This window comes from Gorilla gorilla, chromosome 11 (assembly GCF_029281585.2).
Source record: "Gorilla gorilla gorilla isolate KB3781 chromosome 11, NHGRI_mGorGor1-v2.1_pri, whole genome shotgun sequence".
In the NCBI taxonomy this organism is placed as follows: Eukaryota; Metazoa; Chordata; class Mammalia; order Primates; family Hominidae; genus Gorilla; species Gorilla gorilla.
The window spans coordinates 52,719,152-52,791,240 of NC_073235.2; the positions used below are offsets into that span (position 1 = coordinate 52,719,152).

Consider the following 72,089-nt stretch of genomic DNA (forward strand, 5'->3'; position numbering starts at 1 on the left):
AAGACAAAAGAATAATATTTATTCAATGACTTTTGTTGCCAGACCTTTCAGTGAGATCGACCCAGGGGATCTGTAAAACCCATAATGAAGAATACAGCTTCTTTAATAGGAAGAAATATCCGTTCTCCTGAATATAACACAGGGATTTAAGAATGAAAAATGGATAAAATGTGCGTATTCTCTTTATTTTTAGGAATACAGAGTCTGAGGCCTCACCATTTATTCACAAATAAGCCTAGTCTTCAGACTTTCTTGACGCAGAATTCTAAGCCTGGGACAACAGGCAAGGGCAGGAGAGAACTTTGGAGGAGGCTGATTTGATGACACCACGGTAATTTTCTGTTTTCAAACCTTGTTGAGCTTTGTTCTTTTAGAGAACTGTCTTAAGGACTCCACCCAAAGGCAAGTTGTAAGAGACAGGTTTCCAGGGGGCTAGCTAAGTGAACAATTGTATTTAAATTACAATATCTGTCACATTTGTCTACCCATGTATGCAGAACTCTAATAAGGGAGGGGAGTAGATTTCATTTCTATAATGTCACTGGAGGCAAACAATAGAATTTTTCACATGGTAGAATTTACTTTTTGTAATTGTAAAATTCTCTTTTAGTAATTCTAATGCTGGAGGCAACTGCTTAAGAAAAGGCCTGAGCTGCCTCCCAGAGTATATCACATCTCTGAGGACTCCCAACCTGAAAACAAGAAAGCAAGCACAAATTCCTGGGGATCCAGTCTTCTTCACCAAAGAACTTCCAATGATTTGGCACTGGCATTGGCATTATGCCAATTGTATGGACATGTCAGTCCACCATGTTTACCCCACAGTCCAGACCAAAGCCATCTGCTAAGGCTGCCTTACCAACCCGTCAGTAGGTCCACCCTTGAGGACTCCAAAATAAGCCAGAGGTCACTCAAGTGAGCACCCTAGACTGTGATAGTTTGTTGATGTGCTGTGAGAAGTGGCCTGTAGGTTCTGCTCTCAGGTGATGGATACCACTCCCATGTGGTGTGGTTAACAACTTACAGGTTGGACTATCGTCTGTTTCATTCAGTCATCCATCTATTTAAGTAACATTGCTGAGTAGTATGCATATGTCTAGCACTGCCCTTCAGTGAGTGGAGAGTAGGGGGTGTATGCATATGCAATGGTGTTTATCTCCATGTTAACTTCCTCCAAGGAAGATCTACTCAAGGCTCAAAAGGTCAAGGAAGAATTTAAGAGTGATAGTGTCTCTAGAAAGACCACATCTTTCAGCCCTAGAACACTGTATCGTCTATCATTTTTGTACTTTATTTATTATGTCTCAGCTGTTTTTAATCTGCTTGGAAAAAGGTGATGAATCTTTTTCCAAGTAAATCCAGTGGAGCTCTCTCGGACTCTTCAAGCCACTTTCATGTGTTAATTTAACAATGCTGTACTGAAATAGAGATACACAGATGAAGAAGGCAGATGTCTGTCCCTCAAGGACCTCTGAGTTTAGGGAGATAAATGCAAACATAAGCATTTAATTATGATACAACCAACATGTATGTCCTAACACAGCATTTCTCAAAATGGATTCCATAGACTTTCCAGTCTTTTCCCTAAGGTGTGTGAATCAATCTGGGCCAGAGAGATCCAACTGTACTTAAATCTCAGTTCCACTGTTACTGGTGGAAGAGATCTGAGTTACCCTGAGTTACCCCAGTGTATCCTTTGAGGTCCATAGCAACTTCAGTCCTTGTCTCCTCAGAAGAAAGAATTTGACTGAGAGGCGTAAGGTAGAAAAAGAGACTGAGGCAAGTTTCTGAGGAGGAGTGGAAGTTTATTTAAAAAGGCTTTAGAAAAGGAAAGAAAGGAAAATTCATTGGGAACAGGTACCCGAAAGTCCAAGAGAGAGGAGAAGACAGCAAAGAAAAAAAGGAGGTCTTTAAACTTGACCTTTGAATTTTATAGGTTCACCTCTTTCCCATGATTCTTCCCTTAGGGTGGGCTTCCTGCATGCACCGTGCTTTCCTTACCCTTTGGAAGTGAGCACACGCCGTGTGTTTAGGTAATTATACCTATGCCCTTCTGAGGCTTTTTTTCATTCTTTTGGTGGTGTGTGCTCCCGGAACATCAGACTTCGCCATTTTGTCTCTTAACATGCATGCCCAAGAAGCTGCTTCTCCCTGGGGCCTGCATTCAATTAACGCTTTTAATGCTAACAGGTGTGGACCATCAGGAGACAGTCCCTCCCTGGCTGCCAAATTATCATTTTTAGAGAGGCAATGCGATAATTGCCAAACCATCACCCAACATTTCTAGTGGGTAGGGGGAGCACTCCCTCCTGCCTGCTCATGCCTGTCTACCTCTAACACCACTACTCACTGCTCACAGCATTACAGGCAGCATACTTTAGTTCCTGAGCCTTAGTGTTCTCCTTGTAAAATAAGGACGCTACTTGCTACTTTTGTTGTGGAAATTAAATGGTAAGGCAACATGTAATGAATTGATGAATTACATTTCTTAGAGTGTGCAGAGTGCCTTACATGTCTTACTTCAGCCATACAGTATTAGAATTGCCACTAGATATGGAACAAAAAAAGCACAGGTATATAAATGTGTTAAAATGTATGGGAGGCCATTGTTTTGGAGTAGCCTCCTGCACTACATCCTAACAGATCAGACAAAACCAGAATCTAGTCACTTGTGCTAAGTGCCAAGTAATCAAACTAAACTTTGAAACAGGCCAACTTCCCAAAAACAAGAGATTCGCAGTAACTAATCAGATGGGTCCTAGTTTTCCTGAGACAGTATGACAAGGAAGTTCTATTTCAACCCATTCCTTTATTTTAATGCCATAAGAAAAGTAACTTTGAAATGACCAATCCCTGTCCCTTGTTGCTGCTTCCTTCAGCCCTTTTCTGCCTATAAAACTTCCTCTGCTCAGCTCATTGGAGTATTCATTCGATTTTACGGAATAAGGTATTGCCCAATTTCAGAATCACAAATAAAATAAACTAACTTCTTAAACAAAATTTGTTATAATTTTGTCTTTTGACAAAAGTAAATACACTGATAGCTTACTTATGACAAAAGAGAGAGCGAGCTACTGTATACCACTGACAGAATACACCTATTATTAATTTATTCTCCTCTTTTCTTAAAAATGCCAACTTCCTGCTTAGGGATTCTTTCCATACCAATCCAAATTCAACACATTTCCCTCTAAATTTAAACAGTTCAAGTCTAGCTGGAAAACATTTTCCAAGCCCTTGGATGAATGACCCAAACTTCTGTTTTCAACAGAAGACTGCTTTTTAAAGTAAACATTGAATTGAGACTATCTCTCCATTAGTAAAAGTTTTAATAAAAATGTAAAGTGGTTTGTTTTCAGATATTTTGCATCTGCTTTGGAGGCAAAGATTTGAATTTCATGATAAAATAAAAAAGATTTTGACATTTCATGATAAATATCAGCTCTTTTCAAATATATTATTCTGTCCTGGAATAATGGCATTTCATTCAACATCATTTCCTTATAACATTGATGAGAAAAGAAATCCATTGCCAGCTGCGGCCACTCCCTGTGGAGTTTGCACATTCTCCATATGTCTGCGTGGGCTTTCTCCAGGTAGTCCAGTCTCCCCCGTATCCCACAGATGTGCACCGTAAGTGAATTGGCATGTCTCCATGAAAGCAGACTGATTGAGTGTGGGCGTGAGTGTCAATGTGCCCTGCAATGGGATAGTGTCCTGTCCGGGGCTGGTTCCCGCTTGGAGCCCTAAACTGCTGAGATAGGTTCTGGCTACCTGTGATCCTAAACTAGAATAAGCAGGTCAATAATTATCATTCTTGCTTTTATTAATTGTTCTTAGTCCTTAAATATTTGTATAGCCCACATTTATTTCAATGGTTAATCTGAGAAGTGTTTGGGGTCTTTATGAAGTGTGGTGATGTTTTCGTGATCAGAAATATGCCATAGAAGCTCAACTCTTGTTTATATCAATTTGCCTGTGGTCGAATTGGTTTTGTTCTAAGTTGTTTTGCTTACAGTCAGTTTCCTAGAAGCTATGGACAACACTGAGTGAGGACTTGCTATGATATAAACAGGTTGCCTTTGAAGAACAAGTAAAGGAAAAGGAAAGGAAAATCAAATTGGAGCATAATTCTGACTCTTGAGGTTGACCCTAAGTTCAGATACACCTGTCAGGTAACCAGGGGAGGTATGGCTACTCTACCAAAAGAGCCATACTGCTGCCAACATTCAGCTCTAGAATATATGGGCACCACTTTTCAAGAGCAATAAACAGTGCATAAAAATACCACACATACATATCATTTCAATGCCTGGTGGATGCTTCGGTGTGCAGAACAGAAAAAGCAGGAGGTTGTATTAAATTAAAATTATCTTGAATTAAACAAATATTCCGTATTTCCTCAATCCCAACATGCCCTTGATTTTAAAACATGCTAAATATTTGGTGGCAGCATTTCTTGGAAAAAACATGCATTTCAACATGAATATAAACAGAGTATTTCTAGTAACAAATCTAACATAGATTTCTCCACACAATTGCATGCCACTTTAATCTTTACTATTACAATTAACCTTGATCCCAATATTTCTTCACCTTCAGGGTCTGTGTTTCTAAGTCACTTTTCACTATTGGCAGTCCTGGTTAGCATCATGTGGCAACTAAATACTATGCTGAATGAGCCTTGGAAAATCTGTACCCTTCCCTGAGATTTGAATGCATAATCAGAGGCTCCTGCCCAGATGTTTCAGTACCATAGCCCCAACTACTTCATTCCCATTTATTTTCAACCTTAGTTTATTCTCTACTTCTCTGCCATGTAAAGAGTTTAGCTCTTAATTGGGTAGTATCTTGTAGAGTTCTTAATGTTTTCATGAGATAACACATATAAAAATGCTTTCAAAACTCTAAAATGCTTTATAATATCCATTCTTCTTATTTAAATGTGTACTCTTCTCCATCACCCTCTCATCCTCCAAATTGAATTCTGCCTCAGAGCAGACTGTTGCCTGCCTACTTTATGTCCTGCATAGCATTAGAAGACCTCTAGTCCACTTAACATGGGCTTGGCATATATTTTGTTACTAAAGCAAAGGGCTTAACAGTAAACTGATTAACAGGTTGGCATTTTTATTTTAAAAGTGGGTGGTGTAAATGTGCCGGGGAATTAGCTCTGGCAGCTTAGTTGCTTGTTCCCACACCCGATTTGACTTAGTTTATCCATATAAAAGAGAAGAAGAAATATAAAATAACCACCATTTCAGGATTGTGAGGATTTGTTCAAATCATCAGGCATAACAGATCCTAGCTTGGCTCTGCAATCTGTGTGGGCTTTGCTGTGGCACTCACATGAGAGAACCATATGAGTTTATTCTGCAAAATCTTTATAAGATAGAGTCCTCACCCACATTTCCTGTGAGTGTTTCTGTTTTCTGTCTCTTGCTTGCAATTAAAAACTGATTCTTAGAAAATTGCAGGATTAGTCAGCAGTATTGACAGAAGGAAAAGATAACCACTGAAAGAAAAACCTACAAGAGACGTGTCTCAACATAATGGGGATAAATTGCTCCAATTTTATCTCTGAAAACTGGTTCAAGAAACATTGGAAATCCATCCTTCACCTTCTAAAATTCTTTGACTCTCCTGGAAACAATAAACACCTTGAAAAGTCTGTCTTCACTTCAACAGTTCCATAGGAGAAGCTGTCTAGTTTTTAAAAGAAAAAAAGAAAGAAAGAAAATATATATTCTCCATCCCTGTAAAACAACCACAGATAATTTTATGTTTATGTTTCATAAGGGACTGAACAAGTTTAAGCAAAGCATGACTCTTTCTGTTTACTGCCACTATTTTCCTACGGTCATCTTTGATAGGTCGTAGGTATTTTCATATGAATCCTTTCCGAGTATCAAATGTTTTTTGTAATTTATCTTGAGCAATAGTAGTGGATCTTATAGCTATAGGCTATATTGCCTGACAACATCAGTACCCATAAATGACAGAATACAAATAAAAAACATTTTGCACAATGCATATGCTTTGAAAAGAGTGAGAGTGGAAAGGGCAAAGGCAATGTGCCCAATAGGAGAATGTTGTCAACTACCAGTCAATTGTGCACATTGTTAAATTGAGTTGGCAACTACTGGATTCAACATCTGTTAAATCTATTAATAGTATGAGTTGTTTCATTTTACTTATTCATATATTTAGTTCACGTTCATTTATTATGTAGGTAGTTATATCATCTAAAAATCTTACTTAATATGTTAGAACATTTTAATATTTGTTCCTAAAGATTGCTCTAATTTAAAACCATTTCTGTCTAGCTCTGTCTTGAGCAACACTAAAAAAATAAAAACAAAACAAAAGCTAATTACCTTTCTTTGGTTTAGTGAAGCCTCATGAACTTTATTCAGGTACAAAAGATACAACAGCAGAGGTAAAATCCCTGTGTGAATGATGATTAAGTCAAGCAATACATTACCAAATATTTACTGAGTACATACTGTATGCTGGGCACTAGTTAAGATTTCAGGAAACAAAACAAAGTCTCTGCTCCCAAGAATCTTGTTTCGTGTATGAGACAGCCAATGAAAAAATAAAATAAAATAAAAACATTTAAAAGAGTACCCGGTAGTAATATTAAGTGCTACAAATAAGTTAATAAGAAAGGGAAAAAAATGGCTGTAGAAGGGAAGGTTTATAGTTCTTGTTTAGCTACACTGGCCTGGGAAAGCTTCTCTTGAGAAGGTATCATTTAAGCTGCATTTTGAATATGGAGAAGGAGCAGTCATATGCTGGGAAGTCAATATTCCAACTAGTGTGTCTGAGAGTAACAAACATGGGGAAGGGTACAGGGAGATGGCTTTGAGAGGTAACAAGTGCCAGATCATGTACGATGTGGGTAGATCACAGGCAAAAAAAAAAAAAAAAATTAATTACTCAACTATAGTGAGATGGAAAAACTGTGGTGGGGGAGACAATTACAGAAGGCCAGTCTAGAGATGAGATATTTGACTCTTGTAGTGTTCAAATTCAAAACCAGTACTGCAGGCAGAACAACTTATACTGATGCATTGGATGTGAATTGGAAAGTGACAAATAAAATTGGAATTTTGACCCTAACAGCTAGATGGATAACATTACTGTTTATATAAATGTTGAAAACTTGGTAAGAAGAAGATTCTGGGGCTTGTATATGTGTGTGTGTTTGGCAAGGGGATCAACAGTTATTTTTTGGCCATGTTAAGTTTGCAGTGACTACTAGACCTCCAACCAGAGATGTGAAAAAAGCAATTAAATGAGTACAGAGTACAGCAGGGAAGCTAGATTTAGAAAATAACATTTAAAAGTTACCATGATGGAATTCATTTTCAAAGTCATGAGACTAGATAAATCACTTGGAGAGTGAATGTAGTCATAGAGGAGATGGCTGGAGAGATACCTAAAGGACATCAATGTTTCAACAGTTGGAAAAGACCCTGAATTGAAGGAAGCAAAAGCTTCCTCTAAGCCTAGAGAAGAACTTATCTAGAAGAAAAGAATCAAGAGCCACTAGGAAATCAGGTAAAAGGAAGACAAAAAAAAAATTAACCACTATCTTTGCAAAGATGTGTGTCACTGGAAATCTTAACACATTGAGCCATATCACTGGATGAAATGGGAATGTAAGCTTGATTTGAATTGGTTAAGGAGAAAATAGGAGGTAAATAACTGAAAACAGCAAATACATGCAGAACCTCTCTCAAGGGTCTTGCTATGGAGGGAAGTAGAGAAATGTGGCAATAAAAGGATTTGGAGTCAACACCATTTACTGTTTATTTTAAGATCAGTGATATTGCACTCATGGTGGTGGGAATGATAAAAAGGTAAATAGAGAGAAAGTAACGATACCAAAGAGAAAAGGAAATTCTGCTGGATGAAAGCCACAGAGCAGTTATGAGGGCAAAGGAAGCAGGGCACAAGCGGAGGATTTGTCATAGATAAGAACAAGGCCAACTCATCTGCTGTCCCAGTAGGAAAGTAAGGCAGACTCGATGGGTGTAGGTGCAGGTAAACTGGTAGAATTGGTGGTAGCTCAATAACAAATTGTAATGGTGTTCTCTTTTAAATATGGCCATCAATTAAGTCTTTGGAAGTAATTGCTAGCTATAGATGAATGATCTTCATTGAAGGTGCAGTATAGCAGCTTTATAGTTGTTAAGAGAATGATAAAGGAAATAATCTATTCTCTGTGATATATATATAGTTATATATAATTTATTATTTATTAAATTTATTTTTATTAAATTATTCATTAAATTTATATTACATTGTAGTTATATATAACTATAATTTATATATACCATATAAACATACATATTTGTATATGTAGTTATATGTGTGTATATATATGTACATAGAACTACAATTTAATGTTTCCTATTGAAATTGTCTCTGTTAAATACACAGGTAGAAAAAAAGCAATTTTATAATAGAAAGTAAAGAAAGCGAATTTATCTGCTTGAAATACATATGAAAATGACACCAAACAATATTGATTTTAACACGAACCTCCTTTATTGTCAGCAGACACATGTTCAAGGCTTCCACATTTTTATTTTTTTTTAATAGGGCAACTGTCAATTTGAATTACTCCATCCTGCTTTGCATAATAATTTACATGTTTATCCACCAAGAATGCTCTGATAAAGGACAATATCCCATGAGAGATGAAAAGGCTTGATTCTTGAATCACACTTTTGCATCCTTGAATAGCAAACCCCCTTTTCCAGCAGCAAAATTGTAGCATTGAGAAAGACAATGGACCCGGTCAGTGGTTTGTAGTTAATTTTTTACTATGAAATTCCATTATACAAAATTGCTTGGAGCAATTTTAGCCTACATCACCCCAGTTAAAACACATTTTTTGTTTTTTAACCATGAAGAATAATTCTTACCTAAAAGGGGGTGATCACAAGGAAGCTTTTATGAGCTCCCAACAAGAAAAGCCAAGCCACTTTCGAAGACAAAAAAAACTTGTTTGTTCACAGTTTTTATTTAACACACCTAGTAATTCTAATATTTACTGATATCCTTTACTTATCAAATAAAGATTTTGGTCTTTAGAGCTTAATGCTCTGCTGAGAGTTGCTGAGGGTTATTAGAGTTCTCTGAGATTTTATTTTTATCTCAGACATAAAGTTGTCTGGGTACATCCTAAAAATACCATACCTCTCTTGATTTTTCCCTGCTTCTCTGTTAGTGAGGCATGGCCTGAGGCTAGGATAAACTCCCATTTAAACTACTTTATAATATGCCTCCCTGGTGTGCAGCTTCTCTGTGTTGCTTTCTCAATTTCTCCAAGCATAGCACATTAGAAAAGACCACATAAAACCCTGGGAAGATGATCACATGTGGGTTAGAGATCGTTGGCATCCAAAACTTAGGCATGAGACTAGGAGTTGGAAATGCTTAAGGATTCCCATGACACTAGTGAAAATCCACTGTTAATACCTGCATTAATGGTTGAATGTCAACTCCAGTGGCTTACTGTGGCTTCCACTAAGAACTGTCCGCATTGGCATCACCTTCCACTGCTCATCCTTCCTTCCTGTCTACCTGCCTTTTTGCCCAGCCACAAGATGGTCACTTAGTTTGGATTCTCACAGGGTTCAGTTATCTTTTCCCAAGCCAAATGTTATTTCAGTGCTTTTAAAAGTATGTTTCATAGAGTGGTAATGTCTCATGGATGGGTCTCACAGTCACATCTGGGAAGTATTTTTTCAGCGTAACTGGGAACTCTCCAATCTGGTCTTTTCAGAGAACATCTCCGTTCCTTTTTATTTTTTAATATAGATTGAGTATACCTTATCCAAAATGTTGGGATCAGTAGTGTTTCAAAAATTTTTTTATTTTGGAATATTTGCATTATTCTTACTGGTTAAGCAACCCTAATCCAAAACCCCAATTCTAAAATGCTCCAATATGCAATTTTTTTGAGCATGATGTCAGTGCTCAAAAGGTTTCAGATTGTGGAGCATTTTAAATTTCACATTTTTGTATTAGGGATACTCAACTTGTATTAGGGTTCTGCCTTATACTTTCTTTTGAGAAAGTGATCTGTTTTGAAAAAAAGAAAAGTTGGAAAATTACAGAAATGATCCATACTAATGGAAGTGGAGGCGTTAGTCTGTGAATCCTCCTAGGTTGAATTTTAACAATGACATTCTGGAGGTAAAGCCTTGTGGGACTAAGAAAGTGTGAAAGTGAAGGATGGACATTTATGGTCAGTTCTTATGTGACCTCAAATCACATGGACAGCCAGCCTCTTCAACTTAGATGTGGAAGACAAGCACTGCCTCCATGTTAGCAACAGGAAAACATTCTCTCTGGATATCTTCAAAAATATCTTAACATTATTTTTGTTTTTCCATTTCTTTGTGGCCTCATTTGCTTTTTGCAGTCTTTAGTGTAGTACAGTGCTAGGGGTAGAAATGGAAATTTGTATTTTCCTGGAGAAAACATAAAACACAGTTAAATAAGGGCTGGTTTATAGTGTCTCGCAATTTACCTAGTAAGTCACAAATAGAATGATGAATGGCTCTTCAGTCATGAACACCCACAGCATTAATCAAAAAAGATTATCATAACATATAAGGTCTCTTTTCTCCTCCTGCAATGTGGTAGAATTACAAGATTAGTTCTCTCTTATGGCAGAGGAGAGTTTCTGCTCCAGACCCAGTATTTTTAATTCATCTTGGGAACTAGTCTATGAACAAGCAACAGGATGCAGGGACTGAAAACACCTAGGTTCTATCATACATACAACTTTCAAGAATTCTTTTTGCATTTAATTAAACCAGATATTTTTGCCTTATAACATCTTCCTAGATGGTAGGAGCTACTTATTTGTTTTGGGGTAGGGGTACTAGTGAACAGAAACAGTGAAGTGTGATTCTCCCCAGTTTACCCCCACCCCTCCATTTCAGGGTCAGCATAGTTCATTTTTCCATAAATCATTTTTTAAGCAAGATCCTCAGTCAAAATTCTGGCTTTTATATAGAAAAAAGAATTCTGATCCTTTGTGTCTCCGTAATCAGCTAAGCTCCTCAAGTCTCACTTTCAGTTAGCGTGAGTAAGAACAGAAGCCATTTGTTCTGACTTGGCTAATAACCATGTCTCAAGAAAGCTGGACCTTGCTGCCTGATGGTGCTGCAAGGAAATAAATGTTTTTCTCTGATGGAGCACTCACACAGTCGGGTTTGTGTTGTAAAACGGAGGAAATTATCCAACGGCTGTAATTACAGTGACTCATTGACACAAATGCTGAGAGGCAGATGTGGCATAAATAATGAGAGAACACAAAGAAGACTCTTCATTATCAAATCCAGCCTTCACATCTTCATCATCTTCAACCATGAGAATCCCTCTTTCCCCCAAGGCTCTTTGATTATTCTTCCACCTGGAGAACTGGGTGGTGGATATCAGACTGACCTATAAGAGTAACGCAAAATGCAAATGTGAGCCATCCTCTAAGACTGCAAACTGTGTGCCATCAAATGAAAACTGCCATATGGATGGAATAAATAAGGCATATTTAGGGACTGTGCCAAAACCACAGAGCAAAAGAGAAACCCAAACCAAAGCATGATTCCAACAAAAGTCAGGCTGAGCCATGAGGAGACAGTAACAAACTGCAGTGAAATCAATTTCCTCAGCAGCATAGATGGTAGCCAGCACAGGAGGACAGAGCTGTTTTGAAGTCAGACACACCTGGATGACTTTAGAGAGTCACTGATGCTCTCTCAGCCTCAATTATCTCTGTTATAAAATGGGGGACTTGTTTTAGGGAACAGAGAACTAACTCTTACAAAGCTGTGAGAATTAAGAGGTAATAAACATAAGCATAAGGCCAGGTGTGGTGGCTCATGCCTGGAATCCCAGCACTTTGGGAGGCCAAGGATCATTTGAGTCCAGGAATTGAGACCAGCCTGAGCAACCTGCAGAAACCTCATCTTTACAAAAAATACAAAAATTAGCCAGGCAGGGTGGTGCATGACTGAAATCCTAGCTACTTGGGAGGCTGAGGTGGGAGGATCACTTGAGCTCAGGAGATTGAGGCTGTGGTGAGCCATTATTGCGCTACCACAGTCCAGCCTTGGTAACAGAGCAAGACTCTGTCCCCGTCCCCCACCCCAAAAAAAACCACAACCATGAGTGTAAAAGGTGAGCATGACTCTAGGTATATATCCTCAAGAAATGGTAGTATTTGTTTCTATTTTCTAATAAGAATGGGGTCTGGATATGCGTTGAGAAGTGCTCAGAACAAAGCACTCACTCGCTCGCTTGCTCTCCTTCCCCTTCCCAAACTTCTTGTCCTCTCCTCCCACCGGCAGATATGCCATCCATATGATAGGAAGTTGAATCCCCATTGAGTGTATTGACAGAGCTAGTTAAAATAATGGATGTTTAGAAGGGAGAACAACATGAAATTAGTTATCATCCACTTAAAAACTTATATAATTTATTCAAGTTTACCTTGGAATCAGATACTTAGAGAGGAAACTCAGCGTACTCTTAAAGAGCATGGACTTGGGAGACTGCCTGTGTTCATATCCCACCTCCCACTTGCTACTTTGTGACCTTGGGCACTTAATCTGTTTGTATTCCAGTTTTCTTTTCGTAAAGTGGGGAAAGTTATCCATGTAATGCTATGAGAGTTACATGAGTTAATTTTGGTAAAGTGCTTGGGATATTTATCGCCTGGCAATTAGTAGGTGCTACTTAAGTGTTTATTAAATAAATAAACACTAATAGATAGGTATGGTGTGGTGGGATATAAAGGATAACTAGTAAAAATTACATTTTTATCTTTTTTTCAGGTTTTTATCAGAAATTTGAAAAATATAAAATTTTAATTAAAGGTCCCGACAGTGATAACAAATACTTAGTTTAACGTTATACCTTTTAGAAGAAAACAAATGGTAAGCCTTGTCTGCAATGATATGAAAAGAGAAAGACATATCTTACAATTTCTACGTCATGAGCACTGTATTGACTAAAGCCTGAGTGGTAGTCATATACACTATGAAGGTTCCTTTTTTTTTTTGAGATGGAGTCTTGCTCTGTCACCCAGGCTGGAGTGCAGTGGCATGATCTCGGCTCGCTGCAACCTCCACCTCTGCCTCCGCCTCCTGGGTTCAAGCAATTCTCCTGCCTCAGCCTCCCAAGTAGCTGAGATTACAGGTGTGCACCACCACGCCTGGCTAATTTTTGTATTCTGAGTAGAGACGTGGTTTCACCATGATGATCAGGCTGGTCTCGAACTCCTGACCTCGTAATCCACCCACCTCGGCCTCCCAAAGTGCAAAGTGCTGGGATTACAGGCGTGAGCCACCATGACCAGTCCAGTTTCTACTTTTTGTCTTTTTGCATCTTATAGTATTCCAAAATGTCAATTTATAATGGTGATACCTGTAACAACTACTTTATTTCTTTATATTTTTATGACATGAATGAGGACATTTAATTAATTGTGTATTTTTTCTATTTACAGATTTTTTATTAAGTTGAATACCATAAAAATCCAGCATTAGCGCTAAAATGTCAGTGTTAATTATATTGCTGCTAATACTAGTTAGTAGTAACACTGTTAGTACTGCTGATAAGAATGACAACAGAGGACCTGAGCTAGTCCAGTGAATTGTGCATTTTTAAGCCAACTTCTCATTTGCGATTTCTGCCTTTTTTCACTAAAGTAAATGTATTTTTTATGACCATAGAGTAGCAATCTGTATTTTTAGTTCCAATAGAAGTTCAACATTCCAAGACTGTCACACACTCTGTATTTGTGTTTTTCACCCACTTCACGTTTACTGCAAATTATTCATTCATTCATTTATTCATTCATTCATCCAATACTGATAATCTATGAGATGCTAGAATCTTTTCTTAGAACTCAGATACTAAAGTGAGGAATTTTCAGAATTGTTTTCACTAATGTTCACTACGGTTAGTAGCTTTTACATATTTTGGAATCTGGAGAACAATGAATGGATAAAATTCATAGCCTTGAACAGTCATTTAAAAATTTGGAAACATTCACCAATTAGTGGATTTCTCTTTGTAGTATAAGTATACCATGGTGGAAGCATTTCCCCTCTGGGAACAAGGAAATCCAGACCCATAAGAGATTAAAGTTTTATGTACAGGACACACCAGTCCCTCACATGGGTACCATGGGAATGATGATAAACAAGGCTGCTTATACTTTTACTCCTAGGTTCCCAAGCCCATATTTTCTATCTATTAGGGGCACAGTACCATAAAATGGTCATTGATTTAGAGTGTATATGCTGTCCTGAAGGACACCAAACATTCGAGGTACATATTCTGGTTGGCACTCTAGGTGCATCTTCAAAAGCTGTTTTCATGCCATGTCAAGCTGGCAACTTCTGGGTGATGCAGGACCAGTGTGATAGGACCAGTGGATTCCATAGTCTTATGCCCATTTCTATATTTCTTTTACTGTAGAATGGGTCCTTTGTTTTGAGGTAATATTATGAAGAAACCAGTGTCAGTGGATCAATCTCTAAGTCCCGGAGTAGAGGTGCTGAAAAAGATCCTGTGGGCAGGAAAGGCAGATAAGTGTTAATCTCAGTGAAGATAAACTGCCGCCCTCTGTCAGAGTGGAAGGAGTTCAATGTAATGAACTTGCCCCAAGTAGCTGATTGAACTTGATGGATGGTGCCATAATGGGGGTTTGGCATTGGTTCTTATTGTTGACAGGTTAGATAATAGGCAGAGGCAAAGGCTGGATGGTCCCTGGTCAGTGGGAACTCTTACTTTTGGCTTTATGTGTAGCTTCCATTCCTGCTACCCTGGCTACTACATTCACAAGCTTATTGTGCCAGGACAGGAGAGGCTAGCTGACATCAGGTCACTGGGCCATTTCATCTACTTACTGGTTCATGGCCCCATATTTAACATGTGCTCTTTGATAAGTGTTAACATGTCATACCAAGGTATTTATACTCCATGCTCACACCTATAAATCCATCTGCAGGATTCTATCCCAGACCTCCTACTCTCTGAGCTTCTAACCTTCTTCCTTCCAGGACCTGGACTATGTAGCCATATATTTTCTTTACCTAAGGCCACTTCTGTTCTACACAAAGTGCATGACAATATCTACCACTGAAAACTATTTATTCTGAGGATTTCTGCTTATTGCCACCTTTCAAGGCCCTCCCTGAGTAGCACTGTGGCTTAGGAAGAGTTCCTTTTCAGCTTTCACTCACTGGGCTGAACTATCTTTAAACCAAGCTCGACCATTTTCCTCCTTCATGAGCTACTCACATGGGACACTCAGCATGGCCATAGCGTGACCTGAGGGTTAGGAGGTAGTGCAATGATGGTAGATGACTTGGAATTCTGTGGCACCTACTTATGCAGCTTACTTTGGACCTGCTCATGTCTACTCCTAAGTGTACCACTCTGTCTTATGATGAAGTGTGTCTGGCCCCACTTCTTATGACTTGGTGAATCTGGCAGAAGCCAAATCATGATATATAGTTCTGCCAGTGTGGCCATTTGATGCCCCATGACAAGATGCTACCAGAACCTGATTTTAAAATGGTGAATATTTCTGGGCTTTAGATGGCATGGCCTTGCTCCAGAGACTTAGGGATGCTTGCCATAAACCCTATACAGCATATCTTCCCACACAGACGCCAGATGGGTCATAGGGAGCAAATGACAGGGCTGCTTGCATCACAGAAACAGAGCTCTTTCTGTATCTGGATCCCAATGAAATCTGCTAGTTTTCTATGTCACTCTGTAAATGGGTCACAGCAGCATTCCCAAGAGTGAATACAGTGCTGTTCCATTGTATTATGCCTTTTTATGTGTGTTATTGGGTGTTTCGAGATGTATTACTTTGTCCTTTACTTTGGAGGAAATATCCTACTATGTCCCAGACCACCAAACTCCTAAAATCTTCACTGAATATTTGGAGGAATTACCTCTTACTGTCTAGAGCGCCATGTATTTTACCAAGTCCTGCAGGAGCCTACAACTTCATGATCACGCTGGCTGATTAAAATTATATGGACCAATATGACCTTGTTCTGGTACCTCTAGACATGTGAATATAAACTACTTTTAATTCTTTTTGCTGATATGGATGGAAAATGATGCATTCATCAGATCAATGGCCATTTACAGTGCCCTTGCCCTCTGTTTCAGCAAAGGTACCATACTTGTCACATCAGTTCCAATCAAGGCTACTACTTGTTTAAGTTTATAACCATCTATAAGTCATCTACCAGTATCCTACTGTTGTTTTTTGTTGGGTTTTTTTTTTTTTTTTGGAGAGGCCAGAATACTGAATTATATGGGGACATGATGGTGACGATCAAGGTTATATCCTTTACATTTTTATGGGTGACACTAATTATTCCTAATGTTCCAGGGATATTGTATTATTTTGGATTTAATTATTTATTATTTTGGTTGAGATAGGGGCAATTATAGGGCCTCCACTTAGTCTTCCCGAGTTGTACCATTACAAGTATGTTGTTTCCAACTCTGCATTTTGGGACAAGAGAAGTGTTTAAAGTTATGTCCATGGATCCAGCAGATCCATCTCATTTTTATCTTATGACAGGATTCCATTTATTATCTGGCTACTGCAGGTCCCAACAGTAACAGTGGCCACAATAACACTTCAGGTTCCTCAGTATCAGTGCCGATTTGGACCTAGTATCCAACTATCGTCAAAATATTTTAGTATTTTTCTTACTCCAGTATGTGATTATCTGAGTACAGTAATGGGGGATACATTGTAAGACCCCCAGTGGATGTCTGGAACTATGGATAGTACCAATGCCTATATATATAGATGCCCCTCAACTTACAGTACAATTACATCCCAGTAAATCCATTGTAAGTTGAAAATATTGTAAGTGAAAAATGCATTTAATACACCTAACCTACCAAACATCATAGGTTATTCTAGCATTAAACATTCTCAGAACACGTACATCAGCCTACAATTGGGCAAGATCATCTAACACAAAGCCTATTTTATAATAAAGTACTTAATATCTCATGTAATTTATTGACTATTGTACATTATGTCAACATTGTGATGGTTTAGTGCCATTGTACAGTCAAAAATCTCATGAATACTGTATGTCAAAATTGTGATGTTTGGCACCATTATAAATTCAAAAAATCATAAGTTGAAAGATCATTAGTCTGGATCATCTGTACTATACTTTTTTTCTGTACATAAATAACTATGATAAAGTTTAATTTATAAATAAGGTGAATTAAGAAATAAACAACAATAACTAATAATAAAATAGAACTATTATAACAATACGATATCATCACTACTCTTGTGCTTTGGGGCCATTATTGTCTAAAATAAGGGTTACTTAAACATAAGCACTGCCATACTGCAACAGTCTATCTAGTAACCAAGATGACTACTAAGTGATTAATGGGCAGGTAATACAAGCAGAGTGAATACACTAGACAAAAAGGTGATCCACACTGCTTAGAATAGCGTGCAATTTAAAACTTATGAATTATTCACTTCTGGAATTTTCCATGTAATATTTTCAAATCCTGGTTAACCACAGGTAACTGAAACTGGAAATCAAAACTGCAGATAAGGGGTGACTACTGTAAATAGCTTTATAAGAACTGGGAAATCCTTTCAATCCATACTTGCCTTGGTATTGCAAAGCCTTTCTTCATCTATACTTAGCCTCTCCCTCAGTCAGTGGAATTTAAATATTATAATTGGTTCAGGCCTGGAAATTAAGCAAAGGATTTATGACTTTTTCTTGGGCTGGCTGGTCTCAGCCTTCTGATTATCCATTCTTGATTTCTTCTTATTACAACAAAGAATAAACAGTACCCTTGTTGGCCACTGATCTATTTTGCCCTTGGACTTCAATGTTCAATTAACCATCTCCATACTCTTTGTGGGTCAGGTCCCAAGACTGCCATTCTGACCTTGCTATTTATTATGATAATTGTGATCACTTTCCTTCTGATGCTAAGGTGTCATTACCTGGCCTCAATTATTTGTGTTTCTGTCATCTCATTGCTGCTAGAGAGCCCAGCTCTGTAACAGCATCTCTTATTGTCAGCCCTGGACTATAGCCGTAGAGATAGCCATAATTGTGTTTCTAAAGCTGGTACCCCTTGCCACCAGTCTACCTTAAAGAAGAATGGGTCACTTCTACAAAACCCTGAAGTCTCAGAGAATTAAAATTTCAAGGTTCTAGAGTGCATCAACCTGAGATTTCCTCAACCCAAGTGACAGAGATTTTTAAAAAGAGTTGTGCTACTTTATCTTAATCTATCCTGTAAGACATTTTATTTATTTTCCTTACAACTTTTTGTTTTTAAAAACTTCTCAATCTTCCTCAATTATGATTATTAGAATCCCCAACTAATGAAAGTTACAGTTTTATTCATAGTCTATAGGCTTCTGATTAGGTACCTATATTCGATGGAATATATTTAAAATCTAAATAGACTTTTTATTTTGAGATAATTGTAGATTCACATGTAGCTGTAAGAAATAATACAGAGGCCAGGCACGGTGGCTCACGCCTGTAATCCCAGCTCTTTGGGAAGCCAAGACGGGCAGATCACGAGGTCAGGAGATCGAGACCATCCTGGCTAACACGGTGAAACCCCGTCTCTACTAAAAGTACAAAAAATTAGCCGGGCGCGGTGGCGGGTGCCTGTAGTCCCAGCTATTCGGGAGGCTGAGGTGGGAGAATGGCCTGAACCCGGGAGGCGGAGCTTGCAGTGAGCCCAGGTAGCGCTACTGCAGTCCAGCCTGGGCGAAAGAGTGAGACTCCGTCTCAAAAAAAAAAAAAAGAAAAAGAAATAATGCAGAGAAATACAGAGAGATCCTGCATACCTTTTACTCAAGTTCAACCAGTGGTAACATTTTGCAAAACTATAAATTCAGTATCATAGCCACGATATTGATATTTATAAGCAAGATACATAACATTTCTGTCACCACAGGGATCGCTCATGTGGCCCTTTTGCAGCCACACCTACTTCTCTCTCACCTGCAGCTCCTCCTTAACCCCTGGAAACACTAATCTGTTCTCCATTTCTCTAACTTTATCATTTCAAGAATGTTATATAAATGGTATACAGAGATACCATTAGGTAAATATATACTCATCATAATTCTCTGAAGATTCATTCAGGTTGTTGTGTAAATCATTTGTCTGTTGCTTTTTAGTGCTGAGTATGATTCCATTTAACTGTTAACTCACTGGAGGACACCAGGTTGTTCCAGTTTGGGGCTACTGTGAATAAAGCTGTTATACACATTAACGTGTGAGTTTTTGTGTGAACACAGATTTTCATTTATCTCATATTAATATCCAGGAGAAAAAAATGTGGGTCATACTGTAGTTGCATGTTTAATTTTTAAAGAAATTATGACTTTTCAGGGCAGTTGTGCCATTTTACATTCCCAGAAGCAATGCATCAGTAACTCAGTTTCTCTGTGTCCTTGCTCGCATTTGGTTGAGTTTTTCAATCCATAAACGTGGTACATCTCTTGATTTATTTAGATATTCTTTTATTTCTTTCATCAGAATTTTGTAGTTTTCATCATATAAGTCCTATATATGTTTGTTTTATTAGATTTGCACCTAAGTATTCCATTATTTTCTTGAGTGATTGCAAGTGGAAGCGTATTTTTAATTCCATTGCACCCACATGTTTACATCTAGTATTGAGAAATACAGATGAGTTTTGTATGTTTACCATGTGTCCTAAGACCTTGCTGATCAAACTTACTAGTTCTGGGAGGGGTGTGTGTCTGTGTGTACCATTAAGCATATGTCACCTGTAAGATGTTTGCAGATGTCTTTTATCAACTTTAGAAATTCTCCTCTACTCCTATTTTTCTGATAGATTTTATCTTGAATGGCTATTAAGTTTTATTAAATTTTTTCTGCATTGATTAATATAGTCATGTAATTTTTCTTCTTTAACCTATTGACATGGTAGATTACATTGATTGATTTTTAAATATTGAACCAGGCTTTAATTCCTAGAATAAATCTCATGTATTCATGGTGTATAATTCTTTTTATATATTGCTGAATTCTATGTCTAATATTTTAAAAATTTTTGCATCTATATTTATTAGGGATATTAAATTGTCATTTCATTTGTTTGTTTCTTTCTTTAAACTGATTTTCTCTGATTTTTGGCAACAGGGTAATAATAACTTCATAAAATAAATTGTTGAAGTGATCATTCGTCACACTTTATAAAAGACTTTGAGTTGAATTGGTGTTAATTTTTCTTTAAACAATTATGGGTGTTTTCTGGTGAAATTATCTGGGCCTGCAGATTTCTTTTGGGGAGTTCTACAATTATGAATTCAATTACTTTAATAGTAAAGTTATATTTAAATTATCTCTTTTGGTTGGGCATGGTGGCTCATGCCTGTAATCCTAGCACTTTGGGAGGCCGAGGCATGCAGATTGCCTGAGCTCAGGAGTTCGAGACGAACCTGGGCAACACAGTGAAACCCCATCTCTACTAAAAACACAAAAAATTAGCCAGATGTGGCCATGTGTGCCTGTAGTCCCAGCTGTCGGGAGGCTGAGGCAGGAGAATTGCTTCAACCCAGGAGGCGGAGGTTGCAGTGAGCCAAGATTGTGCCACTGCACTCCAGCCTGGGCAACAGAGTGAGACTTCGTCTCAAAAAGATATAGATATAGATATAGATATAGATATAGATATAGATATAGATATAGATATAGATATCTTTCCTGTTGGGTGAATTGCTGATAGTTTGTGTGTTTTTTGAAGGTTTAGTCCATTTTGTTGAAGTTGTCAAACATATGTGTATAGAGATGTTCCTATTATCCTTTTAATGTCTGGAGAGACTATAAGGATATTCCCTGTTTTATTTCTGGCATTGGTAATTTTTATCTTCTCTCTTTTATTCTTTGTCACTTTTCTTAGTTTGTTTTGCATTGCTGTAAAGGGATACCTAAGGCTAAGTAATTTATAAAGAAAAGAGGTTTATTTGGCTCATGGTTTTGCAGGCTGTACAAGAAGTAAAGCACCAGCATCTGCTTCTAGTGAGAGCCTCAGGGAGTTTTCCATTATGGCAAAAGAGGAAAGAAAGCAGGCATGTCACATGGTGAGAAAGGGAGCGAAAAGAAGAGAGGAAGAATGGCCATGCTCTTTGTAACAATCAGGTCTCATGTGAACTAACAGAGTGAGAACCCATTACCATAATCATTGCACCAACCCATTCAGGAGGGGTCTGCCCTCATGACTCACACATCTCCCACCAGGTCCCACCTCCAACCCTTGGGATTGAATTTCAACATGAGATTTGAAGGGCACAAATGTCCTAATTATATCATCAATCTTGCTAGAAGTTTGTCAATTTTATTGAAAAACATTTCCAGGTTACTGACTTCTTCAGCTTCAATTTAAGGATACGTGAATCAGAAAGCATGCCTGGAGAACTTACTAATGTGTTGTTCCTTTGGTCTCAAGTTCCCCAGCAATTCTGCCTTGTCTCTACCTTTCGGAGTCTTCTTATGCTTGTTTCATATAAAATGTCCAGAGTTTTTAGCTGTATTTAGTGGAGAAATAGGAGAATTATGTTAATTTTATCTTCCTGCAAGCAGAAGCCAATAGAATAATTTTTATATGTATTAAACCTGTATCCCAAAGCAGGTATGAAACAAAAATACTGAATGGATTAGAAAAGACAATTTGGATGAAATGTGGATGCAGTTCCTTGCAAAGGAAAATGTGAAATATTGTCCTTGTCTATTATATTTTTTCTGAATATATGAAACAAATTTTGCTTTTCTCTTATTTTTGGTCATAGAGCCTACAGAGCCCTTAATATGTACAGAAAACATTCAATATGGGTTTGAGTTATAAGGTAAAGAGATGTAAAATTAAAGCCCTGGCTGGGTGCAGTAGCTCATGCCTCTAATCCTAGCACTTTGGGAGGCTGAGGCAGGAGGATCATCTGTGGTCAGGAGTTCAAGTCTGGCCTGGCTAACATGGTGAAACCCCATCTCTACTAAAAATACAAAAATTAACCAGGTGTGGTGGCACACGCTTGTAATCCCAGCTACTTGGGAGCCTGAGGCAGAAGAATAGCTTGAACTCGGTAGGCAGAGGTTGCAGTGAGCAGAGATCGTGCCACTGCACTCCAGCTTGGGTGACAGAGTGAGACTCAGTCTCAAAAAAAATAAATTAATTAAATTAAAGCCCTAGTAATTTATAAATACAAAGATTGTATATTTTTCATCTTATAAACTGTCTTAATCCATTTTTATTCCTATAAAAGAATATCTAAGACTGGGTAATTTAGGAAGAATAGGGGTTTGTTTAGCCCGTAGTTCTATATGCTGAGAAGATCAAGATCAAGGATCCGTCTTCTGGTGAGGGCATTCATGCTGCATTACAACATAGCAGAGAAGGTCAAAAAAAAGGAGGAGACATGCAAAGAGGAGGAAAACCTGAGGAGCATTCTGGCTTTATAACAACCCATTTTTGAGGGAACTAATCCATTCCTAGGAGAACAAATCCAGTCTTAGGAAAGTGAGAACTCACTACTACAAGAACAGCACCAAGCCATTTATGAGGAACCTACCCCCATAACCCAAACACCACCCACTAGGTCCCACCTTTAAACGCTGACACATCGGGGATCAAATTTCAACATGAATTTTGGTGGAGAAAAGCAATTAATATTCAAACCACAGCATAAACTTACAACCTAATAACCATAATAAACAATAACTTTATTTCCTAATAATCATATTTTCTTACAACGTTAGGAATAACTGACAAATGGCAACTATCTATGAAGATTCACAGCTGTTAAAAATAATTAGTTTTAATATTTACTGTCCATTATTTCTATACATTATATGGAAAGATAAAAAATATGTTAAACAAAGATTTTTATATGTATAGACCAATATATATATGCATACATATATTGCAATTTATATACCAATATATACACCAATATATATACACATATACATATATGTACATGTAAAACATTTTTGTTTAACATATTTTTCTCTTTCCATATAACAAATAGAAACAATGTGCAGTAAATATTAAAACTAATTATGTTCAACAGCTATGAATCTACGTAGAGAGTTGTCATTTAATAGTCTTTCCTTTCCCACTGAGACAATTTCAGGAAAGTAAACATATTCTTTTAATTGTTTAACTGCCTAAAAATAAATAAGGCTCTGGGGATTCATTTAATTATTCTCAGAATTAATTTAATTTTTCTAAATACGATAATTTAATTTGTGTGTGTGTTGTTTTGTTTTTCCAAAGGTCATAAAGTACATCAGTTCAAATATCCCTGTGTTTTGTTCATTAAATTTCCCTTTTTAAAAAAGAGAATTGCTTAAAGTGCTAGGTTATTGATTTAGCATATACTGAAGGTTTTCATGTGTTTGTGTAGAAGGACTCTCAGCCTGAACCAGGGCTAAACCATCTTAGGTTTTCCTGGAGCTATCTGGAGTACTGAGTAAGTGGCTGCTTACAAAAGAGACATCACAGGAAATAACTCACCCTAAGGAAATGGAGTTTAGACAATAATTAGGTAGGCAATAATACTCAGTACTATGTCAAAATTGGCCATTAAGCAGATCACAAGTAACTTCATCAGTTTAAGCTCAACATGAAACATAAGAACCATACTCATTAAAGTAAGAAACAATGCTGGGGAAATCTGTTCTCCCCGCTATTATCCAACATTTTAGTGGAGGCCCTAGTCCATGCAATAAGATAAGAAAAAGAAGAGTGGTTTGAAGATTAGAAAATGATCATACAATAACTGTTACTGTTATATTTTATTAAAATCCATCTAGAACTTGCAAGTCTAATATGGTAGCCACTGACTTAATGTAGCTATTGAGCATTTGAAGTATGGCTAGTTGGAGTTGAGATGTGTCATAAGTGTAAAACACAGGTGAAATATTTTTAAAGATATATTTGAAAAAAATGCAAAATATCTCATTAAAAATGTTTATATTAAGTATAGAAGTAATATTTCAGATAGATAAGGTTAAATAATATAGATTGCTAAACTTAACCTGTTTCTTTTTACTTTTAAAAATGTTTACTAAAAATTTAAAATTGCATACTGACTCAAATTATATTTTTATTGCACAGCACTGTTCTAGAAAATTCAAGAGAATTCACAAATTATTAGAAATTCTAAATTTCAAGTGTTTGAGAAAGTTTTAATTTATATTTTTAAAAGATTAGAGCAGATTAAAAAGTTATACATTTAATAATTCTATTTGGTCTAATTAGCATTTTTTAAAAGCTTTAGTGAGCTCTAAATGGTAAAATTTAAAATTCTCTCATTTAAAAGGCACAATTTAATGTTTTTTAGTATATTCATAAGGTTATAAAACTATCATCACAATCTAATTTTAGGACATTTTGTCACTCCTGAAAAATACTCATTAGCAGTCAATTCCCATTTCCCCTACCTTACCTCCTCAACCATAAGCTACCACTAATCTGTTTCCTATCTATATAAACTTGGTTTTCCTGCACATTTCATATAAATGACATCATACTATATCTATATAGTATTTTTGTGACTGGCTGTTTTTCCTTAGCATAATGTTTTCATGTTGTAGTATTTACCAATACTTCCTTTCTTTTTATTTCCAATATTTCATTATATGAATATACAACATTTCATTTATTCATTTATCAGTTAATAAGACATATGGGTCGTTTACCCTTTTGTCTATTATGAATAATGTTGCTATGAATAAGTTTTTGTTTTGTTTTTTTGAGACAGAGTCTCACTGTCACCAGGCTGGAGTGCTGTGGAGTGATCTTGGCTAACTGCAATCTCTGCCTCCTGGGTTTAAGTGGTCCTCCTGCCTCAGCCTCCCAAGTAGCTGGGACTACAGGCACGTGCCACCACACCCAGCTAAGTTTTGTATTTTTAGTAGAGACCAGGTTTCACCATGTTGGCCAGGATATTCTGGATCTCTTGACCTTGTGATCTATCTGCCTCCGCCTCCCAAAGTATTGGGATTACAGGAGTGAGACACTGCACCCAGCCAAGTTTTTGTATGTTTTTATTTCTCTTGGGTATATACCTTAGAAGTGGGATTTCTGGGTCATATGGTATCTCTGTGTTTAAAGTTTGAGGAACTGCCAAACTGTTTTTCAAAAGGTCTACACCATTTTATAATCACCCCCAATGTACAGGGGTTCTGATTTCTCTGCAGTCTCATCATCACTCATGATTCCCATCAGCTTCTGTATCCATGAAGTTTATATTTGTTAATTCAACTGACCACAGATTGAAAATATTTGGGGGCCAGGGATAGTGGCTCACGCCTGTAATCCCAGCACTTTGGGAGGCTGAGGTGGGCAGATCACCTGAGGTCAGGAGTTCCAGACCAGACTGGCCAACAGAGGGAAACCCCGTCTCTACTAAAAATACAAAAAACAAGTATCCAGGTGTGGTGACACATGCCTGTAGTCCCAGCTACTCAGGAGGCTGAGGCATGAGAATTGCTTGAACCTGGAGGTGGAGGCTAGCCTGGGAGACAGAGCGAGATTCTGTGAAAGAAGAAAGAAAAGAAAAGAAAAGAGAAGAGAAGAAAAGAAAAGAAAAGAAAAGAAAGCAAAAGAAAAGAAAGGAAAAGAAAAGAGAAAAGAAAAGAAAGAAAAGAGAAGGAAGGAAGGAGAAAGAGAGAGGAAGGAAGGAAGGAAGGAGAGAGAGAGAAAGGAAGGGAAAGAAAAAGAAAGAAAGGAAAGAAAAACAAAGGGAAAGGAAGAAAGAAAGAAAAGTAAAAGGGAAAATATTTGAGAAAATTATTGCACAAAGTTCAAAAAAAGCAAAACTTGAATTTGCTGAACAACTAGTACTATGCTGAATCAATGTGAATGAAATGATTTATAGGCATTGTAGTAGCAATTATAGGTAATCTAGAGATTATTTAAAGTATACAGGATGATATGTATAGGTTAGATGCAAATACTATGCCAGTTTATATATGGGACCTGATCATCCTTGGATTTTGTGTCTGTTGGAGGGCCCTGGAGCCAATCCCCCATGAATACCAAGGGACTACTGTTATTTGTCCTCTTGGTTATACCTAACATGGGAAATGTGAATTGGTAACTCATTGTTTTGATTTTTATTTTTCTAATGACTAAGGTTACTGAGCATTGTGTCATATGTTTATTAGCCATTTGAATATCTTTGGAGAAACAGCTATTCAAAATATTTGCCTATTTAAAAATTGGATAGTCATCTTTTTATTATTGAGTTTAACAGTTCTTTATAGGCCGGGTGCGGTGGCTTATGCCTGTAATCCCAGCACTTTGGGAGGCCGAGGCAGGCAGATCACGAGGTCAGGAGATCGAGACCATCCTGGCTAACACAGTGACACCCCGTCTCTACTGAAAATACAAAAAAAAACAATTAGCCGGGTGTGGTAGCCAGCGCCTGTAGTCCCAGCTACTCTGGAGGCTGAGGCAGGAGAATGGTGTGAACCCGGGAGGCAGAGTTTGCAGTGAGCCAAGATCCGGCCACTGCACTCCAGCCTGGGCGACACAGTGAGACTCCATTTCAAAAACAAAACAAAACAAAACAAAAACAGTTCTTTATATATTCTGGATACAAGTGCCTGATCAAATATATAATTTGCAAATATTTTCTCACATTCTATTGGTAGTCTTTCTTGATGGTCATATTTGCAATGCAAAAGATTTTAACTTTTGGTAGTCTCACATTTTTTTTGCTTGTTCTTTTGATGATGTGACTAAGAAATCATCAACTAATCTAACCCAAGGTCATGATGAATTATGCCTATGTTTTCTTCTATGTGGATTTATGGTTTTATATGTTTGAGATCATTGTCCATTTAGAGTTAATTTTTGCAAATGGGTGAGTTGTGTCCAAATTTATTCTTTTGTTTGTAGATATCCAGTTGTCCCAGGGATATTTGTTGGAAAGAATATTCTCTACACCCTTCCCCTATGCATTTAATTGTCTTGGCACCCTTCTGGAAATCAAATGACCATAAATGTGTTTAATTTCTAGAATCTCAATTATTTTCTATTGATATATATGTCTATCCTTATGCCTGTACTATACTGTGTTGATTACTGTAAGCCTTGGAGTAAGTTTAAAAACTTAGAAATGTGAGTCCTCCAACTTTGCTCTTTTCTGAGATTATTTTGTCTATTCTGGGTTCCTTGTATATGTACATTAATTTTAAGATCAGTTTGTCTTTTTCAACAAAAGAAGCCAATTGGGCTATCAATAGGAATTGCATTGATGCTGTAGATTTGGAAAGTACTGCCATCTTAACAATATTAAGTCTTCTGATCCATGAACACAGGATGCCTTTTCATTTATTTAGACTTTACCTTTTTCAATAATGTTTTATGATTTTTCAGTTTCAAGTCTTGTGCTTCTTTTATCAAATTTACACCTAAGTATCTTATTTTTGATGCTACTTTAAATAGAATTATTTTCTTAATTTTATTTTCAGAATACTATTGCAAAAATATAGAAATACAATTAATTTTTGTATATTGGTCTTGTATAGTGCAACTCTGCAAAACTCATTTATTAACTCTAATAGTTTTTTGTGGATTTCTTAGTGTTTTATGTCATCTGTAAATAGCATAGTTTTGCTTCTTCCTTTCCAATCTGGGTGCCATTTATGTATGTATGTATTTCCTAATTGCCCTGTAAATAGAAGTACCAAAAATGTATATCCTTAACTTGTTCCTAATCTTATAGAGAAAGCATTCAGTTTTTCTCAGTTAAATATAATGTTAGCTGTGGTTTCTTCATAGATGGCATTATTAGGGTCTGTGATAGCATTTTTAAGCCTACCTTTCTAGGAGTTACCCTGGGTCAGAGTAGCTTATTGTTCAGTCAGTTTTTGCCAGAAGTTGTGTGAAGCTTCTTCCCTGTGTTGATGGGTCTGTCTGTGACTTGGGTAGATTTGGAAATGCTTTCAAGTCAGCTCCATGTCCTGCTCTGATTGCCCCCAAATGGGTGCAACCCAGCACTTACACACAGCCCTTCTAACCTGTGGAATTGTCTGTAATCGCAGGGAAGTTCACCTTGATTGTCTCTCGTTCCCACTGTTAAACTTTTGGCTGTTCTGCCATTTTGCCTTTATCAGATCTACTGCTCTTTTAATTTTTTCAACAATAATCTCCACTATTTTAGACAATGAACATACAATGGAATTCGTCTCTCTTTTTCCCAAATGAAGTCAGTCTCTATAGGCAGAGCTGTGAAACTCTTTGCCTTTATGGCTTGCTTTTCTCCCGAAAAGAAATCCTACATCAATTTGCTAGAGCTAGGAATGGGGACCACTTTCTGATAATGACACTCTTGCTCTGTGAGTAGGCATGGGAAGGGGTGGCAGCCCCTCCAGGCATGGAACCTCTGCCCTACGAAAGAACTGGGGCTGTGGCAATCAGGAGCTTAGTATTCTCAGTCTGCCATGCCTGAAAGCCTGCCAGCCATCCTACAAGTCAGGGCTGGGTGAAACTAGAGAAGCCAGGTCCCCTTGGCTGTTCCTGCCTGGAAGAGAGCTTCTGCAAGGGAGAGTTGGAGAGAATGGGGAAGAGAAATGTCAGCAGTCTGCCCTTCCCACAGTGAAACTATAGCTCCAGACTAGGAGGCTGGGGAAGGGAGTACCCCTGTCTCCCTGACCACACCTATGTGACAGTAGGGCTTCTGGCTTAAAGTTTCCCTAACACACAGATGGGGGATAGTAGAGGTTAATGGAGTGAATTCTGACTGAAATATCATGGACTCTTGCTGTTCTCAGGTTCACTAGATTTTCTTGAATAAATGTTTCTTTATTTCCTGTTTTTCCTTGGGACTATTTATAGACACTTTTCATGTTTTTTTTAAATAACTTTCACAAGTTAAATTGTTGTTTCCCTGGGAAAGGGTCCACTGGCAGTCCCGCCCCTGATTTGTGTTTTGCTATGTTTCCTTGAATGGAAAAGAAAGGGAAGGAGTTATAGTGTCATTCCTGTAATAGCACACAGGACTATATCACTGGAATGAACACGTAATATCCCATGTGTGATATGGTAAAATGTTGGGGACATCTAAAATAAACAATGAACAGTTTAAGGGTTTTGAACAAAGGAGGAATAGGATTGTATCTGCTATGAATATGGCAGTTCTTGCAACTACCACAAGAATATGAATTTGATAATGATAAGATGGGCAACAAGAAAATAGATTAAGAAGCTTTCAAAACTGAATCATATGTCTTATCAGTGCTCTCATTTGCAGTTTGTCCAGGAGGGAAAGCTATGCAAATGAATCCATAAAGGCATATATTAGAATTGATGACATTTGAATGGAAAAGAGGGGTGAGGGACAAGATATAGTGGAGGAAAATTTTATTGACTTTGGCAATGGATTGGTTGAAGAAAGGGAAGAAAAATAAAGCATCAAGGGTTACATTGAGTTCCTAAGGCAACCACCCTGTTTGTCGTTTCCAGAAACAGGGAATTCAGACAAAGGCTCTAATTTGTAGGGAAAGCTAGTGGATTTGGATGTTAGACTTAATGAAGATGAGTACCATTGCTGCTATAAAGAAGGTCTGGATTCATCAGATCTGAATTGTTAATTCATATCTGGATTTTAGGAGAGAAGTTATTGCTAATGAAGCCGTGAGTGTGAATTAAATAGATTATATAGACATAAAAGGGTCAGGAACTCCCTGGAAGAGCTGCATATAAGGGAATAGAGGGTGACGGAGTTAGTAGAGGAAACTCCAAAGGAGTAGTCAAGGGAAAGAAATAGAGACAAGAGGATAGTCTCTGTTATGCTTACAATTCAACTTATTATCTGTATGTTATCCAGTCTTTAGATTATCAATGTTTCTGTAATTATTTTAAAATCTCATGCCCAGTGTCAGTTTGGTACAGGAAGATATAGTCGATGGCTTCATCACTGAGTTATTTTACAGAAAAATATTTTATTCCTTTTATAAGATCCTTCTGGTGATCTACTCTATGCCCCTAGATCAGAAATGAAATACAAAATTAATACACTGGGACACTCCTAGCCTGCCTTCCTCCTATATGTCTACATCCCAGTGCAAGTATTTAAAGCAGGGATGCCTATACCTTCACTTAAAGTTCAATGAATTCTTAATTTAAAGTGAAGAAATACATTGAGCTTACTTATTAGGGTATTTGCCTAAATGAGTTATTTTACTTTGGTGCCTAAGATGTGGTCTCCATTCTACTTTCTACTACTTTCTATTTCTGCTACTAACTTTTTTCCCCTATCACCTTCTTTTGTTTCTTAGTCTATGGAGTCCTGCAAATATAGCCAGCTCAGCACAGGTTACTCTCAAGGTGAGAGAGTCTTCACATTTCATACCTTCAAATGGCAATGACAATAGCTGATATTTATTAAGCATTTAGTGTATGCCAGATGCTATATTAAACATTTTAATTTATCAATTTATTTTTTATTTTTTATTTTTTTGAGACGGAGTCTCACTCTGTCGCCCAGGCTGGAGTGCAGTGGCATGATCTTGGCTCACAGCAACCTGCGCCTCCCAGGTTCAAGTGATTCTCCTGCCTCAGCCTCCCGAGTAGCTAGGATTAGAGGCACGTGACACCACACCCGGCTAATTTTTATATTTTTAGTAGAGATGGGGTTTCATCGTGTTAGCCAGGATGGTCTGGATCTCCTGACCTCGTGATCCGCCCACCTCAGCCTCCCAAAGTGCTGGGATTACAGGCGAGAGCCACCACACCCAGCCTGTATCAATTATTTTGACCTTCACAAACACACTCTTTAGTAGGTACAGTTGTTATTGCCATTTTGCATATATGCGAATTGAAGCACAGGGAACTGTAAGCCCTGCTCAGACTCATATAGCCAGGGCCTGTGCAGAAGCAAGATGCCACTCAGAGGCTAGCTCAGAGCCAGACCTATCTTTTCCACTCACCACCAGAATCTATAATTATCAGAGCCAACATTTTCCTTATCTATTTCCATAGATCTTTACGAAAAAAATCTCAAATCATATATTCTTTCTCAGACCCAAAGTACTGGGAAGTTAAAATACAAATCTGATACAATTCTACTGAAAAGTTACTTATAATTCTACTGAAGTTACTTATAGCAACTTATTGTCAAAACCTACAGGTTCATCAAATATGAACCTAATAGAAAAATACAATCTGAGAACTATTAACAGACATGGTAGTTTGCAAATAGGTTTGAAAAAAAAAGTGTCATCTGAAAAGCAGGCCTTTCATTAACAACATTTTTTCTTTTCCTTTCTTTTTATTTTGAAAAATAGTTCCCACTCTTTATTTTCCCTTTCCTATTGCTGATATCTTTCACTGTTTATTTAATCCCAATGGAACTGGACTCTAAGTATCAATGGTTCAGCCAGTCCAACACTTGAATAAATATTATTGGGCTCCAAATGCAAAGCTGTTGGATGTAAGAGACACCAGTACACTACTCACAGTGGTATTCCATAACAGAATGATGGACAGCATGCCATTCAATATGTCATCCCATTCCACATTACAGACAGCAATTCCACAAGCACGCATGGGGCCAAAGGCCTTGGGACTTTTCCTAAGAAAGGAACATGCTTACACCAAGGGTCAGGTTCGATAGATATCCCTATTTAAAGTAAGCATGCAGCTGAAGCTTCAGCTAAAGATCCAGCTGGTAATTGTAATACTGAAAGTGGCATTGGAAAAACCTGTTAGATTTTTAAGTGGCAATAGAGCAGCCAGTTGAGAGGAAATAGTTAAGCCCATTCACAGGTTTAATCCTGGAAAATATATACTGGAATAACTGTTACTTGTTTGTGAGGAAAAATATGTCTAAAGCACTTAAAATTAGCACTGAAAGTCTGGGTCTTTGGCCCCAGTTATTTACTCAGTCGCTATGATAAACCTTTATGCATTTTTATTGGGGAGACTTGGCCACAATGCTGTTTTGCTCCTAAGATGTTCTTTGGCTTTGTGAACAAGAAGTGCACCAAGATAAACCTTGGAACATATTTAAATCCAGTTATTTAACTCGCAGTAAACAAGGTCACAAGCAGCAAACTTGGTAAAATGAAATGCTCTTTATGAAAAAAGATAATCAAATATAACCTAGTCCACAGCAAAACCGAGACCCTTCCCAGACCTTTCTTTGGGTTCAGATGGGAGAATGCATAGTTGTCTCTCTCCTCCTTGTTCATCACTATGAGCCCATTCAGATGTGGTATGGGGGAAGAGGGGAGGGAATCTGCCTCAGTGACTCCTATTACACTGTTAAACCAATTTGTATCCTAGATGCAGATAGCTGGTGGGTTGCCCTAATTTTCAGGAATATTATAAAAGCTTTGCTATTCTACTGATCCTTCTTCTCAGTATTGCAAGGTAGCTCAACACAGCAAGTAGGACAAGTAAAATTCATTTCATTTATAAGAAGACCCTTCAGGCCCCTCTCCCTTTGAAATACGAGAAAGAATTAGGCCTATTCATGCGAGTCAAGTATTTAATCAGATTGTAAAAATAATATTTACTAGTGTGCTCTTAGAGTCACTGAACATTTGGGACCCTAATTAAAAGTATGATTGTAAAGTTTTTCCCATTGGGAACTACTTACATTTGCAGACGTTTTCCAAGTATCTCTTTCCACAGGAATTTGCCTTTAATTTTTGAATTGAAACACACACACACAAACACTGAAACCAGGAATTTAATCACAGCTGGATGGATTGTGCACAGATGCCTCACACAAGTTAGCACAGAGCTGAAAGACAAAAATAAAACTGAGGGAGAAATCAGTGTTATCTTTTATTGAGACATAGAAGGGCAGAACTGGGTGCTTTAAAGGAACACAATAACTAATAGCTAGTTGATTCATTAGCTGATTAATTCTTATAGAGTCAGAGAATAGGAAAATAATGCTTAAATTCTCCTTTAGAAACTCTCTTGTTTTGCTTGTTTTGATATAGTTTATATTTAAAAAGGTAACAAAATTCTGAAATATAACAGGATAGACCAAATAGATCCACTTAAGGAAAAATGCACATATTTAAATAGATGACTTATCTCCTCTAATCTTTTGTGCTTCTAGTCTTTAATTCATTTTTTAAAATTCCCATTGTCATAGTCCCAGCTTATGTTAGCCGAGAAATAATCTTGTTTAAACGTGTGCACGTAGGCCGGACGCGGTGGCTCACGCCTGTAATTCCAGCACTTTGGGAGGCCGAGGCGGGTGGATTACGAGGTCAGAAGATGGAGACAATCCTGGCTAACACGGTGAAACCCCGTCTCTACTAAAAATACAAAAAATTAGCCAGGGGTGGTGGCGGGCACCCGTACTCCCAGCTACTCAGAAAGCTGACGCAGGAGAATGGCGTGAATCCGGAAGGGGAAGCTTGCAATGAGCCAAGATAACGCCACTGCGCTCCAGCCTGGGCAGCAGAGCGAGACTCCATGTCAAAAAAAAAAAAAAAAAAAGTGTGCACAGAAGTTGATTTCTTTCAGCCTGTGTGCAACATTGAAGGTGGCATTGAAATTAGAGAATATAATGAGGAGTAGCTCAAATGTAAAACAAATTTTACTGCCTTTTCTCAGTGTTCACCATCCCATAGGAATTAATAAAATCAAATTCACGGTAATAATTCAGTTATCACTGTCTTTGCTAACATGGAATCTCTAGGCCTCAGCAATGTCCCTTCCAGGTATCCTTAGTCATCCTCAGGGAGAGCCTTTCAAGTGCTTGAAAATATGAATACTCGCCAAAGAGCAGCCGATACTCCATTTCTCAGTGCCCTCATAAAACCTAGCTGAAACTGAATAACTTTTGTAATGTTTAATGGTTTTTCCCCTTTCTGTCATATTTTACTAAATACTTCTCAAATCAGCCCTATTTGCACTCTAGTATCTTAGAATATTTGGTGAAACAGCTCCTTCAGTCCTGTCGTTTTGTTTCCATGTGTATCTGAGTTTATTCTTAGAATCTACATAGGTAATCAAGGCTTAGGCTAGGTGCGGATTGCATAGGAGCTACTATACCGTGCTCAGTATCACAAATATGATTTTGCAGCTTACTCAGTGTCTTAGTGCCTAACTCCTCCTTCTCCTGAATAGACTATACTGTTATTATCTGAGAAGATTCTCTAGCCCCTCAGCTAATAGCTTCTCTTTGGCCAACATAAGCAGTTAATCACGCACACCCGGACCTGTCCCTAAATGAGTCTGAACTCAAGCTGGAACCTCTGACAAAACCATGTAATTGTCCTTATATATAAAAATTTATGTTACCAAATAGTCGCTGCATTTTTAAAAGTAAGACATTAATACTATATAAAAGATTTGTTTCTCTTTTGGAACCAATGGCCATCATGCCCATCACTTTCTGAATTCACACCTTCCAAAGAGGTCCAATTTGAGGGGCCCTGGAGAAAAGACGACTGTAGGAAACCGTGAACAATGCTGCATTGGCTAAAGTATCACAATGCTGCCTCGTGGAATTAGCTATAGACCACATTTAATAGAATCTTCTCTTCTTTCATCTGGGTAACATTTACCAGTCTTTCCATAGGGAGAAGAAGAAATAACAGTTGGCGTTCTGGTCTGCTGAGACACAAAAAGCAGGCACACGTTGAAGGTCAACGCTACAGTCTGTCAAGTTGTGGGATGTGTGTGAGGCAGAGCATTTGTTTCATTCCCCTCTCATATTAAAGAAAGTATCTAATCATGGCCCTTTGAGCAAAAGGATGAAAAAAAAAACTTGGAAAGCATCAGTGTTCTTTGGATCTCTTGACAGTGCATGAATTATCAACATATATGAAATTATTCATTTATGCAAAACTGTAATTTGTATAGCCTCTTATTCAGCATGAATACTATACATGTGTGCCAAACACACACAGTCGTAACTTCATTAGAATAAGTATTCAAGGCAGGGATGTCTAACCTCTAATTTCCTTCCCTGTCGCACACACACGCACACATAAATTGCAAGAGAAAGTCCGCATTTCCTCATGATAGCCCCCTTTGTTAAAGGCAGTAACCAAAATATAGAAAATATGCAATGTTCACTGGAGAAGATTTTTATAATTGTGTGAGCAAAGTGGAGACTCCAAAGGCAGTATCTGAAGGCTATGTGATCCCTTGAAAATGACAGGAACTTCACATTCCTGAAGGAATGTTACAAGGTAGCAGCAGACGAAAGTGCAGGGAGAGAAAAAAGACATATTCATTTCACATTTAAAGCACTACCACTATAGAAAATATACAGAATCTGTCCTCTTAATTATTCCACAGATTTAGTATTAATTAGCTAAGGGTTTTGAAAGTTTCACAGTAAGAGTGAAATAATTGTATAAATTCATTCTATAAAAAGAACCAACTTCCTGATTATCTGGATTATCTCAGTAGGAGATAAAGAAGGAGAAAGAGGAGGAGAAGAAGGAGTAGGAGAAAAGAAAGAAACAAAAACAACTAAAATGTCGCAACCTATTGGGCTAAATAAATACAACCAAAACAACTAACAGATGGCTTTTTCTTTATGGTCAATTTTTATGTGCCCAATAGTAATATTTACATTTGTGGTTTTTTTTCCAGGGATAGTGGAATGGGAGATCAAGGGTGATGGTTACAGTAACCAACTCTGTTCATTCTTTCTGACAGAAGAAATGCCATTTCAGGAGTAGTGGTTGTGGTGGTGGTGGTGGCTAGCTTTCCAACTGTCTTTATGGGCAGGCACAAAGGAAAGGGTAGAGGCAGCCAAAACTATTCAACAGCAAAGACTCATTAGTGTCTGAATGTGGAGCCCCAGCAACACAGCCCTTTGTAGAGTGAGTAAATGCCAGGAATGCTCACTGCTTTCCTCTTACCCAAACCCTACTCCAGCTCTTAACTGCGGAAGCTTTCATTGATTTGATTTGTTTTTAGCAAAGGAGGGAGAAGGGAGTCCCAAACAAGTTGAGCAAGAGGCTTAATCCCACACTGTTTTCCAAGAAGAAAATCTTTGATGGACAGTCTGCCTCTATAACCTCATCCTGTACATCTCTAGTCTACGGAATCCTCAGTGGACCTTCAAAGAGCTAAGCGTTAACTCTAGACATGCCTAATGGGACTGGCTGTTCAGCCCAGTGGAGCTGTTATTTAGAATAGTGGACAATTGACAAGGCATCTGATTAAGATTTTATTATTTTTATTATTAGTAGTGGTATTTAAATAGAGGTAGAAAGGAAGAAATAAAAGTTGTAAAATGCTGCATGAAACCTCTTTGACTCATCATTTATATCTCCAATATCCAGATATTTTGTTATCATCAACCAACCACTGAGCACATTGAAATGACATATCATTGTGGAAAAGAAAAAAAGATGCCAAATATCACATAAAAAGAAGAAACACTAATCCAAGTCTATTTACTTTATGTAGAGCTAGCTATGAAGATAATGTTTTAAATTGTTATTAGAGACTTCTGGTTTCAGCTCTGAAATGAGAGTGATCATTTCCATGCTGTATGTAAATACTACTACAAGAGAAAGTTGGATGGTTGTAGGGCAAACCAACACCCTGAAACTGGGAGAAACAAGCACATGGAGAGAATGACAGCTAAGATCAGCTGACCAGGAGCAGAAGCAGCTGGAGCTCATAAACTGGTAAGACACTTAACTGGTGATTTGGTGAATCGCTGGAGTCAGAATGTGGGCTACTACTCTGAGAGTGAGAAACTCCATTTGGGCTGTAGTACTGGGGAGCTTCGCCCCTTTAAGAGCTTTAACTCCAGAAATCACACTGGGCAATCATGATAAATAGCTGAGATCTCATGGCTTTGATAAAGGGAGATAAAAGTAATTATTGTAAAATACATCCAGAGCTTTCTCTATAACAGAGCCCTACTCTGCAGGGGAAATATTTTTGCAGATCTTTATCCCAGTTGGAGAAGGGCATTTCTTCTACTTTATCCCCCTTGAGTCCTTCTAGTTTCACCAAAGTGTGGTTGTGTGTATGGAGGGAATAGTCAACAGAGATCAGGACTTCAAGGAGATAAATTGGGAACTCTGTAGTCAGGGAAGTAGGAAAGTGGGATGGGGAGGGGCTATATCACTGAAAAACACTTGTGAAAGTCAGAGCCCAGAGACACAGGCTCACTAAAAGACTGAGGTATAATTGGAACATTATAGAACATTCCTCTCCCCCATATCTTACCCCCACATCAGCAAGGCTCCAGTATAAATATAATTACAATAGGTCACAGTTGAAAAAGTTGTAAGACCCACTTTCTGAGGAGGAATATTTAGAGAAGCCCAAAGTAAATGAGGGAGATGAGTAAAAGGAATACTCGAGGAATACGAGGCCTCTGACAACTACGGATACAGCAAATATTAAAGACAGTCTAGTTCCTAGCCAGATTAACATAAAACTCCATACTAAATGTCTATTTAATCAGCAGGCCAAGAAGTAAGAAAAAGAAAAAAAAAAGTGAAGAAACAAAGCAACCATAAGAAACAGATTCGTATGTTACACAGAGGTTAGAATTATTAGACAAGGAACTTGAAATAACTATGATTAGTATGTTAAGGGGTCTAACAGAAAAAGTAGACAGCATATAAAGTACAGATAGGTAATATAAGCAGAGAAAGGAAGCTCTAAGAAGTGCAAAAAGAAAAGGCTAGTAATAAAAAGTACTGAAACAGAAACAGAAAATGCCTTTGATGGGCTTATCAGTAGACTTGACCTGACCAATAAAATAATCAGTGAACCTGAAAATAGGACAATAAAAACTTTCCAAACTAAAATAAGAAAAGATAAAAAGAATATCATAACACCCAAGAGCAAGAGCTAGGAACATTTTTTCAACAGGTGTAAACTATGCATTATTGGAATACCAAAAGGAGAAGAAAGAACAATTGGAACAGGAAAAAACACTTGAAATATTTATGGTCAAGAATTTTCCAAAATTAATGACACACACCAAACCATAAATCCATGATCCAGGAAGCTCAGAGAGCCCTAGCAGGGTGAATATCAAGAAAACATACCTCAGTATATTATATTCATACTGCAAAAAACCAAAAACAATTAGAAAATCTTGAAAGAAGCTGAGACGGGTGCTTGGGAAGGCATTAATTAAAGAGAATCAAGAATAACAATTACAGAAGACTTCTCATCAGAAACCATGCAAACAAGAAGTGAGTGAAGTGAAATGTTTAAAGTGTTGATGAGGAGGGAAAAAAAGCATCAATAATTGAGACAATTGATTATGAGCAGACCTGCCCTGCATGAAAAAGTTCTTCAGGCAGAAAGAAAATGATATAGGTTAGAAATTTGGTTACATGTAAGGAAAGAAATAATATCAAAGAATAAATGAAAGGAAAATACAATCTTTTATTTTTTATATTTTCATTGATCTGATAATTTTACAGTGTTTAATGTAACAGTGGTAATACATTGAGTGATCATAGCATATGAATAAGTAAAATGAATAACAATAATGTTGCAAGGGATGAGAGAGAGAAATTGGGAATATTATGTACTTACACTACTTATGAAGTAATATAGGGTTATCTGAAGACAAATTATTAAAAATTTGCATGGCAAAATCTAGAAAACCATCATAATTTTTTTAAAAGCATAATTGTTATGGTAAGAGAAAAGATAATGTAGAATCATTTTCAATGCTTAATTAAAACTGGAGAAGGGAGAACAATAGGAATGAAAAATAAAAAGCAAATGCCACAAATAGAAAATAACTATGAACCTAGCAGATATTTATCCAACTTTATCAATAATTATTTTATATATGATTATCTAAAGGCTTCAGTTAAAACACAGAGATTGCCAGAGTTTGTATAAGAAGGCTACTTTAAATATAACTCAGGTAGAATGAATAGAGATATGCTATGTTACTATGCTAACAGTAATCAAAAGAAATCTGAAGTAACTATGTCTATGTTAGTTTCAGACAAAGCTGACTTTGAAACAAGGAAAATGCTTAGGAATAGAAATGATATTATCTAATGATAAAGAGACATTATATAATGACAAGGGGGCATTATGTAACTATAATGTTCAAGAATATATAATAACCCTAAACATGTGTGCACCTAATAAGAGACCACTAAAATACATGAGGCAAAAACTGATACAACTAGACAAATGCACTATTATAGTTGCAGCCTTAATCATTCATCTGTCAGTAATTGATATATAAAGCAGGCAGAAAATCAACAATGATATAGTTCACCTGAATAGCACTGTCAACTTGATTCTCCATCCAACAGAGGCAGAATACACATTCTTCTTAAGTTCACTCAAAACATTTGCCAAGATGACATATTGATCCATAAAACACACATTAACAAACTTAAAAGAATGGAAGTTATAAAAAATACAATTAAAGCAGAAATCAATAGTAGAAAGATAACTAGAAAACTTCAAAATATTTGGAAATTAAACAACACATCTAGACAACAGATGAGTCAAAGAATGTCTCAAGATAGTTTTAAAAGATTTTAATTAATAAAAATGAAAATACAAGATATCAAAATTTTGGGGTATAGCAAAAGCAATGCTTAGGGGAAATTTATAGTATTAAAGACTTTGGATAACTTAGATGAAGTAGATTAACTCCTTGGTCAAAATCCACACAAGGGGAAATAACCTGAATAGCCTGGAAAAGGCAATAGTATAGAGATGGTAAACAGACCCATTGTTGGCATTTGTCAAAACCCACAGAATTTTACGGGATGTAGTGTGAGTCTTAATGTATGCAAATAAAAAAATTCATTTAGGAGGTTGAAAGATCTCAGAGTGGAATGCAGATTATGATAAATGAATCTAACTGTATTACAAAGGTTTGAGTTGGCTTCACTGGAGGAGGTAGGAGAAAATGGAGCTGACCTAACTTTGAAAATGGGTGGACTTTTTAAGAATCAAGGCAAAAAAGAGCTGTATATAAGAGTTTAGTTGATAAAGATGTTTCCCATAGGTGTACAGATAAACAATTCTAAATGTAATCCCAGCTACTTGGGAGGCTGAGGCACGAGAATCGCTTGAACCTGGGAGGTCGAATTTGCAGCGAACCAAGATTGTGCCACTGCACTCCAGCACCTGGGTGACAATGAGACTCCATCTCAAAAAACAAAACAAAACAAAAAACACATTTCTATACATGTAAACTGAAATCGAACAATTAAACAAAGGGATGGTAGTTGGTGATAGCCAGATGTCTCTGTTGGAGTGAGAGGTTACAGGTAAGCAAGTGGAGGAGGCTAGAATGATCCATGTGGTAAGAATGATTTGATTTGGTGACATGAACATGAGTTCATGTTTAGCTTCAGATAAACACACATGGTTAATAGAGGTATTTATAGATCTGTGTATATACTTGGGCTAGTATACACACATACATTCCCTTGCTCTGTCAGCTGAGATGGCCTAGAAACAATAACACTCTAGTAGCAACAAGCATGCCTAGAGCTTACATATTGATTTATAATTCCATTTTCTTATAAAAGGAAACAGACCTTCTTGAAGAAGTGGCTGAGTCTAGAACTAGGGCAGCAAATATACAATATGAGTCTGGAGCATCCTGTAGTGCCAGAAAGTAAGAAAGTTCTTAAACACACACACTCAAACACACACACATACACAGACATGCACATGATGGGGGTATGTCAAGGAGTCACAAAGAGCCAACTGAAAGCATTCCTGCTAGCCAAAGTATTGAAGCAATTTGAACAACAAAATAGGGTAGTTATGGATTATAACCTAAAGTATAGAATAAATATCTGAAAGCCAATACTAATATAAACAAATGGTTAAAAAGATACATATAAAAGGCAAATTTCCCATTCAGAAGAACTCCAAATAATTTTTGTAGATATTTCACTCTCACAGAGGTGGAACAGAACCACCCACTCCTTAAAGTATGGGCTGTGCAGCTGGGCACGGTGGCTCACGCCTGTAATCCCAGCACTTTGAGAGGTCAAGGTCGGGGGATCACGAGGTCAGGCATTCAAGACCAGCCTGGCCAACATGGTGAAACCTCATCTCTACTAAAAATACAAAGAAAAAAAAAAATCAGCTGGGCATGGTGGTGGGCCCCTGTAATTCCAGCTACTTGCTTGAACCCGGGAGGCAGAGGTTGCAGTGAACTGAGATCGTGCCATTGCACTCCAGCCTGGGTGACAGAGCGAGACTCCAACTCAAAAAAAAAAAAAAAAAAAAGTATGGGCTCTGCTTAGTAACCTCCTTTCAAAGAGTGAAGCATGTAAAGGGGGAAGAGGGGGTGTGACTTTACAGGGGAGAAAACTGATGGACGGACACTACCTCAGACAGGGGATCAAGGAGAATGTCAATATTGATGTCATGTTGACAGTATGTACCCTTGATACGATGTGATGAGAATAGCACTTTACCTTTGTGGTCTTCTTTCCCAAAACTCATAACCTCAGTCTAATCATGAGAAAAGCATAAGACAAATACCAATTAAGGGATATTCTAGAAAATACCTGACCAGTACTTCTCAAAACTGTCAAGGAAATTAAAAATAAGGAAAGTCTGAGATTGTCACAGCCAAAAGGATCCTAAGGAGACATGGTGACTAAATGTAATATGGTATCCTGCATGGGATACCCTAGAACAGAAAAAGAAATTAAATAAAAACTAAGGGAATCTGAATAAAGTATGGACTTTGGTTAAAGGTAATATAATTGTGACAAATGTACCATAGCAATGTAAGTTGATAATATAGTAAGTAGGGTGTGAGGTTTATGAGAATTCTCTGTTTAGATTACCTTCACATTTTTTTCTGTAAATTTAACGGTTCTCTAAATTAAAATGTATGTTTAAAAATTACTATTGGAGCTAAAATTTTTCAGCCTTTCTTTAAATGTTTTAAAATAACATAAGTAGTACATGGTTATTGAACAAAAATTATAAAATAAAATAGGCAAAAAGAAAGTAAAAAAATCACCAAAATTTCAATTCTTAAAAATAACCACTGTTAATATTTGGGGGTATTACTATTCAGACTTACACGTATATATTTTTTCTTTATATTAGGATAATCCTATATGCACCATTTTGAATCCTGTGTTTTTTCACAAAAATATATATTTTCAATATCAATTCATTGTAAAAACAGACATCTTTATCATAATGTTTAATTATGACAGTATTCTATTTTGCCTTTGTAATGTGATTCATGTAACTAGTCTCCCTACTGAAGCATTAAATTATAGATTTCCCGCCAAACCCTTTCTTTGTAAGCATACTAATAAATTATTTCAGGTTAAAATCTTAGAAGCAGATTGTTTAATTAAAAGATATGTTCTTTCTAAAGCTGTTTGATATATATTGATACGTTTCCTTACAGAGTGGTTATACAATTTTATACTCCTCCTAGCAGTATAACTGCATGGACTTTTCTTTATCTCTTAGTCTGTCTTGTGCCACTATAACAAAATACCATATGCTGAACAATTTATAAAGAATGGAAATTTATCACAGTTCTAGGGGGTGGAAAGTCCAAGATCAAGGCCCAAAGTCCAGGTTCATTGTCTGCTAAGGGTGCACTCTCTGCTTCCAAAATAGTGACTTAAACACTGTGTCCTCCAGAGCAGAACGCTATGTCCTCAGATGGCAGAAGGCAGAAGAGCAAAAAGGGACAATCTTCCTCTGTCAAGCCTTTCTATAAGGGTACATACCTCATCCTTTTCATGGGGTAGAGCCCTCTGGACTCAATCACCTCCTGAAGGCCTCACCACCTAAGCGTACTCTCTTCAGAATTTAGAATTACATGCTTACAATTAAAAAAAAAAATGATTTGCCAATGTAGAAGAAAAAAAGATATTTGATTGTTATTTTAATTTGCATTTATTTATTAGGTTGGTGCAAAAGTAATTGCGGTTTTTGCCATTAGTGAGATTGAAGATGTATTCACATATTTAATGCTCATTTTCATTTATTTTGTGAATAGCCTCTATGTATCTTTTGCTTGTTTTTCTATGATTGTATGTCTTTCATTTAATTTGTTAGAATTCTTTATATATTAACAAGAGTAGTTCTGATATAAATGCTACCAATATTTTTCCATTTAGTTTAAAATTTCTTATAATTTTTTTCTTCTTTCCTTTCTTCCTTCCTTCTTCCCTTCCTCCCTCTCTGTCTCATTTTCTCTCCTTTTCTTTCCTTTCTTCTTTTTGCAATAAAGCCAACTATATTAAGCATTTGTTTTACACTTGTACCTCATAATTTGTTGTTATTTGTTGTGAGGTAGGGATATAACATTTTTTTTCAAGAAAGTATTAACCAGCAATTCTAACACTTCTCATGGTACATCCTTTCCCTACTGATTTACAGTTTCACTGTATAATTTTAGACACTTGTTTCTATTTCTTGGTCTCCTAATGTCATTTTTTTAATTTCAATGTCTATTCCAGCATATGGAACATTTTTAATTTGTCATTTTCATTTTGATGACTAAATTGACAACTTCCTGAATCTTCCTGTTGCTTAGCAAACCTCAATAACCTTGAGAATGTGCAGATTTCAGGAAGTCTTTTCTTCTTTGACCACCTCCTGGGAGGAAGGGGGGCCTGGAATTTACTAATCTGAGTGGAGGTTTTAGTGTCAAATACTCTGGCCTTGGCCTTTGTGAAAGAGGAGACCATTTCCTGACCAATGATTGTCTAAATGTTAATTCCATTTTAAAAGTCAGACAATTTCGTGACCTGTTTGTTCAGATGTTAACACATGTTAAGTGCAATTGATTCTCTTGTTTTACGTTGTAGGCTTAACACTCAAGAGGTCAGGAAGGATTAGTCTCCATACCAATCTGCCCTATCCCACAGCAGAAGCACAGGATAGTCCCATGAAACTGGTCAAAAGCTTTCTCACTCTGAAAGTGAACACCATTCACCCTTAAAGCATTTATTTTCTGCTATCAAGGCAAGCTTCTCTGGGCAGGAACATGCTTTGTTAAGACTTGTTAAATCTTAACATTTCTGACAACTCTATTCCTCCCATGTTAACAGAAGTACTTTCTTAATCACCATTTCTATTAGTGGATGCATTACGTAAGATTGGAAAAATTTTAGGGATTTGAAATCTAAGCAGTTTTAAGTGACCCAATGGATCCATGGTAAGGCTGGATGAGCTTTTTTCTTTCTTTCTTTCTTTTTTGTCTTACCTTACTGTTTGCTCTAAGTTTTCCAGGAAAGCAGAATTTTATGTTTGAATTTGATGCTTCTATTTATTGAATGTACATGTTTCTTCTACACATGAAATGGCTTAGTGGTTAAAGGTATAGATAACTGAGTCAGATGGTACTCAAATTCTGGCTCCACTATTGCTAAGAATAATTATGGGAAATAAGGCAAAAGGATCACAATGATTTTTCAGTGTTATACTACAGCATTGTCTAAAAGACCCACCCAAGGATTCTTTAATTACTGTTTTTGATTTACAATTCAGATCATCTGCCCAAATTTTTTAGTCTTAGGGCCCTTTTACATTTTAATTAGTTATTAAGGACACCAAATAACTCTTATTTGTATGAGTGTATTTATTGATATTCATCATATTAGAAATTAAAGGAGAGAAAATTTTAAAGTATTTATTAGTTCATGAAAAAATAATCATAGTGATAGACCAATTACATGTTAACAGGAATAACTTTTTCTTTTTTTTTTTTCCGAGACAGTCTTGCACTGTTGCCCGAGCTGGAGTGCAATGGTGCAATCTCAGCTCACTGCAACCTCCGCCTCCAGGGTTCAGGTGATTCTCCTGCCTCAGCCTCCCAAGTAGCTGGGATTACAGGTGCACACCACCACACCCAGCTAATTTTTTTTTTTTTTTGTATTTTTAGTAGAGACAGGGTTTCACTATGTTGGCCAGAATGGTCTCCAACTCCTGATCTTGTGATCCGCCCACCTTGGCCTCCCAAAGTGCTGGGATTACGGGCGTGAGCCACTGCACCCAGCCAGGAATAACATATTTTAAGAAAAAATAACTATTAATACGTTTTCCAAAGCAAAAAATTTCGTAAGATGAATGGCATCTGATGGGAGTTCAGGACATGCTGCCTCAAAATATGGCACCTTGGCACTGAGAAAATAGAAACAATAAGGTCTCTCTGAGTTTCTGCCCTGAAGCAGGCAATAAAACCTCTGTGTATAGGTACCCTCCCTATATACAGAAGAAGCAAATGTCTTTATCTCTGAAGACATGGAAACACAAAGAAGAATCTGAACAAACAAGCCATGTTAAGTTCCTCCCAGTTTACCTTTAAATCATACTCTCTTTGTCTGATCATAGTTCTCCATAACTATCCACTTATTCATCAAAGTTAGCATGAAAATACCTAGGTTTCTCTATTTATTTGGGTCTTCATTACCTTATGAAGGCTCCCATGTCGCATAAAACTTAAATACATTTCTATGCTTTTCTCTTATCAATTGTCTTGTTATAGGGGCCTCAGCCATGAACCTAGCAATGAGTGAAAAAAGAAATCTCTTCTTTCCTATACGTAGTTTTCTATTTTTGCACTTCTCCTCAATTTTTACAAATAGAAGTAAACCGTGTTCTCATATCTGCTCCTGCACTTAATCTGTTCCTGTATATTGTTTTGGTTGAAGTTTATAAAGAAAATTTGGCATCATAAAAGTATGTAGTTGGAAGAGTCTTTAATTGCGTCTTCTGACAGTTGTGGATATTCTTTGTTAATACATTTGCTTGGAAAGATTAGTTGCAATGTGGAATCTGAAACCACATTAGTGAACTTTTTGCATTTCACATTAATGTATTGGTATATTTTGCAGTTTAAATGTGTTATTTGCCTATGCATAATTTTGTACCATCATGCATTGTCATTTGGAAAATATTGATTTATTAATTATGCAAATATTCTAAATGTTAACACATTTCTTTATATCAAAAATTATAACTATTAATATCACTATTGATCTTATCAGATAAGTCTTTAACTATTAGGAAGCTATCAAGCTCATGGTTGCAGGCATACTTTTTCCAAAATTCTAATTTTAGCTTGAAAGTTCTAATTTTATCAAATCAACAAATATTGATAGTTTTTTTGAAGGGTCATAATTACTTTTCATATTTAAGAAAATGCCTACTGAATATCTAGATCTGAAAAACTATGGCTTTTTACTTTTTTCCCAAAGAAAGTGATTTATTTATTTATTTATTTTTTTAAGACGGAGTCTAGCCCTGTCGCCCAGGCTGGAGTGCAATGGCGTGATCTCGGCTCACTGCAACCTCTGCCTCCCAAGTTCAAGCAATTCTCCTGCCTCAGCCTCCAGAGTAGCTGGGACTACAGGCGCCCGCCACCATGCCCAGCTAATTTTTTTGTACTTTTAGTAGAGACGGGGTTTCATCATGTTGCCCAGGCTGGTCTCTAACTCCTGAGCTCAGGCAATTCACCCGCCTCAGCCTCCCAAAGTGCTAGAATTATAGGTGTGAGCCACCGCGCACGGCCAGAACGTGATACTTTTATTTCATGAAAATGAAATCTGAAAAGCATTAGCCAACCCACTCCTGAGCTCAGGCTGCAAGGTTTACTTGCACTGACTTCATAAAATGTCTAGGTCAGTTAACAACTTAAATAAAAGGGCTTCTCCTCAAGACTACTGTGGAATTTCACTAGGCAGCAGAAGTTTGTTATGTGTACTTCTTATTTTGGAACATAGAATATTACAAAGATATATACTCAAAGTTTGAAATGTAATAAAATTAATGTTCTTATATTAAGGGCATCTTACACGAAACAATTTTTTTTAAAATCTGTGAATATCTGGTGGTAAAGAAGGTAATGGCTACCAGTAGAATGGTGTTATCAATTTCACCCACCATTGTTCAATGTAAATTTCAATTCAGTAAAAAGGAAAATAATAAGTCATTATTATTATAAAAGCAGTTTTGACCTGTAGGCCTCTGAAAGAGGTTCAGTTTTTCTAGAAGCTGGAGGATCACAGTTTGAGATTTGATGACTTGTATTTTAGCATGTAGAGCCAGTAAAATATCACGTGATTTCTTTCTGGTAAAGAACATAACCCTAAAATAATAGATTTATTTTTCTATAAAGCATAAACTAGTTTGTCTCTAACTTAGCAAACTTATTTCTGCATGCTTTTCCTAAATGGCTATATAACCTCTGTTTCTCAGATTCTCTTGAATCAGCTGCACTGTTCTGTTCGTTCTTTCATTAATGAGTTAAATATCAACACTTACATGTTCCCACCATATATTTGCTTAAGAATTATGTCTTACCTCTTAAAAATTATGTTTTGACACCACTTACTATGTGCTGTTGAGTATGTGGTTTAAATTCTCTATGCCTTATCTGTCAAATGGAAATATTTATAGCTACTACATAGGGTTATTGTAATAAGCAAATGATTTAATACATGTACCACACTTAGAACAGTGTCTGGCATAGCATAAATACTGTACACTATATAAGTTTATCTATTACTCTTTATATTATTAAGAAAAATTCTCTAATAAATGTTTTTAAATAGACATCTCCTCTACCCTAGGAAAAAACAATTAATTCTCATGTGACTAGTTTTGAAAACATGAAAACAGTCCAAAATTTTAGCATTTATACAAATGTTTAAAATGAGCCTAACATCCCAAAAGACTATCTTGTCCTTTCTCTGATACATAAGGTGAGGTGAAACCAAAAGAACTACAAAAATCTCTGTACTTGGTGATCTTTCCCCAAGAGCAAATGCTATGTAAAATAAGCCCTATACTCAGCTGAGGTGAGTCAATGGGGTTTGGTTTTCAGATAACTCTCCCCTCAAGTCCTGCTTTGCTTCTGTTGACTCAGTTATTTGCCAATTATTGGATGAGAGAAAAACATCTGAGAATGACAGAAACAAACCTTCAGTGAAGTTATGCAGTTCCAGTCATAATGTAGCCAGAAAATGCACTGAAAATGGAATCTGAAAGGCATTAGCCAACCCATTCCTGAGCTCATTCTGCAAGGTTTACTTGTACTGATATTCATAAAAATAGTTTAAGTATGAATCAGGGAAGAGTAACTATTTTAAAGTTGCCAGTAGTTTCTTTTTATTGCTTGAGGTAGAGTGAAGTAGAGAGTTGAAAATTGTTAAAGTAGGAATATTTTGCATTTCGTTTTAAACATAGAATTTGTCATGGGGTAGATCTTTCCTTCCTTCCTTCCAAAAGACATCATTTTAGCCAGTGTTTTCTAGCCTTGCAGATGCAAAGTCATTATACTGGCAAAAACAAATCCAAAGGCAGAGACTGCAGACTGAGATGTTATTCCATTATTGATTCAGACTGCTGTCTTGGCCTTTGCTGAGATGAGTATGGCTCTGTGTACTTGTTCTTTCTCTCCCAGAGGCCTGAGAGAGGGCAGGACTCCTGGACTTCATAAAAGAAAGGAACAGGGAGTAACTCAATCTTTTTTTCTTAAACTGGTCAATTTTTGTTTATTGATAGTTTAAAAAAGTTTCTTTCGGTGTTGTAACTTCATATTGTCAATGCCATATAAATTATTCAAATAGTTGCCAAATTTACAAAAACTTCTCTTCAGTTTGTTAATGTTTGTAAGATTTTAGAGAATTTCAAATTTTTTTGAACAGCAACTAATCTCAAATATTCTTTCAATTGATAATGCTCATTGATCAGTTTGTCAACAATGTTCTCATTTTATGATTTATTGTGAGTTTTCTATTATCTGATATGTGTTTTGTCAAATCAAAAATGTAAAGTTTTTAAAATTTGTTCACGTGGTTCCCTCCTCCCCACTAATGAAATCATTAAATAATCGGAGGACCTCCTAATACTTCTTTGTAAAATGTATCGTTTCGTCCAAATGACTGTTCCTTTTGGCATGATCCAAAAAATATTTTGTTACAATTTACTTTTTGTAGTTAGAATAATTTATATCAATTTTGTTGCTCCTATGTATTGCTTCTGTTTCATATTTCATCTTTTTTTCTTTGAACAATAAATTGAAGGGTGAAAACATAAGGTACTCTTCATATATGTCTAAACCAAGATTCACTTGTTTTATTGAAATAGTCCAAAATATTATTTCAAATTGCTATTACTTAGTATAATCAAGTTTTGTCAACTTTGTGAATATCACTCATATACAGATGGTAGTCTTTAAAATGTTGAAGCACATTGCAAGAACTAGACAACTTTGTAACAAGCAGACTCTTATTTTTCATTTAGACTTGGTGATGAAAAATCAATATTAGAATGAGTCTTAGTCCGTTTTCTTTCGCTATAACAGATTACCAACGACTGGGTAATTTATAAAGAAAAGAAATTTATTTTTTGCAATGCTGAAGGCTGGGAAGTCTAAGATCAAGGGCCCATATCTGGTGAGGGCCCTCTTGCTGGTGGGGAATCTCTGCAGAGTCCCAAGTTGGTGCAGGGCATCACTTGTCAAGAGGGCCCACAAGAGAGAGCCCAGTTGGCTTTTATCACAGAACCACTTTCATGATAACTAACCCATTCCTGTGATAACCCATTAATTCACTAACCCATTAATCCATAAATGGACCAATCCATTCATGAGCACAGAACCCTTAAAGGCTCTTAATACATGAGCCTTTAATACACTTCTTAATAGATGAGTTTTAGAAGAAACAAACATTCAAATCGTAGCAGGATGTATATTGAAATAGAAAACAAAACAAACATTCAAATCGTAGCAGGATGTATGTTGAAATAGAGAACTATTTCAACTTTAGCTGAATCAGTAAATACTTTAATAATAAAATAGTCAACCTAGAAGTAGCAACTTTGAGGCTTATGGGGGCAGATTTTTCTTGTGAGATATAGGGAATGATTTGCATGTGGCCATGTTCTTATCATAATGTGACCTTCAGCCCTGCTCCTTAGTGTGATGCTGCAAGATAAATGAGCACAGTGCATTGGATGCTATTTCTCTATCAGGATGGCTAATATTCACTTGAATATGCTAAGAGACTTATAAATACTCCATGAGAACTAAATGACTAAAAAGCTCATGACTACTTCAACACCTCCTATATTAGTCATCTACTGCAGCATAACTCAAGACACAACAGGCCAGGCACGGTGGCTCATGCCTATAATCCCAGCACTTTGGGAGGCCAAGGTGGGTGGATCATTTGAGGTCAGGAGTTTGAGACTAGCCTGACCAGTATGGTGAAACCCCGTCTTTACTAAAAAAAAATACAAATTTAGCCAGGAGTGGTAATCCCAGCTACTTGGGAGGATGAGGCAGGAGAATCACTTGAACCCAGGAGGCAGAGGTTGCAGTAAGCCAAGATCATGTCATTGCACTCAAGCCTGGGCAACGAGAGCAAAACTCCATCTCAAAACAAAATAAAACAAAAAAGACACAACAGCTTAAACAGCAAACATATTAGCTCATAGTTTTTATGGGTAAGGAATCTGAGCATGGCTTATTTAGATGCCTCTGTCTAAACATGTCATGCAATCAACTTGTTGGCCAAAGCTGTAGGGTACCATCCACATCCAGGCTTACCTGGGTAACTGCTGGCAGGCCCCAGATCATTTCCAAAATTTACTCACATGGGCCTCTCCACAGAGCTTCTCCATGAAGTGGCACCTGACTTCCCTGGAGTGAGTGGTCCAACAGAGAATAAAAGAAATAACAGAAAATGGAAGCCAGTCTTTTTTATTATCCAACCTTATAAGTGACATCCATAACTTCTGCCATAGTCTGTCAGAAGTTGGTGGGTAAGTCCAGCCTACAATCAAGGGAAGGGGATTATACAAGGGTGTGCGTATGAAGCAGTGGGGATCATTGGGCACCATTTTAGGGGTATGAAATAGGTATGATGAAGGTAGGTCAGAATTTTTTTAAAAAAGTCAATCTTAAAAAGTTGTGATGAAAACATCTTACTTCTGAAAATCTTACAATAACATACGGCCATATGACCATGTTCTTAGAGGCTTGGAGGAGGCACAAGTGAGGGTTCCTGAAACTTCAGCCTCATTAGTTTCATGGCAAATCCCTTCTATCTACACTTCTCCTAGGGCAGTAGCTGGCACTTAGTAGACTCATGGCAAGTGATAGTCCCTGTTGCTAATATTGATATACTCCTTCTATTAACATCCATATATTTTCCAGCTAGGTATGGGCACCATGTATTTTCCAGGTAATCTGCTTTAAATTTTAAATTTTTGTTCTATTTTCTTGGTCCACCTTTCCCATTTTCCTGTTTAGACTTTACTATGTCATTCCATATGGTCCTTGGCTAAATTTTTCTCCACAATGATGCCACATGTTAGAACTTGAGTTGTCAGCATTTAGTTGAAAATTCTCTTCAGGGTAAAGAAAATGTGTAAAGTGAAGTGCACATGCTTATAATTTGAGAAAATCGGGGCCCTTCCAGTTTTTACTTGGTCTCTGAATCCCAAACTCATCAATCACCATTTTCTAGGCCATGTGAAGGTGGTAAAAGGAAAGAAATAATGTGAAACATCAGTGTTCTCACACTGCTATAAAGAAATATCTAAGACTGGGTAATTTATAAAGAAAAGAAATTTAATTGGCTTACAGTTCTGCAGGCTATGTAGGAAGCATGACAGCTTCTGGGGAGGCCTCAAGAAACTTTTAGTCATGGCTGAGGGTGAAGGGCAAGCAGGCACATCTTACATGGCCAGAGTAGGAGGAAGAGAGCGAGAGGTGGGAGGTGCTACACATTTTAAAACAACCAAATTTTATGAGAACTCTATCTTAAGACCAGCACTTGGGGGATAGTGCTAAACCATTCCTGAAGTGATCCAATCACCTCCCACCAGGCTCCACATTCAACACTGGAGATTACAATTTGACATGAGATTTGGGCAGGGACACAGATGCAAACCATATCATTCTGCCTCTTGCCCCTCCCAAATCTCATGTTCTTCTCATATTGCAACATACAGTCATGCCTTCCCAACAATCCCCCAAAGTCTTAAGTTATTCCAGCATTAACTCAAAAGTACAAAGTCCAAAATATTATCTGAGACAAGGCAAATCTCTTCTACCTATGAACCTACAAAATCAAAAAGTTAGTTACTTCCAGGATACAATGGGGTAATGGTAAATACTCCTGTTCCAAAAGGGAGAAATTGGCCAAAAGAAAGGGATTACAGGCCCCAGGCATGTCCAAAACCTAGTAGGGTAGTCATTAAATCTTAAAGCTCCAAAATAATCTCCTTTGACCCAGTGTCTCACATCCAGGGCACTCTGAGGCAGGGGGTAGGCTACAAAGGCCTTGCACAGCTCTGTGTCTGTGGATTTGCAAGGTTCTGTCCCACAGCTGCTGTCATGAGCTGGCATTATGATTCTACCATTCTGGGGCCTGGAGGACAATGGCCCACTTCTCACAGCTCCACTAGGCTGTGCCCCAGTGGAGATTCTGTGTGGGCTCTAACCCCACATTTCCCCTCCACATTGCCCTAGTACAGGTTCTCCATGAAGGCTCCACCCATGCAGCAAGCTTATGCCTGAACATCCAGGCTTTTTCATACATTCTCTGAATTCTAGGTGGAGGCTCTCAAGCCTCGACTCTTGCACTCTGCAAGAGTTTTAGCCATGGCTGGAGCTAGAGTGGCTGGGAGGCAGACAGCAGTGTCCTGAGGCTGTTCAGTGCCATGGGCTCTAGGTCAGGCCCACAAAACCATTCTTTCCTCCTAGTCCTCCCAGCCTGTGATGAGAGGGCCTGCTATGAATGTCTCTGAAATGCCTTGGAGACCTCTTTCTTACTGTCTTGGGTATAAACAATCAGCTCCTCTTTGCTTTTGAAAATTTCTGCAGCTAGCTGGAATTCCTTTCCAAAAAATTAACTTTTCTTTTCTATCCCATGATCATGCAAAATTTCTAAACTTTTACACCCTGCTTTCCTTTTAAATATAAGTTCCAATTTCAGATAATTTATTTGCTCATACATATGAGCATAGGTTATTAGAAGCAGCCAGGCCATGTCTTGAACTGCTGCTTACAAATTTTTCTCGCCAGATACCATAAATCATCATTCTCAAGTTCAAGGTTCTGCAGATCCCTAGGGAAAAGGCAAAATGCAGGCAATTGCTTTGCTAAGAAAAAAAGTGACTGTTGTTCCAATTCCCAATAAGTTCTTCATTTCCACCTGATACCTCCTCAACTTGGCCTTCACTGTCCATATCACTATTCAGCATTTTGGTCACAACAATTTAACCAGTCTCTCTAGGAAGTTCCAAACTTTCCCTCATCTTCCTGTATTCTTCTGAGCCCTCCACACTATTCTAATCTCTGCCCATTACCCAGTTCCAAAGTCACTTCTACATTTTTAGATATCTTTATAACAATGTCCTCCTCCTCAGTACCAATCTTCTGTGTTGGTATGTTCTTACACTGCTATAAAAAAATACCTGAGACTGGGTAATTTATAAGGAAAAGGAGTTCAATTGGCTCATGGCTCTGCAGGCTATACAAGAAGCATGATGACTTCTGGGAAGGCCTCAGGAAACTTTCAATCATGGCTAAATGCAAAGGGAAGCAGGCATGTCTTATATGGCCAGAGCAGGGGGAAGAGAGAGGTGGGAGGTGCTACACACTTTTAAACTACCAGATCTTGTAAAAACCCTACAAGAACAGCACTCACAAGAACAGCACTAGGGGCATGGTGCTAAACTATTCATGAGAAACTGCCCCCGTGATTCAATAACCTCCCACCAGGCTCCACCTCCAACACTGGGGATTACAATTACATGAGATTTGGGTGGGGACACAGATCCAAACCACATCAATCAGTAAGTGCTTATTCATGGGCACTATTCCAAATGGGCCCTTGGAAAGTCCTCTTGATTGGATTTAGCTATTGTTATTAATGGCATACCTTTATATAATAAATTCCATGTCCCAGGCACTGTTGTCCTTTATCTGTATTAAAGTGCAAGGAACTGATTGTTTGTGTTTCCCAAATTCATTCATTAAAATCCTAACCTCCAATGTGATGATATTAGGATGTGAGGCCTTTGGGAGGTAATTAGATCATGGGGGTTGAGCCCTAATGATGGGATTAGTGCCCTTATAAAAGGGACCCCAGACCTGACATGGTGGGCTCATGCCTGTAATCACAGCACTTTGGGAGGCCAAGACAGGCAGATTTCCTGAGGTCAGGATTTTGAAAATAACCTGGCCAACATGGTGAAACCCTGTCTCTACTAAAAACACAAAAAAATTAGCCAGGCATGGCTGGGGCAGGAGAATCACTTGTACCTGGGAGGTGGAGGTTGCAGTGAGCCGAGATCGCGCCATTGCGCTCCAGTCTGGGCAAGAGGAGCAAAACTCTGTCTCAAAAAAAAAAAGACCCAGAAAGCTCTCTTGCCCTCTTTCTACCATGTCAAGATAAAACTAGAAGTTAGCAGTATGAAAGTGGGAAGAAGGTCCTCACCAGAAACCGCCCATACCATGATCTCAGACTTCCCTTCTCACAGCCTCCAGAACTATGATAAATAAATTTCTGTTGTTTATAAGCCACCCAGGCTATGGTATTTTGTTACAGCTACTTGAACTAAGACACTTATTTAGTCCTGATAGTAGTCCTGTGAAACAGGTGCTATTACATCTACATTTTTCAGATAAAGAACAGCTGCTCAGAGAGATAAGTAACTGGCCATCATCGCATAGTTAGTACTTCACAGGTAGGATGCAAACTCTGTCAATCTAGCTGTACAGCCCATGTCCCAACATAGTTCAATGAAAGATCACAAGGCCCATATTCCAAATAAAGGATGCCTGGCAAATTAGAGACAATGTTCAAAATTCTGAAATTCCAAAGCTCGTCACATGGCATATACTCATCAAAAGATATGTGACAATGTTTCTTTTTTACACCAACTAGATACTGATATAATCTGGCTCTGTGTCCCTACCCAAATCTCATTTTGAATTGTAATACCCACGTGTTGGGGGAGGGACCTCATGGAAGGTGAATAGATCATGAGGGCAGTTTCCCCATGCTGGTCTCATAATAGTGAGTTCTCATGAGATCTGAGGGTTTTACAAGCGTCTGGCATTTCCCTTGCTGGCACTCATTCTCTCTCCCACCGCCCTGTGAAAAGGTGCCTTCTGCCATGATTGTAAGTTTCCTGAGGCTTCCCCAGACTTGCAGAACTGTGAGTCAATTCAACCTCTTTTCTTCATAAATGACCCAGTCTCGGGTATTTCTTCATAGCAGCGTAAGAACAGACTAATACAGAAACCACTAAGTTTGTCAACTTCCAAAACAAGTTCTTGCCCTATGGTGAGCTTCTAGGGTCTTTATCTGTGCAGGTATACAGGTCTCAGTACTGTCCATGTCTTGGACACAGCACCTTATCCCTTCCTCTCCTTCCTTTCCTATCTCTATCCTCCAAGCCCTTCAAGGTATTGCCCTCTCTTTAGCTCCTACAAAGCAAAATAAATTATTCAGTTCCTTTTCTTTCTCGATAAAATTGCTTGACAAACATGAACAGTAAAACAGATCACTTGAGTTCTTGAGTTTAGACACATGAAAATCAGACCAAAGTATGTCTATGTTCTCAAGATTTCCTGGAAAGAGACCTCTTGCCTTATATGGGCAGGGGACTTTCTGCTTTAATAGGAAAATTTAAATCATTAGATGAGTTCTCGGCCACTCACTCTGCTAGTTAAGTCTTTGTTGGCACATTTTGCTGTTTCTTTCCATTGTTTAAAACTGCAATATTTTATTTGTTTTAAGAAATGTTTCAAAATTTCTATGCAAAACTGAATCTGGTACACTGTTTTTCTTGATATTCATAGATGAATGTTTGCTAGAGAAATATCTGAAAGAAAAAAACAGCTCTAACTATGCCTGCATCCATTTGTGAGAACAGAATTAAAATACAAATAAAGTGATGTTTATGGTTTCTGCTTCTTTTACTCTGTTTTCCTAAAACATGGAAGGAAATGAAGCCTTTTCCATGGTTTCAAAGACTCTAGAGAAACTTTTACATAATCACTGATTCTGACAGTTTTCCATAAATCTCTGAGAAAAACACAGGAAAAAGCTTCAGAGTGGATCCTTGGGGATACTGAACTTGGAAAGATGCCTGAGACTTCATGTGACTCAGTGGAGACACGTGTAGCTGATTTATCCACAGAATTACTTCTTTCCTGTGTGCTTTCTTGTATGTGGAAAGAACCTTCAGAGGGTTCTTTCACAACCTTCTGCAAACCTTTCCAAAGGTTCTGGAATCAGGCAGAACTGTTCCTTGGAGACAGATGACACCACACTCCCAACACTTAAGTAGAGGAAAGCTATCTTTAAATTTTCCTTGGGCAGTGACAACCAAGACTATGAGCACTTTGGGGCTGTATGAATATAACACATTTCCTCATATAAAACATCTGTCTTTAGGGCCAAAATGAAATTTTCTCTTCTATTGCTTATCTATAGTGAACCTAAAAGATTTTAATGAGATCTTTTTAGTAACTGCTAAAATCATGTCCATCAAAAACATTCTTATTTCTTTGCACCAAAATCCATCCCCCAAACAACAGCACAATTCTACCCACAGCTCCTTTGAAGTTATCATTCTTTTCTTGCTCTAATTTCTGGATTCAGATAACTTGCTCAGTTTCCACATTTGACAAACTTCCTGTTTCACTTTCACTGCTGCTTCCAAATTTGTTTCTTATTCTGTTATAGAAATGGATGTGGCCACTTAAAAAATTGATGTGCTAAATACAATTCTGTTTTCATGGCTATAATCTTTGGGGTCTGTAACTCTTTATGAAATAGTATTTTCATCCCAGTGTTTGTCCTTCAAATACTATCTGGAGTTTTGCTTGTTTCTTATACACAGAAATGATTTTTTCGGGAAAATAATTGGGGGTCCATTAGCAAAATAGTTACTTAGCTGAGAATATGAATCTTGAATTTTAATAGCAGAAGCATGTCTGGGCAAAAGAGAACACTGCGTTTGGAGACAGGATGGTGGGATTGGAGAAAGGCTAAGGGAATGGATCTATCTGTAAAAATACCCAGAGGAGGAACATTTGGTCAGGCCAAACATGGGTTATCTCAATGGTGGGTGGTGCTGGGGAAACAGGTAGGGCATGCTCAAAACTTGCTGTGCAGATAGCCCTCCTGCCTGCTTAACCTTCTTGCATTGCAAAAGTAGGATTTTGGCTGGTGGGCAATGGCTAAGGCTGCTAGAGCCTGAGGGGCCAGGGCCAGGCAAGAGCAAGGAATGTTTTTCGCCAGAGCTTAGAGATTGGAAGTTGTGAAGCAGATGATTAGATCAGAGACTTAGAAATGGACCCAAGGAAAGAATACAGTTCTAACACTTGTTGCTTGGATTTGGAGAAACAGACATAATGGTGGTGGAGGGGATAACAATTAGTATACATTATGAGAATCAGACTAAGCAGCCATGCTGTTGACGCTGAGCTACCAATGCCTTACTGATCTTCCCCACCCCCACATCCACAGAGACACTTTATTAAGAAGAATCAATCCCTTCTTGAAAAGCACTAATAAATGTATCACAGTGAAAAAGTAAAAATGTTTGAAGAGCTCAGTGCTCTTCTCTTGTCTCCTGCCCCTCCTTTCAGTAATACCGACTTTTGCACCAGCACACATTGGTGCCTATTTCCAGGGCAACTTGCCAGTAGAGAATTTAGAAGGTAAGATGGGGCAAAGGCAGGAAAGATGCAAGAAAAAGAACATGTCCTGTAATGTGCAGGCTGCTCCTTTCCTCCTGTTCACAACCTAAGCAGCATTCTTTTTGCTCTGCAGGAAAAGGAAACTTCATTCCTCTTCCTGATCCACTCCACGCCCACACATCTGCAATCTCAAACCAGTCAAGGAGGTACGCAAATGGAATTTACCACATGTTGAGTTGCTTCCCAGTAGGGTAAAGCAAATGGAAGCTGTAGCCCACAACTACAGCAAGTTAGGGTTTTCCAAGACCAAGGTGAGGAGCTATTGTTATCTAAGAAGAACACTATAGCTTTGGGAAGTTTTTGAAGAGTTTTGCTGTGCACTAGACCCTACTTTGTGCGCACTGGGGTGTATGTTTGGAATTGTCTCAGCTTCTATGATGTTTCCACATGTTTACAACTGCTGCGCTTCCATGCTGAGATCATGCAATGTGTGTTAACACCTACAATGAGTGTGTGAGCCCAGAGCAGCTGTCCAGCATGTGTTTCCAATGGTCTGGGGTATGTTCTAGCTGGAGCATGTCCACAGGAGTCTCGTAAAATGCTTCATGCTGTCTTTTCCTTTAGTTCTTCCTGACACCTGCATGTGGGAGTTGTGAGCTGAGTGTGTGAAATAGAATTGAAATGAAATCTGCCCTTTGAGTGTATGCAGGAGGTTCTTATGTGGGGGAAATGCACACGGAAACTTCTAGAGTCTTCGAACGAGGCAATATGCCAATAGGCCATTGAATTGTGGTCTTGTATGTATAATGTTAAGGAATGGCTTCAATGATCCAAACTTTCAAAATATGTTTGACCTACAATTATTGCCAAAATCCAGTAAGCATTGAGGATTGGGTTCTTTCTTGCCTGCTTGCCTGCCTGCCTGCCTTCTTTGGACTGCCAGGGACTTATGTGGCCCAGGGCCCTTTCAAGTTCTCTATGTTTCAGGAATGTTCTGGAAGCACTGGAATGTTATTTAGCAGCTGCTTCTTCTGGGGATATAGTGGTTTAATCACTAATGCATATCTCCAAAGCATCATGTCTGACTGACTTGGAATGCCTAATTCCCTATTTCACCGTGAAGCCAATATTTGAAATGTTTGTATGAAGAAAAAAATCTCTCTCTTTTAAAGTTGACTTTGAAATAGTATTGCAACATCTAATGATTTTGTGCAGCGACTATGTACAAGGCCTAGCTTGTGCAAAATGCCAGATCCTTGTTATTTTGGATGAGCTTTTGCAAGATTCTGTTAGCCCATTGCCCTGACCAGCTGGGATAATATTCTGCTTGCTGTCCCAGGCCAAAGGGCATGACTGTTTCATCTAGGGTGGCCTTCTGAGTAGCTGATGTAATTCAAAAAGACAGTTTTAATGGTCTAAACACTGAAGCCATTGCCCTTCCATTCCCACACCCCATTGTCATTTATATATTTATAAGCTGTGCTCTATTCTGGAGTAACTTGAAACAAGATGTTTGAAACTTAATTATTTTGTGCTGATTCTCAAAAAGGAACTTAACTATTAATGAAAGAAGAGTTTTGTAAAGTATATATTTGTTTACACCATGAAGAACAGCAAGTTTCTATTAAAACAATTTAAAATGTAAAAGATAAAATGTGTCTAAAGGCCTCTATTCAAAAATGCATATAAGGGATTTTTGTGCATATGATCAAACAGTAACTTATAGCTTTGAGAAGACAGAGGAGTGAATTCTCTATTGCAAGGGTATCAAAAAGGTGATCATTTTGATATTCTTCAACAGGCACTGATTTATAGAAATACACATATATATAATAATTTAATAATAGTTCAATGTAGCACCTAGTTTGGCACAGATTTAATTATATACACTATAATGTGCTATATTTCTACTTAATCTCTGATTAAAATCAGCAACCGTTTTGCTAATTCTTTTACTGCCCATGAAGAATTTTTTTTTTTTTGGTCTAGTAGGCCTAATTTTCTACGACCATCACCACCACTGCCAGCAAACAGATGAATGGAAGAGAAGAACCTTCATTTAGTTCGCTATCTAGTTGATTTGTGTCCATAGTGACACTCACATATACACATTTACACACATGTACACACACGCAAGTGTGCACACTCCAAAATCTTTGATTTTGTGACTATAAATATTTGGATTGAAATAGTATTTTCCATTCCCTAGATATAGTTTAGTTAGAACTTGTCAGTTTACAATTTTTTTTTTACACAAAAGGGGAGGAAAAAGATCTAGAGTAGGTATCTGCAAACTTTTTTGTAAAGAGCCAGATAGTAAACATTTTTGGCTTTGAGGGCTGTGCTGCCCCTGTGGCTGCTATTAAACTCTGCCATTGTAGTGTGAAATCAGCCATAGGCAGCGGTCCAGGTTTGTCCTACAGGCTATGCTTACTGATCCCTGATCCAAACCGAAAGGTCTATCTTGTTTTCAGGATTCCACCATACCCTATTGAAGGAAGATTTAGTCACTCCTTATTCTCTCCACCCTAGTCTTTCATTTGAGTCCCCACATATAGACTGAAGTAGGTATTTGAGGAAATTAACCTCATCAGTGATTCCTAAAGTGTGTTCCACAGAACATGTAATACAGAAAAATCCTGTTAAATTCACTTTTAATGAATTTTGGAATTACTACACACTATATCCCTCTAAAGGCTCAGTGGAAGTCTATCATAAAGCAACCTGTTTACCCCAGAGTCTCTCAGACTTGGAAACCCTTTTGAACATATGTCTATAAACATCCTGTAAAGGTAGCGTTCCAAAGAACTGGCATTGAGAATGCTGATATGCTGATCTAGATAACAAAGGCCTTTGAAATGTTCTGCATTGCTTGTTTGAATATTTCTAATAAACTTAAATTTCCCTTTGATTATCCCAATATCTTTTTTTTTTTTTTTTTTTTTTTTTTTTTTTTGAGACAGGGTATGCCTCTGTGGCCCAGGATGGAGTGTAGTAGTGTGATATTGACTCACTGCAACCTCTGCTTCCTGGGATCAAGAAATCCTCCTGCTGCCTCAGCCTCCCAAGTAGTTGGGACTACAAGCCTGATCCATCACATCCAACTAATTTTTGTATTTTTTTTGTAGAGATGGGGTTTTGCCATGTTGTCCAGGCTTGTCTTGAACTCATGAGCTCAAGCAATCTGCCCGCCTTGGCCTCCCAAAGTGCTATGATTACAGGCATGAGCCACTGCCCCTAGCCTATTCCAATATCTTTTCATAGTCATTTATTTCATTATGTGGTTCAAAAATGTCTTGGACATCTAAAGTATTCAAAGAAGTTCCAGATCTTGTTATATATACAAATGACTTAAAGTCATTAACATTTCAGTGAGGTTGATATGAAGGTAGCTTCACATATTACTTTCAACTCTGAGCCTGCTTAAACTTTATTATTTCAAGTGAAGGTCAAGGTGACAGTAGACTTTTTTAATTATGGGAAGCATTTATTTGATCCACCCTAACACAGACTGACACAATAACACAATATTTCAAATTAGGCTAACCTGTGTGCAAAGCTCTAGGCTTAATACTTTAGATGTGTAAGGTTAGTGAATGTACACAAGATAAGTAGTTATTAACCACATTTTACAGTCAAACTGATATTTAAAAGGTTATCAGCAACTTGCCCAAAGTCACACAGTTAACCAATAGTAGCACTGAATAGCTACATGTCAATTTTTTTCTAATAAATATCTTCATTGGAAAATTATTTCAACTGTAACTAAATTTAATGAAATAATTTTATATATTTACATATAATGAGAAAACTTATCCATAAAAAAAGCACTGGTGTCAACTTCCCCACATGGAATTATTTTGGGATTAAACTAATCTAAATCATCCTTCTCAATTATATAAAAAAATTGTTAATTATATTTTAATAAGTTTATCACATTGATTTAGATCAAAGTTATTGATATTGCTCTATTTTTGTGAGCCAGATAAACACTTCATGGTTTCTTAAAATTCTTTTTTTATTGATATTTTCATTACATTTCTGTCATCAGATTTGAAATTGTAACTTTCTTTAACAGGAAAAAAGTTTATCATTGTTTTACATATGTTTTCATCATGTATCACCTATGTTTATGTATGTTTTAATCACCTATAGTCAATATTTAGTTTTTATTTTTCATTACATGCTGGATTAGGAATACAATTTTACTTAGAATACTGTTCTATGGAGACATAAGATCGTCTCAAGAGTAATTCATTTTACAACATTGTGTCCAAGAGCATCTGAGGATAAAAACAGCAAAAAATATTTTAAAAATATATGTATGACTGTTTCAGTTTATGTATGTTAGACGAAAAGGAAAAAATAGAGAAATAGAAAAGTGGCTGTATTAGTTTCCAAAAGTTGCCATAATAAATTATCACAAACTGGGTGGCTTAAAACAACACAAATGTATTCTACACAGTTCTGAAGGTGAGAAGTCTGAAATCAAGGTGTCGGCAGGGGCACACTCCCTCTGAAGGCTCCGGGGAAAAATCCTTCCTTGTCTCTTGCAGCTTCTGTTGGTTGTCAGCAATCCTTGGCCTTCCTTGATCTATAGTAGCATAACTCCAGTCTCTGCCTTAGTCTTCTCGTGGCCATTTTCCTTGTGTGTGGGTCTGTGTCCAAGTTTCCCTTTTCTTTTAAGGACACCTACCAGTCATCGGGTTAGGGCTCACTCTAATCCAGTATAACCTCATCTTAACTTGATTACATCTGCAAAGACTCCATTTTCAAATAATGCTGTGTTCACGGTACTGGGTGTTATGACCTGACCATATCTTCAACCCAGAACAGTGGCTAATAAGGAAATACATGAGTTTGAAGAACGAGCAATTATTCTTCTCAAATAATGTTAATTCATGCCTCTATATTTAGCATGTTTTGAAGAATAATAATTTGCTCACTTATGTAGTCTTCTGTGACTCACTCTGACCAAGTCACACTGATACAGGATAGGCAAGCCCTAAAATTGAGGGTTCTTGGCTTCGCCCAGGAAAAGAATTCAAGGGTGAGCTGGTGGTGTTAAACAGCAACTTTTTTTGAAGCAGCAATGTACAGCAGCAGAAGAGGCACGGCTCCTTGCAGAGCAGGGCTATCCTATAGGCAGTGTGCCCAGAGTAGCAGCTCAGAGGCAGTTCTGCACGCATATTCATAACCACTTTGAATTACATGCAAATTAAAGGGTGGTTTATGCAGAAACTTCTAGAATGAAGGAGGTAACTTCTGAGTTGTCGGGTCATTGCCATGGAAAGGGGCGGTAACTTCTGGGTATTGCCATGGCAATGGTAAGCTGACATGGCACACTGTAGGTATGTCTTAAGGGGAGGTGCTTCTGTCCCAGGTCTGTTTTAGCTAGTGCTCAATTTGGTCCCCTGTCCAAGCCCTACCTCTAGAGTCAAGTTCTATCTCCTACCTCAACGTTATTGTAAAAGTGACACTGTATATGCAGCTAAAAATGCAAATCTCACACCACAGACACATACTTGAGAAATTCTCTCACTTACTACTTGCTGATCTTTAACAATAGCTTAAAGAACTATGAATAATTTGTTTGTTTGATTATTTTAACTGAACAGGTAATTCATGAACGTTTTAAAATTTGAATATCAAGCAAAAATTATATTGCCCAACCATGAACTTCTGTTTCTTTCTTTTTTTTTTTTTTTTTTTGAGACAGAGTCTCACTCTGTTGCCCAGGTTGGAGTGCAGTGGCAGGATCTCAGCTCTCACTGCAACCTCTGCCTCCCTGGTTCAAGCAGTTCTCCTGCCTCAGCCTCCCTAGTAGCTGGGATTACAGATGGAGTTTCACCATGTTGGCCAAGCTGGTCTCGAACTCCTGACCTCAGGTGATCTTCCTGCCTCAACCTCCTAAAGTGCTGGGATTACAGGCGTGAGCCACCACGACCAACCATGAACTTCTGTTTCTGTTTCTCAAATAATTTCTCTTGGGACAATCACTGTTAAAAGTTTTTTGTACATGCACAATGATTTATGTGTATGTGTGTGTGTATATACACACATAAACCCCCCCTTTTTAATACACATTTAAGCTGTATAGATTGTTCTCCACCTTTCTTTTCTCCTTGACAATTATTTCATATCAATGTGTATAGATCCTCCTGACATACTTAACCACACATGATATTTTATTACATGAAGGAGCTATAACTCATTTCATATAGTTAAATTGAAAGTTTCATTTTGTTTTGGTTTGTTTTATTGTCTCATTCATTGGGTCTTCTGCTGGTTTGTTTCTAGATAAAATGCTACAACAAATATTCTCATATGTGCTTCCTAAATGTATCTGCAGGTGTGTCTACAGAATAAATTTCTGAAAGTAAAATTGCTGGGACAAAGGATATATAATTTTCTGTTTTAATAAATGTTAAAAACTGTGTTTCAAGGGAATCGTGACAATCTTCTGTTGCAGCACCAGTGGGTGAACGTTTCTATTTTCCAACGATCTTGACTCAAATGGTATTTAGTACTTTCATCTTTGCCAGTTTGATAGACGAAAAATTAAATCTCATTTATTTTGCATTTTCTTAATCATAAGTCTAATTGACCCTTTAAAAAATCTATTTTAAAGCCACTTGGATAGTGAAATGTGTATTTATGTTCTTTTCTCATTCTTCTATTGGGCAGTGATCTTTTTTAAAATTATTATTTAAAAGGCTCTAACAAACATTAAGACAATTATTTCATCATATGTGTCACAAATAATTTTTCTAGTTTTTCTTTTGACTTTTCTCATTCCAAAATGTTTGATTTTACCAATCTATTATTACTTTTGCTTTGTGACATGTTTTGAGAGATGTTTCCCCTAATCTAAAATTATATATTTAAAAAATTCTCCCATATTGTTTTTATAAGTAATTTAATTATGCTCAACTATTTGATTTTCCTGAATTGATTGTGGATTAAGAAATGAGGGGAGGATACATTTCTTTCCTTAAATGGCTGTCCTATTTATTGAATACCCCAACCCCTTTATTCCCTCACAAATTGGAAATGTTTCCTTGATTGTATTAAATTCTTACATATTTTGTGGTCTTTTATTCATTGATTCATGCAAACTATGTTAATTGCTCTAAATTTATATGTTTTAATTTTTGTACACCTGTTCCCCTCCATTAATTTTTCCCCAGATTTTTATGGTTATCCATGCAGGCTTTTTATTTTTGCCATATATAAACTTAAGATTCAACTTTTCTATTATGCAAAAGAAAAATCTGATTAAATTTAAAATAGTTTTCCTCTTAAGCATATATATTATTTTAGGAAAAGCTAATGTGGTTATAATAACATAAAAGAAGATAATGTAGACTGCTAGCTTAAATTTTTTTTAATCTCCTTGTTGCCATTATTGTCTTTTTAAAGATCACGCCCATTTGTTAAGTTTATTCCTATGTATTTACTACTTTTGATGCTGTTGTAAATAAAATACTTTCTCACCATGAAATTTTCAAACTGATTACTTTTACTATGAAGAAAATTTATGTCTAAATCTTTATCAAATTTGTAATGTCAATAGACTTAATGTTTTATTATATGTCATAGTTATTACTTGTGTCACTTGGCTTTCCAAGTATACTATCATACCATCTACAGATAATTATAATATTCTTTCTTACTTTCTAATTTATTACAATGCTACTTATTTTTGTTCTCTTTTTAAATTGTATTAATATTTCCAGAACAAGGTTAGATAAAACTGGTAAAAATGAACATCTTTGACTTGTTTCTTACTTCTATGGGACTTTGCTTAGTATTTTGCCTTTCAGTCTGACATTGAATTTAGGCTTATATATTTTGAAGAAAGTAACGAAGATAATCAATATATTCATATTTTATGCAGGATTTTTCAAAAAACAATAATGAAAGCTTAAATTTTTATGTCTTTTTAGTATCTATATATATTTTTCTTTTTGATATAGTAATATGGTAAAATATTTTACATTTACTAATATTGCATTATTCTTGAATTCCTGATATGACTTCTTAGTATATCATTCTTTCCATGTATATTCTATATACTAACACTGTATTTAATATATTTTGCCTAGATATTCACAAGGGGGGTTGGTCTATAAGTCTGTATTACTGTGATCTTTTAGATTTTTGTGTCAATGCTTCATTTGATTTATAAAAATATCGTGTACTCTTTTACTCTCTATGCACCTCTTTATTTTGAACACCATTAGAACTATCTCTTCCTTAAAAGTTTGGTAAAATTTTCTTGTGAAATGTCTTGCACTTCTTATAAAAACTAATTTTATGGCTGGGCACGGTGGCTTATGCCTGTAATCCTAGCACTTTGGGAAGCAGAGGCAGGCAGATCACGAGGTCAAGAGATCAAGACCATTTTGGCCAACGTGGCAAAACCCCGTCTCTACTAAAAATACAAAAATCAGCTGGGTGTGGTGGTGCACACCTGTAGTCCCAGCTACTCAAGAGGCTGAGGCAGGAGAATTGCTGGAACCTGGGAGGTGGAGGTTGCAGTGAGCTGAGATTGCACCACTGCACTCCAGCCTGGCGACACAGTAAGACTCTGTCTCAAAAAAAAAAAACAAAAAACTAATTTTATGGACATGAATCTTTTATCTTTGACCCTAAATAATAAACTTACTAATGGTTTCTCTTCTTTGTATATATTTGACCCAGTTCTGATTTTGACATATTTAAGCAGATAATGTTAGAGAGTATAATGTTACTGATATTTAGATAAGTGAAATCTTTCAAAGTGAAATGCAGCTAGCAGACATCCTTCCTGTTTTTGAATTGACTCTCATCACCATTTGAAACAATGTAATTATTTTAAAGATTATCATTAACAGAGTTGATGTTTCCAAGTTAACTTTACTGTCATGTAATTAGTCATATTAAACTGTTTTTGTGTAAACAAGCAAAAATGTGCACATATTATTCTCTTAGGTGTTATAGAAAATTAAATTTGTGTGTCATAATAATTATTGGCCAGGCGTGGTGGCTCACGCCTATAATCCCAGCACTTTGGGAGGCTGAGGCAGATGGATCACAAGGTCAAGAGATGGAGACCATCCTGGCCAACATGGTGAAAACCTGTCTCTACTAAAAACACAAAAAGTAGCTGGGTGTGGTGGCACGTGCCTGTAATCCCAGCTCTTCGGGAAGCTGAGGCAGGGAAATCGCTTGAACCTAGGAGGTGGAGGTTGCAGTGAGCCAATATCACACCACTGCACTCCAGCCTGCCGAAAGAGCAAGATTCCATTTCAAAAAAAAAAAAAAAAATTATTATTTAGTTCTAGTCTTTGGTGTTATTTATTAAAAAGTATAAAGTGTATGTTATAATCCTAGCTGTTAATGTTAATATTGAAGATTGAGATGAAGAGAGTAAAGGTAGAAGACTTTTTTAAAAATCGACTTCCTTTTCTCCTTATCTTTCTTTACAATACATTTAACTTACAAAAAATATGAGATAGCTTACACCAAATTATATAATATTAGAATTGAAAGGGAACTTACACATCATCTGCCCTAATAAAACCATTTTATAGATGAAGAAATTGAGGCCAAGAGGCCACTGATTTGATTATATGATACTCATTCTGCTTCTACCTTGAGAAAACAGGCATTCTGTGTCACAGAGTAACGTTCTGGGGAGCAGCATTCCTCATAAGGGCAAATCTAGGATTTTTGGGGACTTGTCTTAGTCCATTTTGTGCTGCTATAACAGAATAGCACAGACTGGGCAGTCTATAAAGAATAGAAATTTATTACTGACAGTTCTGGAGGCTGTAAGTGCAAGAACAGGCACTGGCATCTGGTGTCTAGTGAGGGCCTTCTTGCTGCATCCTCACTTGGCAGAAGAGCAAAAGAGAGTAAACCCAACCTGAAATCTTTTTTAATAATGGCATTAATCCATTTATGAGAGTGGATTCCTCATGACCTAAACACCTCTCTTTAGGCCCCACTTCCCAACACTGTTGCATCACAGATTAAGTTTCTAAAACATGAATTTTGGAGGACACATTCAGACTGTTGCCCATCTCAATTTTCTACAGTTTGGAGGCTCTCTTTATGAATAAGAGCATCTTAATTTGCAAATATAACAAAAAACACGTTAAATAGAAATTTAATTGGGAGGCCATTAGGCTGAGATAGCTCAGCACCTTGGGATACTAAATAAGCAAACTGAAGAACAATGTAAACAGTAAAACAAAACTTAAGCTTTACCAAATAGAAACTTCCAACTACACTTTAGGGACTTTTCACTTTAACCAATCAAATATATTTTCTTCATTTTGATTCCATGAACACCTTATAAAAGTTTTCTTTTTGCCCCCACCGCTACCCTCGTTGAAGTCCTGAACCACTTGTGGTCTGTTACTGCCCAGTTCATGAATTGCTATCTGCTCAAATAAACTCACCAAAACTTTAATGTGCCTAAGTTTACCTTTTAACACATATGGCCATGGCATTGCTAAAGACTGCCAAAGACCCATAGAGGGGCCAATGCACATACACAAGAGAAAGCTCTCACTCTACCCTTTCGTGGCTTCATAGTGAATTCACCTATGCTTCATAGCATTTCTGTAAACACGAGTTTAATTTTCTTTAAGCTAGCATCTGAGCAACAATATCAGTAATGTCATTTTTGAGGTTCTTCCTACATCAGCCCAGGACTTTTGTTGTAATTTCCCACAGAAATTCTCCTAAGCATAATCTAGATTTGAATTTTTATTTTAGATGTTCTTAGATAATTCTTCAAAGTCCTAGTCTATAGGTAAGACTTCATTGAGAGAAACTATGCATATTCATTCTGTTCAAGATCTTGCCGTCTTTAGGTTATTTTTTCTAGAATTCTTGAATGTAAAATGGATGCAGTCCCCAGTTGGTGACATATTCACATACCCATTCATCAAGCTGATGTCTCTCCTATTCATTTCCATCTTCCAGACAGGCAGGGCTACCTGAACAAATAGCGCTGAATCCCATTAGTACTACTTTTTACTCCATAATAACATCTGCAGTGAATTTAGCTTCCACTGACATGTAGGATGATATATGAGTCATTGAACAGCAGAAAGATATGCTCCTGGCTTCTGTGTAAAGATGACTTTAAACCCTGGGGTTAGCTATTTACTCTTCTGTAGGAGAGAAATGAGTGGACACACAAGGAATGAATAATCCCCATCTATTTTCAGTCCTAACAATGGAGATTATACACACACACACAAACACACACATACACACATAAAGAGAGAGCTTTCAATACATCAGCAAGGAGAGCAGGGCAATTTTCATTGATTGTAAGTAAATATGTCCCATTTTTGGAAGTGCTGTTCTGATTCTGAGAGATCTATATCTTGTGTTTTCTATAGAACTTTCTTGGCAAAATTCGAGGAATTAAACTGTCTCCTGTTTCTCTGCTTTCCTGTTTATTTTCTTTGTTAAAATAAAGCATTTATTAAGGTTTCATTGTATTTTTTAATAAATACTGTGCCAAACTATGCCACTTGATGGGTAGAATAACAAATTTGATCTGCCATTGGGACTTTAGGAACAGATTTCTACAGAGCTATAGGAAGACAATGCAGCAGAGTGAAAAGGATTGGACCCTGAAAAAAGTAGGCCTTACACTGAACCCAGTCTCTGCTATTTACTATTTGTGTCACCTTGAACTAATCAGTTAACCTCACTGGAAATAAAAATTCTTCCAACCTGGAAGAGGGGTGGGAAGGATTAGGGACAGCACGTAAAATTCCTTATACATAGTAAGTTCTCAGTAACAGTGTTATTATATGGTAATCTCATGCTCCCGTGCTTAGAGCCTGTGGGACAACTGACATCCCATTCATATTAATTAATACTTCAGTTACACTTTCTGGACCAGCTCACCCTGTCTTCCCTCAATAATTGCCTCAGTTATTGCTGGAAATTCCCAAGGCGATGGTGTTGAATCTGAACTAAGAAACAGTCCGTACATGTTCCTTCGCTTACCAATGTCTTACACCCCTGCTTCTTCTGCCAGTGACTTCCATGGAAACACACTACCCCATCAGGCCCAGCCTCTGCTGATACTCGTTCTAAGTGTGGATGCCAAAAGCACAGTGTGGAGTGATGGAGAGGAAGAACATGGCAGTGGTTGGGACTCTTTGGGTTGTAACAAAAGAATTCAATACAAACTTCTTCATACAAAAAGACATGTATTAGTGGGTATCACAGAAGTCATTAGGCTATTTGGCTTCAGAAACAACTCAACCCAATAATTCAGAGTGCCAACAGGACTTTGTCTCTTCCCATCCTCTCCCCTGCTTTCCTCTCTGTAGATTTCACTCACAAATAAGCATTTTCCATAGGGTAGTCCCCATAGCTTCAGGATTAAATCATCTACATCCTATGTATAAAAAACACAGAACTACTCTTCATCACTTTTTCCAACAAAGGACCTATAAATATGTCCCATGTGGCTTGGTTCCATTTGTTTGTCTGTCTGTGAACTAATCAGTGTGAACAAGAAGAGATCCATGTTTGCGTCCTAAACCCTAAACCCCTGGATCTGTAACATGGTGTCAACTCCACCCAAATTCCACTGATGATGAGTGGGAAAACTTTCCTGAGATGCCTTTACCAGAAGGGTGAGTTGAGGCTGGACAGGAAAAAGTATGAATATCCTCTTAAATTGGTACTCTTAACACCTTGAACTATAATGCTTATGCCAGTATAAAGTCTTGCAAAGTCTTTTATCAATATAACTGTTCAGTCTGAAGCTCTAAACCCTCTTTCTATGCAAACCCATATCCAGTCCCTAGGCCAGCAGGGGCACAGATGTTATCCTAACCAATCCCACCATTGCTCCCTTCTCTTCTATTTCTAGGCTCCTTTGAACTGCCATACACAAAATTTCCTTGAGCCAAAAATATAAATCCCCTGTGTATCTCAACCAATGGTTGTATACTAAAAGTGTGTCAATTGTCAGTCAGCTAGGCAAATATCAATAGAGTTTGGGCTGATTTAGGCTCTGCTTCACCATCATCCCTTTATTATTATTGTTGTTGTTATTTTAGATGGTTGATTTTCCTATCCCCACATTTTGTTCTATTGTATGTTAGATCAGGCATGGAGGTTTACCTAAAAATCTTAGCAACATCTAGGGAACCTGAGGGAGTGAGAACAATTGCTTATAGAGGCATGGGTGATATAATTATTAATATAAAAACAATAGCCACCATTACTGTAAGCTAAGTGCCTGGATAGGAGGTTTTCATATGGATACCTGTGCAAGAGGAGTGCAGCATTATGAAAGTGACTTAGATCATCTGATATTTATTCTGTCACCTCTGTACCAGGCTTCCATTTCACTTGGGAAACAGAAACTAAAGCAGCTTGCCTGGCTCCTCTTCCACCTTCAGAAATAGAAGAGAAGCAATATCAGCTACATTTACATTGCACCTGACTCCTAAAACACAGTGTAAGGTGTTACAATGGATAAGTTCAAGACAAACTGGGAATAAAATTCTCACTCTTCTGCATTCTCAGAGATAATATTCCCAAGCCAAAGAGGAGAATTGAGCTCAGTCAGTGGACTATTTAACAAGGACTACATTTTATTTCCCAAAGGCTGAATTCCATTGACTTAGAAAAAGACTTAATCCATGATATGATTGCTTTCATAGCAATGTTCTTTTCGGTGACCATGGTACATGAATCAGAAACTTCAGACAGTGCGAACTCATATTCCAACAGAGTGTGACTAGTGATGGTAACAGAATTTGATATGACCTCCTTATTCAATAGGCTCTATTTACCTTATGCTTCAAACAGGAACCTTCCCTCTAGGGGTAGAAACTTGGAAATGCCCTTTTCAATAGGGCTATTTTATAAGAAGCTGAAAACAGACTCAACTAAGTTCCTCAGCTGTGTCTGATTCTACCACAATTATAAAGGCATAGTAAAGTTTATTTATACATTTCAAAATGCCAGAATCAGAATAATGAGATTATTACATTTGAGGAACTTGTTTTTTTTCCATCTTGGAAATCTCAATATACAGACGGTAGTTCTTAGTCTTATTGTAAAATATAAACTCAATTTAAATGTATTTCATAAGAATGGAGGAAGAAATTACAGCTTATAGAATAAATAAATTCTCTAGCTGTCTGTTTGATTAGAGAACTCCAAGACCTCTGAAAGTTCTGTTGCTTTATAAGTATTTTTGCAGTCAATAATTTGAATAAAAATTTATGCTCAACCCAAATGTAATTGCTAATGTATTGGAAATTATCAATAGAATATACTGAAAACATTTTACTTT

General features: G+C 37.3%; 1 long non-coding RNA gene across 1 annotated transcript; it reads right to left on the bottom strand.

Annotated features, from left to right (window-relative positions):
- Nucleotides 1-8,807: 8,807 nt before the first annotated feature.
- On the bottom strand, nt 8,808-33,762 carry LOC115933716 (uncharacterized). Its single transcript, XR_004069571.3, has 3 exons — nt 32,726-33,762; nt 21,536-21,640; nt 8,808-11,475 (listed from the first exon to the last, which is right to left on the bottom strand). It is a non-coding gene; the product is annotated as an uncharacterized lncRNA (long non-coding RNA).
- Nucleotides 33,763-72,089: the final 38,327 nt, after the last annotated feature.